The sequence below is a fragment of the Odocoileus virginianus genome, chromosome 24 (genome assembly GCF_023699985.2).
Source record: "Odocoileus virginianus isolate 20LAN1187 ecotype Illinois chromosome 24, Ovbor_1.2, whole genome shotgun sequence".
NCBI classification, from domain to species: Eukaryota; Metazoa; Chordata; class Mammalia; order Artiodactyla; family Cervidae; genus Odocoileus; species Odocoileus virginianus.
Genome location: NC_069697.1, coordinates 17,167,145 through 17,239,233, shown reverse-complemented (window position 1 = coordinate 17,239,233; position 72,089 = coordinate 17,167,145). Strand labels below are relative to the sequence as shown.

At 40.9% G+C, this 72,089-nt stretch overlaps 2 long non-coding RNA genes across 3 annotated transcripts in view; both read right to left on the bottom strand.

Moving 5' to 3' along the window:
* LOC110131595 (uncharacterized) overlaps positions 1–13,748 on the bottom strand; it is a 16,881-nt gene extending 3,133 nt beyond the window's left edge. Inside the window, exons 1-3 of one of the 2 annotated variants that reach the window (XR_002312231.2) lie at positions 13,668–13,748; positions 12,685–12,848; positions 1,388–2,075 (exon numbers count right to left, since the gene is read on the bottom strand). This is a non-coding gene — a long non-coding RNA (uncharacterized lncRNA). Of the gene's footprint in view, positions 1–1,387; positions 2,076–12,684; positions 12,849–13,667 lie in introns of those variants that run through there. The other variant, XR_002312230.2, reaches the window with a different exon arrangement.
* An 11,156-nt stretch (positions 13,749–24,904) lies between these two features.
* On the bottom strand, positions 24,905–29,703 carry LOC139030906 (uncharacterized). The gene is made up of 2 exons (XR_011483346.1): positions 29,503–29,703; positions 24,905–25,018 (listed from the first exon to the last, which is right to left on the bottom strand). It is a non-coding gene; the product is annotated as an uncharacterized lncRNA (long non-coding RNA).
* Between the last annotated feature and the right edge of the window lie 42,386 nt (positions 29,704–72,089).

Sequence of the window (72,089 nt, the reverse complement as noted above, 5' to 3'; positions counted from 1 at the left end):
CAGTTTTTAATATATGCAAGTCAGATGGTGAAATATAAAACACTTCTCTATTTGAAATATTTTTTATGGTTTATGAATGTGAATACTTAGAAATGATTATCCTTTCATTCTTTCATTGCTTTTCATTCATCAGTTGATAGTGAGTTCTCTAAATGAAGTGGTATAGTTTTTCTTTGTGCTCTCCATGGCATTTAAACATGATGCTGAGAATACATATATGCTTAATAAATTCTTGCCACCTTTGATTTCATCCCTTAAAAAAAGATATGCTTTTTGTGAAGTGTTTAAAAAATAGATTCAACGGTGGCTCAGTGGTAAAGAATCCACCTGCCAACGCAGGAGACAGGGTTTGATCTCTGATCTGGGAAGATCCCACAAGTCCTGGAGCAACTAAACTCATGCGCCACAACTACTGAGACTGGGCTCTACGGCTCAGGAGCTCCAACTACTGAGCCCACGTGCCGCAACTGCTGAAGCTCATGCACCCTAGAGCTTGTGCTCGACAACTGGAGATGCCACTGCAAATGAGAATCCCATGCACCACAGGTAGAGGTTAGCCTCCTCTCGCCATAGCTAGAGAAAAGCCCTAGAACAACCAAAACTCACTAAATAAATAGATGATTTTTAAAAAATACATACAAAACCTTGTCTTGAGATTCTTACTTAACACAGTCCAGGGCAAGTAACACATGTTGTTGGATATGCAATGTCAAAAATACACAAGGAAAGAATAATATTGTGTGTGATAAGTGGGGGAAAAAATCCACAGAGAGAAGCCAAAGACCATGAAAACATAAAGTAATTATGACTTCTGTCTACTGAGGTCTTCCTTCCATTGTCCGGTGTCATTTGCTTCCCTTTAGAAGCTGTTGTAGGTTCTAGTCAAGAAATTAAGGACCCCTGTATTTGTGATAGTTAAAGATGAACTCTTTAGAGCATCTCTAAAATTCTAGTATTTAGTTTTCAGTGTTAAATTTCACTGAAATACTCTAATAGACGGCAAGGCATGCTATACAGAGTATAGCCCAAGGATTCTTAAATGAAGTCCATAGAAGGGATTCCAAGGCCCTTGGGGACCTTGATGTTGTATATAAAATTGAGTCTGTGCACACTGACACTCTTCTGAGTTTTCTCACATTTCATCTGGGATTCTTGACCTTTACTTCCTCCAGGTTAAGAATCACTGCTTCAAAGTAACCCTGCATTTATCCTATGTCCTACAGCCAGCCATCTGAGGCTGACTGGACAAGAGGATCTGAGAAAGATCCTTCCCACAAAGGCTCAGATGGCATTTTGCAAAGATGACAGTCTTCACCATGCTTCAGTTTAGGGCTGTTCGGGGAATCCCTTTCCAGAATTCAAGTATCATGCTGAAAATACCAGAGGCTATTAATACTGCATGTATATTTATTTTCATGACTTGGCAAGGGTGTGAACTGTGACACACAATCTTTGCACAAGGATACTGTGAAAGTTGGCTAGCAACCAGACAGATGTCTGGGGTTTGGCATGATGTCCTCCTCCTCCTCCTTGTACGCTGCAGAATGGTCCACAGAGAGCATTTGTATTTCCATTCTCTGTAGCCTAGCTTCTTCTATTAAAAGAAATATTTTGGAGTGTAATAGATATACTATGAATTCAATTTTGAGTGTACAATTCAATCATTTTTTAGTCTATTCACTGAATTATGCAACCATCACCAGTATCTAATTTTAAAACTTTCTATTTTTGAGACTCTCTTCTAAGCATTTTCTTCTAATATCTCTGAAACAACATTATGTTTCATTTATTTTTTAAAAGAAGATCTGTGTTCTGAAATTGCCCCTGTAGATGATTGGCAGTCACATGGTTTAAGGGGAGAGGAGTCTTGTCTTGATAATAGGTGTTGGTGCCACCCCTTCTAGTGTCATGATTAACTCTTTGTTACTCAGTGTTTACAAAGAGAGAACTAATCAGTTTTTTAAATGTAGGTAATGTCTCCTTGAGCTTTCCTGGTGGCTCAGATGGTAAAGCATCTGCCTGCAATGTGGGAGACCTGGGTTTGACTCCCGGGTTGGGAAGATCTCCCATGTCTCCTAGACAAGAAAAAAATAAAAGGATTATTTGAATATGCCATTTTTAAAAATAATAAGCAGTGAATATTTGTAATTTCAGAAGGCCCAACACAATGAAACTTGCATGAAATTTTCATGCTCATCCCACCGACTTTGCAAAACTTTGAAAGAAAATCCTATAGTTTAGGGTTTTTAAAAGTAAAGTAACTTGCTCTTGCTTGACCCAAAAAGTTATAATAGTGTGGGTTTTTTTGGTGATTATATGCAAAGAGTTAAAATTATTCTCAATCTCAAACTTTATTCTTTCATTTAATCTCAAATTTACTAAGTACTTATTATCTGCCAAGAAAGGTAGTGGGGAGGAAGATCTAGTCTCAACTCTAAGGAATACATATTTTTGCTGAAACTTTTTCTACCCTCTTTATTAATTTACTACTTTATAGCTTTGCAAAGTGTTTGCATTTCCATCTTCAGCAAATTTATTAACTGATTAATTCCTGGTCTCTATATTTTTGGTGGTAGTTTAGTCGCTAAGTCAAGTCTGACTCTTTTGACCCTATGAACTGTAGCCCACCAGGCTCCTCTGTCCACGGGATTCTCCAGGCAAGAATACTGGAGTGGGTTGCCATTTTCTTATCCAGAGGATCTTCCCGACCCAGGGATTGAACCTGTGTCTCCTTCATTGGCAGGTGAGTTCTTTACCACTGAGCCACCGGGGAAGCCTCTATTTCTCTACATGTAGGCCAAGTCCTCCTTACAAAAAAACTTCCGTTACACAGAGGACCTTTTCCCCTCTACGGTTCCCAAGTTTACTGAGTGGATGCAACCTCCTGTCAATGTTGCAATGTTTCTACATTGCTAACAGATGTCATTTGTGGTTTTCGCAAGAGTAATTACTACCTGACTCAATCAAAATCACCAATAATGTAGAAGACACATACAAGTAATTTGTACACACTTCTAGTATATTGGTTATTTCCAGTATACTTTAAATATTGCATTGGCCTTTCAGATATCTAGTGGATTTTATCAGTCCTGAATTAAGCTGAAGTATACTCCTGGCCTATTGACTTGGGGTGGAGAACTACATGTATCTTTGTTAATCGTCCTCCCGGTACTGCTCCCAAGTACAAAAATATGAATAGAATGCTAGGAACTTTCTATCATCAGGTTTATACTGGGAAGGTCATGATGCTCAGGAAGTAATAGGAAGCTAATCAAGGATAACAGTGTTAATTTTGTTCAGAACAGAGAGATGACAGAAGTTGTGAATGTTAGAGAACATTTCATCCCATTATTTCATTTTACAAATTAGAAAATGGAATTCTAGAAAACTCAAATAAATGACTAGTTCAAAGTTACCTATTAATTAAAAATCCAAAATTCAAGCCCGTTGATTCAAATTCCCAGCACAATGTTCTTTCTAGTAGAGCTTTTTCCATTTTATATGGGAAAGGGATTAAATTTATATTCTATTTCTCACATGAACTTCCTTTTAAATCCAAGAGCTACTTATTCAATTGTCTTTTCTCTTTCCTGACCTGCCACTATTTTTCTTAAACTCAATTTAACCTCAGTTAGGGTTGGATGATCTACACTAGTGGTCCTCAGGCTTGAGCATATATTAGAATCTTCTGGTTAAAACAGATTCCTGGGTTCAACCCTGAGTTCTTTTAAAATTTTTTTTATATTTATTTACTTTCGTCTGTGCTGGGGTTTTGCTGCTGTGCATGAGCTTTCTTTAGTTGTAGAGAGTGGGGGCTTCTCTCACTGCAGAGCCCAGGCTTTTCAGTGCATCGGCTCAGTAGCTGTGGCCCACGAGCTTAGTTCCTGAGACCTCTTCCTGGAGTAGGGATTGAACCTGTGTTCCTTACCTTGGCAGGTATATTCTTAACCCCTGGGCCACTAGAGAAGTCCCAATTCTGAGCTTCTGATTAAGCAAGTCGGGTTTGTAGGTGTGAGAATTTGCATTTCTTTTTTTTTTTTTTTTTTTAATTTTTATTAGTTGGAGGCTAATTACTTTACATCATTACAGTAGTTTTTGTTATACATTGATATGAATTAGCCATGGATTTACATGTATTCCCCATCCCAGTCCCCCCTCCCACCTCCCTCTCCACCCGATCCCTCTGGGTCTTCCCAGTGCACCAGGCCCGAGCACTTGTCTCATGTACCCAACCTGAGTTGGTTATCCGTTTCACCCTAGATAATACACATGTTTCAATGCTGTTCTCCTGAAACATCCCACCCTCGCCTTCTCCCAGAGTCCACAAGTCTGTTCCATACATCTGAGTCTCTTTTTCTGTTTTGCATATAGGGTTATCGTTACCATCTTTCTAAAGTCCATATATATGTGTTAGTATACTGTAATGGTCTTTATCTTTCTGGCTTACTTCGCTCTGTATAATGGGCTCCAGTTTCATCCATCTCATTAGAAGTGATTCAAATGAATTCTTTTTAATGGCTGAGTAATATTCCATGGTGTATATGTACCACAGCTTCCTCATCCATTCGTCTGCTGATGGGCATCTGGGTTGCTTCCATGTCCTGGCTATTATAAACAGTGCTGCGATGAACATTGGGGTGCATGTGGCTCTTTCAGATCTGGTTTCCTTGGTGTGTATGCCCAGAAGTGGGATTGCTGGGTCATATGGCAGTTCTATTTCCAGCTTTTTAAGAAATCTCCACACTGTTTTCCATAGTGGCTGTACTAATTTGCATTCCCACCAACAGTGTAAGAGGGTTCCCTTTTCTCCACACCCTCTCCAGCATTTATTGCTTGTAGACTTTTGGATAGCAGCCATCCTGACTGGCGTATAATGGTACCTCATTGTGGTTTTGATTTGCATTTCTCTGATAATGCAACAGACAAAGGATTAATCTCAAAAATATACAAGCAACTCCTCCAGCTCAACTCCAGAAAAATAAATGACCCAATCAAAAAATGGGCCAAAGAACTCAACAGACATTTCTCCAAGGAAGACATACAGATGGCTAACAAACACATGAAAAGAGAATTTGCATTTCTAAGGAGTTTCCAGGTGATGCTAATGTTGCTGGTTGGGCATCACACTTCAAGAAAAACAAACCTACATGAAGCAGGCTTGACAGTTCCTCTAAGGATTGTTAGAGAGTTTTTAACTCTTGTTGATCACTCCTTTGACCTCTAAAGGTGTATTTAAATTACTAAAACACTCTATCCAGAACCTCAGTTGCTCTCTGGTCTCCCAGCATTGGCTTCCACTTCAAGATTGGTGTGAAAATGACTGTGTCTTTGAAGATGGCTAGTGAGTAAGTCTGGAATAAGAAAGTAGCTATTTAGCACTTCTGATTAGCACTCAGAGCTCCCAAGACTAGCTCCTGACTAATGCATCCTTTTCTTTCCCTCAACAAATTAATGTTAACATTGCCGATGATAAAAAAATACCTGTAAAAAATATGTCCCATGAACCTCCTTACACCTTCAATCCTTAAAGAAGGAGAGAATTAAAATAGCACTGTACTAGTCAGGGTTCTTAGTTACAGAAATAGAATTGAGGTTAGCCCGTATAAACAGAAAGAGATTTAATATGCGGTGTCAGGTAGCCTACAGCAAGTGAGTTGGCTGAGAAGAAGCGAGTCCCATACGGAATCCTTAGGGGAACGTGGGGTTCAGCTTTCCAGTCTTTCCTCCACAGGAAGACATGCTAGAAGGAGACTGGGGTGGTTTTTGAATGAACCACACTGCAGCATTTACTACAATTACCATGACTAAGCTTTATTCTCAGGTTGGATGCTGATAAAATATCAGATCTTGCTTTTACATGCTCACATAATTATTTATGATTTAGCCTAGTGTTAAAGAAGAGATTGTAGGGAACTGACAAATAAAGTGAAATTTTCGTAAATAATTCTGCTGGTACACTGGCAGAAAGGTTAGGAATTTCTGGTCCTTGGGTTCCAGGGATTTCAGGGTTCACAAAGATCTCTTATCTGAAGAAACACATTTCAAAAGAAAATCTGGTGGCTGTTACAACCCAATACTGATTACTTTGTTGGCTTATATTTTATACAATATCTATAGTTTATACTAGGTTTCTGTACTGTGAAAGTATTTATTTTTTTTTCTTTTCATTTATTTTTATTAGTTGGAGGCTAATTACTTCACAACATTTCAGTGGGTTTTGTCATACATTGACATGAATCAGCCATGGAGTTACATGTATTTCCCATCCCGATCCCCCCTCCCACCTCCCTCTCCACCCGATTCCTCTGGGTCTTCCCAGTGCACCAGGCCCAAGCACTTGTCTCATGCATCCCACCTGGGCTGGTGATCTGTTTCACTATAGATAATATACATGCTGTTCTTTCGAAACATTCCACCCTCGCCTTCCCCCACAGCGTCCAAAAGTGTTCTGTACATTTGTGTCTCTTTTTCTGTTTTGCATATAGGGTTATCATTACCATCTTTCTAAATTCCATATATATGTGTTAGTATGCTGTAATGTTCTTTATCTTTCTGGCTTACTTCACTCTGTATAATGGGCTCCAGTTTCATCCATCTCATTAGAACTGATTCAAATGAATTCTTTTTAACGGCTGAGTAATATTCCATGGTGTATATGTACCACAGCTTCCTTATCCATTCATCTGCTGATGGGCATCTAGGTTGCTTCCATGTCCTGGCTATTATAAACAGTGCTGCGATGAACATTGGGGTGCATGTGTCTCTTTCAGATCTGGTTTCCTCAGTGTGTATGCCCAGAAGTGGTATTACTGGGTCATATGGCAGTTCTATTTCCAGTTTTTTAAGAAATCTCCACACTGTTTCCCATAGTGGCTGTACTAGTTTACATTCCCACCTGCAGTGTAAGAGGGTTCCCTTTTCTCCACACCCTCTCCAGCATTGACATTTTCTGAAAGCATATTGGCTATAGTATGTTAAGGATGGGGGATAAGGATTCATTCTACCAATATTTTACAGGATATATTAGATGAAAAACATCATTGGCCTTAGTAATCAGCAGGTGTTATGAACTATGAAATTTGAGATGTCTTAGTTTATAATTAAAACAATTTCTTTGTAAATCAAACCTTAATACTGTGGGCTAGGACACTGCTAAACACAGAACAACTGACTGGTTCAAAATTGGTAAAGGAGTACAACAGGGCTGTAAATTGTCACCCTGTTTATTTAACTCATATGCAGAGTACATCATGTGAAATGCCAGGCTGGATGAATCAAAAGCTGGAATCAACCTTGCCAGAAGACATATCAACAGCCTCAGATATGCAGATGATACCACCCTAATGGCAGAAAGTGAAGAGGAACCAAAGAGCCTCTTGATGAAGATGAAAGAAGAGACTGAAAAAGCTGGCTACAGGCTCAACATTCAAAAAACTAAGATCATGGCATCCAGTCCCATCACTTAATGGTAAATAGAGGGGGAAAAAGCAGAAGCAGTGACAGATTTTGTTTTGGGGGGCTCAAAAATCATTGTGGTTAGTTATTGCAGCCATGAAATTAAAAGACTATTGCTTCTTGGAAGGAAAGTTGTGACAACATAGAAGTGTTAGTCTCTCAGTCGTGTCTGACTCTTTGTGACCCCATGGACTGTAGTCCACCAGGCTCCTCTCTCCGTGGAATTCTCCAGGCAAGGATATTAGATTGGGTTGCCATGCCCTTCTCCAGAGGATCTTCCTGACCCAGGGATCAAACCTGATTCTGTTACATTTCTGGCAGATTCTTTACCATCTAAGCCACCAGGAAGCACCAACCTGGGAAGTGTATTAAAAAGCAGAGACATCACTTTGCTGAAAAGGTCTGTATAGTCAAAGCTACGGTTTTTCCAGTAGTCATGTTCAGATGGCTGTGAGAGCTGGACTATAAAGAAGGCTGAGCTCCAAAGAATTGATACTTTAGAACTGTGGTGTTGGAGAAGACTCTTGAGAGTCCCTTGGACAGCAAGGAGATCAAACCAGTCAATCCTAAAGGAAATCAACCCTGAATATTCACTGGAAGGACTGATGTTGAAATTGAAGCTCCATTATCTTGGCCACCTGATGCAAAGAGCCAACTCATTGGAAAAAACCCTGATGCTGGGAAAGATTGGTGGCAAAAGGAGGAGAGTGTGGCAAAGGAAGAGTTGACTAGAAAGCATCACTGACTCAATGGACATGGGTTTGAGCAAACTCCAGGAGATAGAGAAGGACAGGGAAGCCTGGCATGTCACAGTCCATGGGGGTGCAAAGAGTTGGACATGTCTTAGCTACTGAAAAACAACATTGTATAACTAAAATGATTTCTTTGTAAATGGAAGCTTAATGCTGTGGGCTAGGTCAGTGCTAAATATAATTCAAGGCTGAAGCATCCTGCTTGGATTCTGCATTTTATTCAATGGCAGCATTCACTGATGGCTGTACCATTGGATGAACCATCTAAGCTGCTAAAACAAAGACTCAAAATGCAGTGAGAGTTAATTTTTTTCTTATGTCCAGAAGCAGGCGATACAGAGCTGGTATATTAACCCTGTTATGGTTAACATATAGCTTCCATTTCTGTGTCCATGTTGGTTATAACAACTCTCCTCCAGACAGGGGAAGGGAAAAAGAGGAAATGGAAGGCATTTCCTTTCTAGTTAAGAATAAAACCTACAAGTTATATATATCACTTATGGCCCACATATCAATAGTGAGAACTTAGGCACAAAGCCACACATAGTTGCAATGGAGGTTAGAAATTGTCATTTGTAGTTGGAAGGTCTTGAGCCCATTGAAAATTTGGGTTGGGGGGTTTGCTATCAGAAAAAAGAAGCAAATGGAATGGATTGATGGCTAGCTGTCTTTGCAACAATGGCTTACTTGGGGTTGTTGGTTGGTTTTCTGCATATGGGGTTGGATTCTACTGGGGCCATCTGTGCTGGAAATGAAACTCCTTGAAAGGGTCAATAAAAGAGAGTGTATTACACTGATTTCCTGGTAAACGGATCAGGAAATAATAGAACTTCAGTGTCGAAAACAATCTCAATCACCACGTAGTCCAACCGCTCACCTGAGAAGCTCAACAGAAGCACCTCTCTTTTAGACATGTCCAATATTCCATGTAAAAACTAAGGACTTTATCCAAAGCCACAGAACTGTTGGTGACAGTCAAGACTAGAATCTAGAGAAACTGGCAAGTTTAATTTTCCTTCTGCTGCCCCTGAAAGGACTTTTCTGACCTTGGTTTCTATCATGCCATGGGCAGAGAAGAGATATTTGTGTTTATTATAAGCTGTAACAATCTATGTATTTTCAGAGAACTGTGACATGCTGTCGAATAATTGAGCTAGTATATTGAATTGTAATGCCTCCTTTCAGTTATTGAAACAGTGGAGTCTTGTTAGAGCACAGTTCGTGATTACACATCTTTGGATGACCATACAAGTTAGTGAAAAGGGTATTGAAGTGGAGTTCAATGACAGGACCTAGTCTTGGCTATCTACTGTCTATATGACTCTGATGAAATCATTTAATGTCTTTGAGATCTGACTTGTTCTTAATATAGGACTACAATTGAACTAGATGGTACATTACTTGACCACTGGCATAACACAGGTTCTGACCAATCAGAACAAATACCAGTCATGAAAAACTCACTTAGGGAAACTGGTGCAATCTAGGAAAGCATCAGCCAGCTTTTAGTTCTATGAATTTTCTCTTGAAATGGAATGGTACACTGTAAAAGCTGCCACATTAACCTGCATCCTTAGTATTTATTTACACCATCCTTTGGTATTTATGTGATAGAAGAGTATATTGAAATTTCTGCCTAATGACTGGATGTTATTTTTAGGCCTCGAATTTAAAATAAAATTTTAAAAGTAACAAATTTCTGTTAAAATTGTTCTGGAAAAATGAGCAAGTATCATCTGATTAAAAGAGCTTCCCACGTCACCTGTAAAATAAAGTATAAAAGGATGTAGAGACTGGGTTCTAAAATGACAAGAAGTCCATTTGGCTATAAAAGGATAGAGTTTACTTCAGAAACCTGTTACATTTCATTATTTTTCTAAAGATTTCAGCTTCAAAGAGAGGACAATCGTGGGCCTTTAGGTAAGCCTGAAAATAATCTTTAGTAAGGTAGAGATAAACATCGCAATGAGAAGAGAATCCACTTAGGATAAATTACACAGAATAATTCTAAATTATGGCCTTGAAATTCCCACTTTACTTAAAGGAATGAGATAAGGCAAAACACTCCAGTTAATGGAACAGGAGCTACTAATTTCCTGAAAAAGACAAAAGGAGGGGAGTGTATCACCCTTACATGGAACGAACAATTTTCCCCAGTCTCCAACAGATAATAAGACACTGTGTCCAGGAAGAAAGCGATAGGAGAGGCAACCTCAGATCAAAATAAAGACAAAGCAAAGCCAGACAAAGACTCTTCTCAATTCCAAAGGTGAGTTTACCTTCCTGGCTTTCAGCTCTAAGACCCCATGACCACAAGGTTGAGCCTGTTCACGGATCCTCGGTTTGCCTGTGTATATGTATGCACACATTCTAATCATTTGTAAATAGCGTTTTCTATAGCGTATTTTCGGGGAAGGCAATGGCAACCCACTGCAGTACTCTTGCCTGGAAAATCCCATGGACGGAGGAGCCTGGTGGGCTGCAGTCCACGGGGTCGCAGAGTCGGACTCGACTGAGCGACTTCACTTTCGCTTTTCACTTTCCTGCATTGGAGAAGGAAATGGCAGCCCACTCCAGTGTTCTTGCCTGGAGAATCCCAGGGACAGGGGAGCCTGGTGGGCTGCCGTCTATGGGGTCGCACAGAGTTGGAGACGACTGAAGCGACTTAGCAGCAGCAGCAGCATAGGGTATTTTTCTCCTGACTCCTGAAAAAGCAGTGCCTCTCTTCCATGAACATGGAACTATCATCACCATCTCATCTCATCTTATTTACTCGTGGACTTTGGACAGAAGAAGAGCACTGGCTTTTCCAGAACTGAGAAGAAGCATTCTTCTATGATATGAAAGCATTAAAGATCAGATGATCTGCAGAGCTGGGGAAGGTGCTCAATTCCCAGAATCCCACTGATTAGGGTGGTTTTCCTGGGAGGTGGGGCCCTGGTCGCCCCAGCTCACCTTCTGGCCTTCCTAGCAATCCTAGCACCACCCCTACCCCTTTTCCAAGGCTCTACCTGACCTGTGCGTCTGCGGCCTGTGGAAGAAGAGGAATGTTTGTATTGGGCAAGGAAAGAGAGATGAAGCTCTACCACGACCTCTGGCAGCACTTTATAGATCTTTCTTTTAGAACATCTATGAAAGAGTCTCTCAGTTCCTCCACTAATAGGCCTGATTTCCTGAGAATTTCCCCCACTGGCCTGGATAAAGAAAACAGGAGAAAGAAGGGATTTTTGTTACTATGTTTCCAGGGTATCTGGCCTTGTGCATCTAGGCTTCCTGAACCTACCATCTCCTCTCCCCATATCGTTTGAATGCACGTGTAGATAAGTGGGGTCTTGTGTTTCCCTTGCAATGCTTTTGGGATGGAATGTACTCTCTCTCTCTGGTCCTCTTCTCTCTCTCTCCCTCCCTCCCTCTTTCTTCCTTCTTCTCCTTCTGTGTTTTCTGCAGTTTTTTTTTTTTTTTCCTTCTCACAGATTTTTCTTCGTATTTCTCTTGCAAGTGACACTGGGAAAAAGTCTTGACTGTCTTGTTGAGTTCCTTCCACATTTCGGAACAATCTTGGGAAGCTGTGTTTTAGTGGGGCAACTCGGGGACTTAAGCTGTCTGCAAGGCCCTCTCTCCTCCTGTTGTTGTTTTTGTTCAGTTGCTAAGTTGTGTCTGACTCTTTGAAACCCCATGGACTGCATCACAGCGGGCCTCCCTGTCCCTCACCATCTCCGAGTTCAACAAAGTTCATATCCGTTGAACTGGCGATGCCATCCAATCATCCCATTCTCTGTCGCCCTCTTCTCCTTTTGCCTTGAATCTTTCCCAGCATCAGGGTCTTTTCCAATGAGTCAGCTCTTTGCATCAGGTGGCCAAAGTATTGGAGCTTCAGCTTCAGCATCAGTCCTTTCCAATGAATATTCAGGGTTTATTTCCTTTAGGATTGACTGGTTTGATCTTGCTGTCCAAGGGACTCTCAAGAGTCTTCTCTAGCACCACAAATTGAAAGCATCAATTCTTCAGCATTCAACCTTCTTTATGATCCAACTCTCATAGCCATCTGTATATGACTCCTAGAAAGTCCATAGCTTTGACTATAAGGATCTCCTCCAGAATGGACCTCAAATTCCACAATCAAGATCGCTTTGGGTCTTTTCTCCAGATTACTCTAAAACTGTGTGGTTTCTTAGTAGACTCAGTCCATATTGTTAGAAATGGGTTGATATTATTAGCCTGACATTTAGGAGGTGGTAGGATAACAGCTGGGCTTCTCTGGAGGTTCAGATGATAAAGAATCTGCCTGCCATGCAGGATACCCAGGTTCCCTCTTGATTGTACCTACTACATGTTAAGGGCAGGCTTTTTGCCCACTGGTCTGAGCATTTTGTCTAATTTAACTCTCATTACAAGTCTATGGACTAGCTATACTTTCAAGTGACTGGTGAAAAACTGTGACTTTTAGGGGTTAAATAACTCACTTAAGGATACCCACCTGGTAAGTTGCCCAGCAGGGAGGTGGACTCTGCTTCCCTGTGGCAGGCTGATTCCAGAACTTTCAGGCTGAAGCATCAGGTGCCCTGCCTCCTCCAGCAGCATATACAGGGCAAGCATTCCCTTTGGTATCTCAAAGCAGAGGGTCAAATGAGACAGCCATACCTTTCACATAGACACAAGAATTAAAATAGCTGTGCTGTGATCAAAGGGAAGAAGTTAGTGCTTCTTCAAGACCAGCTACTGAGTAGATTAAGTGTTTGTGTGGTGACTTTATTTGCAGTGTGTATGTATGTCTGTGGTGTGTGTTTGCAAGTGTTGCATGTTCAGGTTTATTATGAGAACAGGTGTGTGCAAAGAATGGTGTGTGTAATTTGTATGTATATGCATTTGTCTATAGTATGTGTATACATTATGTGTTTGTGTAGTCTGCGTATGCACGTGCTGTGTATGCCTGTGAGGGGGTATGTGTATATGATGTGTGTGGTATATATGTGGGTATTTGCAGACATGGGAGTGTTTGTATACGTATGTGGTATCTCTTGGTGTGTATGTCTGTATGATATATTTGTATGTGGCATGTGTGTGTTGTGTGCATTGAGTGTGTGATGTATGTGTATGTGTGTGGTGGCATGCACACATTATAGCCGTGCATAGGTGAGAGAGGGGGGTGGTGTGTGGTACAACTACAGGTAGCCTTTTATCCTTTAGTTGTCCCAGGTTCACTGACATGCTATTCAAAACCACTGTCGCAATTAGTTCTATCTTGAAATGAGGTAAATAAGGTTGTATCCTAGAAATAACAGCTCCTTCTTTCTTGGCTCTTCCAAAGTCATGAAAGGTTTTGGGCAGAAACATCTAACCAGTTCATTCTAACAGGCCTCCTTGGCTGGGATCCTCCAGGGAGCTGGTCTATGTTGCAAAGAAGTTGAGGGAGGGAAGGCCACTTTAGAAATGTTAAAAAAAAATCATAGAGTTACTCACTGGTTTATAGATGTATTTCATTGCCAGTCAGAGACAGCATTAGATTTGTACTGGCAATAGCCCTTCTTCCAAGTGGACTAACACTGTGGGTTGATTTTGTTTGGCTCACACTGGGCCTTCAAAATTGGCCGGGGTCACATTTCTCAATCTGGAAATAAACTTGTCCACCCGCAAGAGGCATGACCAAGAATCCCTCACAGCCTCCTTAGAAGCTCCCTCATCTTAATATCTAAAAATAAAAATCAGACCTCTGGCAGTTAAAAACTCCACTTTCCATTTCTTAAGATCATTTTTTTATTAGGCTTCTGAAAAATAAACCTGTCATGGATCTGAGGTGCAGAGAGAGAGAGCGTGAACGCAAACACCATTTGCTGAACGCGCCTGCTGCTTGTCCCTACATGCACTCTAGTCAAAGAGTTGGCCTCAAACGCAATTTTGAAACTTAAACAACAAACCTTTTCTCAGAATTCTCTGGCAGAGAAGCTGAGGTAGCTCCAGTGAGCAGTGCACCAAACCCTAATTACTCCCTCAGGAGCCGGTCATCAGGCGAAAACCTGCAGAGCGTTCCATCTCCTGCACCAAGCAGATGTGAACATATTTCTTCTTTTGTTGTTTCCTGCCGTTTGGAGAGGTTGCTGTTTGTCACACGCTAAGCAGAGGAGCAGAGGACAGCAAAGTGTATTTCAGTTACTTGGACAGACTCTGTAAACAACCAAAAGATGTGGCTGTTTTGAAAGGCTTTCTTCTTCGGTGTCGCTGCATCGTGAGGTTGCCTGACCCTCTCATGACTTGGAGCCGCTCATCTGTGGTTGTTCAAAAGGGCTTCAGGGGCCATATCAGGTGTATGAGAGCTGAACGGTCAGGGCTGGACGTCTACCCCTTCAAACTTCCAGTGTTTTCAGCTTCACTGAAAATACACTTTATTATGCTAGGATTTTATATAGCATTTAATTCAAGGAAAAAGGTAGATAAACCACCTTCACTATAACCATCAACGTTTATAGTGAGCATTGCACAGTGAGTAAGACTCCGTGAATATCGCATGGTGACTTGGGGATTGCCTCAAATGTAAGAAAGATCAGTGGTCAACTCGTAAAATATTATTAACAGTCACCCAAGCCCTGACCCAGAATCATCAGCCATTGATCTACAGGAGAAATCTCTGATTCAAAATCTCTTTACTGCCTCAATTCTTCCCTATCAGAAAACATGAGTAACTCACGATGAACTGGATAGATATGCAAGAGGTAGACAATGAGAAATCTTATAAGGCAGGTTAAAAGGATGAACTTAATCTTCAAAGTTATAAAGTTCCAGAGATGCAGCTCAACCGGTTTGAGTTTTAGGAAGATCATTGTGACTGATGGGTGGGAAATTAATTGAAGAGCAGCAGGAATGGAGATGGAGAGACCAAATATAATACCAGTGCTTTTTTCTTTTCTCTGCATTTTTAATTAAAAAAAAAAAAGGTTATCACTATGATGGATGGCAAGGGTACATTAGAATAGTGCCAGGAGTGCGCTTGTGAAAGAAAGTTATTTATTCATTCAGTGATTCAATTTATTTATTCAACACATATTTGATGCCTACTATATGTCTGGCAGGGAGAAGGCAATGGCACCCCACTCCAGTACTCTTGCCTGGAAAGTCCCATGGACAGAGGAGCCTGGTAGGCTGCAGTCCATGGGGCCGCTGAGTTGGAAATGACTGAGCAACTTCACTTTCACTTTTCACTTTCATGCACTGGAGAAGGAAATGGCAACCCACTCCAGTGTTCTTGCCTGGAGAATCCCAGGGACAGGGGAGCCTAATGGGCTCCTATCTATGGGGTTGCACAGAGCCGGACACAACTGAAGTGACTCAGCAGCAGCAGCATATGTCTGGCATTTTTCTAGGCATTAGGATAAAGAGCTATTGACCTCAGGGAGTTTGTGGTCTAAATCGGAGGAGACAGAGAATATACAAATAAGTTAAATGTATATTATGTTAGATGGTAGTATTGACTAAAAAGAAAGGTGAGATGGGGCATGCAAAGAGTGGGGAAGTTGGAATTCTTTAAAAGGTTATGGTGGCCATTAAAATCTCAGGAAGGTAAAATTTCAGCAAAGATCCAGTAGAGGTGAGGTGTAAAGAGGTGATTTTTGTGATTATACACAAAAGGCCATTCCAGGCAGTGGGAACCACAGGATCATAGACCGCAAGAGAATGTCACACTGCAATGTTCAAGGAAGAACAAAGAGGCCAGTAAGGCTGTTAACTGAAGAACCAAGGGGAAAGGAGTAGGAGATGAGCTTGAGCATCCTAGGAGAGGATGGGAACGGGGTGCACAACAAAGGAAGCATTTTGGCTTTACTCCGAGTGAGCTGGATGTTTTTCTTTTTTTTGCCACACCACATGGCATGTGGAACTTCCCTGCCTTGGAATCCAACCCATTACCCCTGAATTTGGAGGGTGGAGTCTGAATCACTGGACCACCAGGGATGTCCCTGAATGAGCTTATTGGAGGGTTTTGGAAGTTGGAAGTTGTTGGAGGGTTTTAAATGGAGGGAGAGACATGATCTAACTTATGATTTCACAGGGTCTTTCTAGCTGCTGTGCTGAGTATAGATTTTGGAGGGCAAGAGTAAGTCGGGGAGATCCTTTAGGAGGCAATGATAGTTCACTTGGTAAAGAACCCACCTGCAATGCAGAAGACCCCAGTTCAATTTCTGGGTTGGGAAGATCCGCTAGAGAAGGGATAGGCTACCCACTCCAGTATTCTGGGGCTTCCCTGTGGCCCAACTGGTGAAGAATCCACCTGCAATGCAGGAGACCTGAGTTTGATCCCTGGGTTGGGAAAATCTCCTGGAGAAGGGAAAGACTACCCACTCCAGTATTCTGGCCTGGAGAATTCCATAGTCCATGGGGTTGCAGAGAGTCGGATATGACTGAGTGACTTTCATTTTCACTTTTCACTGCCATGATACAGTGAAGACATGGTGGTGTGTTGGATCAGAGAAAATGAGAAACCCAAGTAGGATTCTGGATGTATGTTAAAGGGAGAGTTGCCAGCATGCACTCCAGGATTGGATTTAGGGTATGAGAGGAAAGAGAAGTCAGAAAAGAAAGAACAGAATTGTCATTAACTGAGACAGGGTAGATGCAGGGTGGATGGGGTGATATTTCTGTATAAGAAATACAGTTGGAGACATGCTAAGTTTTAGATGCCTATCAAACAAGAAGGCATTGGGTTACCTGACGAGTATACCAAAGGGGTCTGAGCTGGACTTAGAAATTTGTGAAATCTCTGCACATAGGTGATTTTTTAAGCCACAAACTAGCAGCGGTCACTAGGGAGAGGATGCAGCTTAGAGAAGAGGTGACAGTGAACCTAAGGAATGATCTTCTGTAACTTACATCTAAATCCTTTGCTACCTCCCAGAAATCCTTTATCAGGAGTTTCATAAGATTATTTCTTCATGTTTTCATCTTCCTGTAATTAATTCTTGTTCCAACACAGCAGTTTTATTTTCTACTGATTCAAAATATAAATTAATATTATTTTCTACATATTTGGTTTAATAAAATTCACAGGTAACCTAGGAACCTAATTCATGCTTTTCAGCAATGTTTCTATGGGAACATATATTCTGAACTTCAAATAAGTGTCTTTCAAATTACCTCTGGAATTTATCCAGTTTTAATATGGAAATTGCCTGTCATTCCAATGCAGAGAAGAATATACATTTTTATCAAGTTTTATATATTTCCATCTGATCAAATATCCTTTATATTCATCAATAATATTTATAATACAAAATATTTCTTTGAATTTTAATATTATAATTGCTATTAATATTTTTGTTATCAAGTTTTTTCATTTTATTTTCCTTTTTATTACCCTTTGTCTGATGTCCATTAAGTACTTTCTACTTTTACCAATAGAATAATTTCTATTTTAAGTGATGACTACTAATTATAACATGTAATGGAAATATATCCACTTCCTTCCCTTATATGCCTCAAGTTAATGCCAGATCAGACTTGATTGGTGCAATCTCGGAGGTGATGACTGCATTTCCTCTCCTGTCATTGGTTCCGGACTGCAATGACTGTGAGGAATAGGAAAAGGATGAGCAGTCACTGAGGTGGTGGAAATTCAATGAAGCAGCAATAGAGTCTGTTTCTTATTCTCTGTTCAATCTTCTGGAACCCCTCAAAGACACCGCATCATTTCCTGTGGCTGAGCCTTTTTACACAAGGACTAGATTGAATCGTTCCCTAGTTTCTGTAGGGAAACCATTTTGTTTCTACAGCTTTTCTTCATGCTGCGTTTCAGGGACTCCTTTTCTGATTGCTCTTGTGACATTTTGCATGGAATGGCCAAACTAATCAAGAGGATCTCACAGATCAGCTTTTTCTTGTTAATCAGAAGCATATTTTACCCTTATACTATTAAAATTAATCTCTTTGAAAAACACTATGTTTCAGTATTTATGCGGCATGTCTCCAAATCACACCCTTTCAGTTACACCATTAACTGAGTTAATCTTTGGATAGGGGGAAATGTCATCAATTTCACCAGAGGATTTCACAATCTCTTTCATTTGTTTCAGTCCAACAGTTTTCCTCCTGACTGGGGTAAATGATCACTAGGTCCTGCAGTAAAATTCTTTGGCTTTATTGAACTGGAAAGCTTTGATTTCTATTTGCACTTCTAGTTCACGTTTTTGTTTTTGTTTTTTTTTTTGCCATTACTCTTTTATATCTTCTGAAGTAATTGGAAAATATTGTACGAAGGTATTATTCTTTTGTAAGAGAAAAAGAACATGACAAAGCATTTGGGAATCTGGAATGCAGCCCCATAGGTCAATGAACAAATACCCTCTTTACGTTTCAGTTTAACAGGGGTTTGCTTTGCCTTCTCTACTCCCATTGCGTTGTAGGTTATGCGAGATGATTCAGTCTCAGATTTGGAGAAGCCTTAAGGGGGACTTTATTGTAATTTCTACAGTAAGATCCCCTTTCGGATATCTTTCATTAGTGGTTGTCTGCTTTTGCTTGAACATCTTCAAATGTGAAAATTTCCATTCAGTTAATGGAAAGCAATAATTGTCATTATACATTATTTTGAGAGGTAGGGGGAATATCGACCCAAGATTGCTCCTCATAATGCACTTGAATAATTTTGAGATGCCTGCCACCAATGTAGCAAGATATTGTTGCCGATTGAAGGTCATCACAGGTGGTGACAACTTGGGCAAGATTTGAATGCCTCTTTTCCCAAGGAAAGTTTCACTCTTTACCATCTGTGGAATCAGCACTTGTCAGCTTCCCTCACCCCATAGTTTGGCACATTTATAATTTTTTGAATCTATGATATCACATGGAGATAGAAATGTCCCATCACATCTAAGGGCAGAAATTGACAGGTGAGTAAAGAAAACTGCTGGTGACATTTTAAAGAAAGAGGAAAGTGAAAGGAGGAAGAAAAGAACAACAATGGAAAAGATAAAGAGGAAAAGATAGGAAAAGATGTTCAAAGGAAAAGGAGGAAAGAAAAGTTTTAAAAAATAGAAAATTAAGAGCAATTTGCCTCTTATATGCCAAGTTGGTCCCTTCCATCGGTATTGCAATGAGAAGTACCTGGAGGTGTGGTTCTGCTTCACCCTCTAGCTTGAGTGACTGTGCCTCTCTGCTCAGATCTTCACAAAACTTCCTTCCATGTTATTAAACCTTGGTACTTATGAATGTTCATTTCTTCTCCTTTTGGATAACAGGAAGGAAGCTGAGGGACCCTATCCATATTCTTCTCAGTATACCAATTTAAAGATGTTACCTTGCATAAGCATGTAGTGTGAAAAGTAGCTACAGTAAAAACTGGTCACATTTTATGTGATAAAAATGATAAGGCATTTATTTGAAAATCTAATGCTTAAGCTCTGGGAAATTCTGTACATTTTAGTGGTTCCAGTGTTAGCCAGAATTATTCATTTCTACAGTCACTTTGTTATACGAGGAACTGGTTGTTTTTTGACAGAGTGCTGATAAGCGTGTTACTGGTCATTTCTAAATAACTGACCACTTCTCTATTCTGTGATTCTTTGCGCTTGGAAGGGCTGCTACACATTTCCCATGGTTTACCTTTCTAGGCAAGTCTCAGGTAGGGAAGTTATCTTTTCTTGAGCAGAATCATTCATTTATACCTTAAGTCATTTGGTACTATATTCATCCATTCACCCATCATCTATGTTTGTTACTCTCTCATTTCTTTTCAAAGGGACTGTTATTTTTTGATGTTCTAAGCTTCTTGGGATCTGGCCCTTATATGTTTTATCTAATGATCTAACAAGAATAGTTTGCTGCTTTATAATGTAGTATATAAAAATTTAAATTAAATTTAAAAATATGTAAAAATAATACATAAAAAATAATCCTCTATTATAAATGATCATTATGTAGATCAAACTCTTGAGCAAGTGTAAAGTTTGTGCAAGCTTAAAAATTGCTAATTCTTTAATTTACTTCAATATATATTTACTGACTGTACTTTATGTAACAGACACAGGTAAGAAGCAAAGATGCACAAGGTAATGTTTGTATGTTTAATGAATTTACAGGTTTGGTGGTGTAGTGGTGTGAAAATCATTACTTATGAAATAATATAGTAAAGACTATTTAAAAATGAGTACAAAATTAACACAGCCTTAGAGTAAACATTTTTTCAACAGAAATGACAAGGGAACTGAGATTTGAATGATGAAGGATTTCCACTGATGCCTCTGAAGGTAAAGGGCTTTTCTGGAAGAAACACCATGGCCAAAAATTACAGAGGCAAGAGAGAACAGGGTGTATTTGTAGAAAGGCAAGAAGGATGGCATAACTGAAGTGCTGGGAGCACACATAGATAAAACTTGACTTGCTGAAAACCAAAATTCTTCTCTTGTAAGTAGTGAGGAACCATTACAGTAATGAAGATACATTGTTCTACCCAAGACAAGTCATTATTAGATCTGTGTTTTAGAAAGATAATAACTGACAATTTCAAAGATGAAATGATAAGAGGAGAGGCAAAATAGCTAGTTCATTCAGTTGCTATGAATGAGTGATGTTCAATATTGAATTAAGAAACAATGGGGTTAGAAACAGACAGGTTGAAGAGATTTAGGAGACGGACTTTTACTCAAATAAATATAGGTAGCAGAAGCGGGGGGATGCCACTTGATTACCAGGAGGGATAATGGGTAGGGAAATGAAAATAGGGAATACAACTGGGCAGAGTTGAGAAAAGACAGAACTGAATTCAACCTTGATATATTGAGTTCACAGTTTCGATTGAATATCGAAATGGAGATGCCTAGGAGTCAGCAGTTTTATTATTGTTTCATTGTCAGCCCAACCTGTCTGTTCACCTTCTCCATTCAGTTCATTTCAGTTCAGTCGCTCATTCGTGTCCGACCTCTTGCGACCCCATGAATCGCAGCACATCAGGCCTCTCTATACATAACCAACTCCTGGAGTTTACTCAAACTCATGCCCATCAAGTTGGTGATGCCATCCAGCCATCTCATCCTCTGTCATCCCCTTCTCCTCCTGCCCCCACTCCCTCCCAGCATCAGGATCTTTTCCGATGAATCAACTCTTCGCATGAGGTGGCCAAAGTATTAAGATTTTCAGCTTCAGTGTCAGTCCTTCCAATGAACACCCAGGACTGATCTCCTTTAGGATGGACTGGTTGGATTCCTTTGCAGTCCAAGGGACTCTCAAGAGTCTTCTCCAACACCACAGTTCAAAAGCATCAATTTTTTGGCGCTCAGCTTTCTTCACAGTCCAACTCTCACATCCATACATGACCACTGGAAAAACCATAGCCTTGACTAGATGGACCTTTGTTGGCAAAGTAACGTCTCTGCTTTTTAATATGCTGTCTAGGTTGGTCATAACTTTCTTTCCAAGCAGTAAGCGTCTTTTAGTTTCATGGCTGCAATCACCATCTGCAGTGATTTTGGAGCTCCCCAAAAATAAAGTCTGACACTGTTTCCACTGTTTCCCCATCTAATTGCCATGAAGTGATGGGACCACATGCCATGATCTTCATTTTCTGAATGTTGAGCTTTAAGCCAACTTTTTCACTCTCTCCCCTTTCACTTTTATCAAGAGGCTTTTTAGTTCCTTTTCACTTTCTGACATAAGGGTGGTGTTATCTGCATGTCTGAGGTTATTGATATTTCTCCCGGCAATCTTGATTCCAGCTTGTGCTTCTCGCAGCCCAGCATTTCTCATGATGTACTCTGCATGTAAGTTAAATAAGCAGGGTGACAATATATAGCCTTGACATACTCCTTTTTCTATTTGGAACCAGTCTGTTGTTCCATGTCCAGTTCTAAGTATTGCTTCCTGACCTGCATATAGGTTTCTCAAGAGGCAGGTCAGGTGGTCTGATATGCCCATCTCTTTCAGAATTTTCCACAGTTTATTGTGATCCACACAATCAAAGGCTTTGGCATAGTCAATAAAGCAGAAATAAATGTTTTCCTGGAACTCTCTTGCTTTTTTGATGACCCAGCGGATGTTGGCAATTTGATTTCTGGTTCCTCTGCCTTTTCTAAAACCAGCTTGAACATCTGGAAGTCCACGGTTTACGTATTGCTGGAGCCTGGCTTGGAGAATTTTGAGCATTACTTTGCTAGTGTGTGAGATGAGTGCAGCTATGAGGTAGTTTGAGCATTCTTTGGCATTGCCTGTCTTTGGGATTGCAATGAAAACTGACCTTCTCCATTAGATCACCTCTAATCATTGCAAATTAAAGGAAATCATCTCTTGAAACTTATTTATCCCTATTTCTTGTCCTCTGTGGGCACAAATGGGAGGACCCCTTTCTCTGTTCCCATCCTGCTTTCTTGAAAGATATCAGTTAGTTTTCCATCTTGTTGGGTTTCCCCTTCATCTTCACAATCAGCTATGAGCTGATTTTGTCTCTCCAAATTTCATAGCTTGAAATCCTAACCACCCCCCCCCCCCCACCCCCAGTACCTCTGAAAGTGACTGTATTGGAGACAGGTCTTTTAAAAAGTAATTAAGGTTAAATAAGGCCATTAGGATGTGCTCTAATCCAATATGACTGGTGCCCTTTCAAGATGAGGTAATTTGGACACAGAAACACACAGAGGAAGACCATGTGAAGACAGGTAAGGATAGAGACCCTCAGAAGGACACCACCTTGATCTTGGACTTCTAGTCTCCAAAAGCGAAAAGTGTGAGGAAATAAATTACTGTTGCATGAACCACCTAGACCAAGATATGTTTTTACGGGAGCCTTAGCAAACTAACAGAGGGAGGACTAGGGAAAGGCTGAGGGTGCTTATGTGTTAAAGAACTTGATATAAGCAGAGAGAATGAAGTGGTGCTTATAAGAACTGGCAGAGAGGTGCTCTCTTGAGCCTCTCTGAAAATATCCTCTTATGCTGTGTGTGAGGCTGGCAATTCTATAGGGGTCACTATAAGGGAATGAAGAGTGAGGTAAAATAAAAGAAAGACGCTATTGAGTCCTCTCAGGAGAAATAAAGACTCTGTGTGTGGATGTAAAGCATTATGGTGACCTTATGTTACTGTATGTTAAGCACTGTATTTGACTACGTCAGAAAGGCCAGGTTGAAAGAAAAAAAATTTAGATACTTTTATGCTTTTATAATTAATGGAAAGAAGTATTTTTGTCTTATTTAGAGTAGAATATAAGATAGGCTTCACAGTTAGTTGACAGAGAAAGCTGAGCAGATGAAAGTATCTTCAATCCATAGTAAATGACACTTAGCTCTTTTTTCCCTCTTATGATCAGATACTCATGTATATTCAGAACAAAAATTACCTGTGCAATAGAATATTTCAAGAATAATTAAGAAAGAACAGAATATATAATATATTGTCTTTACTCAAATCCAACTATCTCAAGATTGTCAGGCTCTTTATAAGTTTTAGTCCTCATACCACACCCCAATTTGGTTGCAAAGTGGCCCTGCCCTCATCTATCTATCTATCCAGGTGATGGATCTGAAAGATTGAGGTCAAATGGCTTGGACTAGAGGACAAGATAGAGATTGTCGTAAGGAAGAAAATACAAAATTACAAACTCCTCAGGTGTACTGTAACCTAACATTTGAGCTGGAAGGTTATTATCTATCTGACTGTGTGCTTGGGGAATGAACTGAAAAGGACAGATTAGTTTTCTCAAGTCAGTGAGAGCCAGTAAAAAGGCAGGGTATTCACGTTTCACATAGAATGGGATTGCTTGAGCATCTAGATTATTTCCAACATAGTCAGGTGCTTTGATAATAATAAATCTATTTGAAAGAAGGAGAGGTAAAGATGGGAATTATTATTTTAAAATTTTAATGACCCAAAGTGTTAGTCTTAGTCAAAAGTCTTAGTCAACTTGGGTTGGGGGGACTCAAACAACAAATATTCAGAAACTCACAGTTTTAGAGACTGAAAGTCCAAGATTAAGGTGTCAGTGCGATCAGGTTCTGGTGAAGACTCTCTTCCTGGTTCACAGACAGCTATCTTCCCCTTGTATCCTCATATGGCAAAGAAGAGGAATGATTCTGGTCTCTTACTCTAAGGACACCAACTGCATATATAAGTTTTCCATCTTCATGACCTAGTTATTCCAAAAGGCCTCATCTGTAAATGTCATCATATAGGAGATTCAGGTTTAAGCACATGAATTTGGGGAGAACAGAAACATTCAGTCCATAGAAAGTCTTCACTAACTGGGACAACTGATAAAGTGCATATCTGGTCAACCATTTGCTAAATGAAAATCTATTGATCTATTTCTCTTCTTTGTTCTGCAGCCATTCATGTGTATTGACTATTGACTATCGATTCCTCCCCCATGGGAGGGAGCACTATTTAAATATGGATATGACAGAATTCTGATGTTTTAAGCATTTAACTTTAACTCAGAGAAAGGCATACACACTCAAGAAAAGCATTCTGTTCCCTTTCCCATTCCTCTCCTTTTTTCCTCCTCCTCCTCCAACTTCAGCTCCACCTTTTTTCCTTTGAAGCTATCAAAGATTGTAAGGTGTATTTAGCTTAATCATCTGGATTCAGTATTATTCATTTAGTTAACATAGATTGATGCTGTTGATGAGAAGGTGCTGCCTTTTTCTTTCTAGGCCATTTCCAATATCATAGCCTATTGCACCATATTTCCTGACAAACCCACAGTGACCCCCCCCCAAAAAAAAATCAGCCAAGAGTTTGAATTTTGTGTTTATGGCTTGCTTCAGAATTGGTTTTGAGCCGTGTGTTCTTTTCCATCTCTTCCTGGAAGCCAGTTATTTTACAAGAATGTAACTGCAAATAAGTATCTGCAAGGAAAGAAAGTTATGGAAGCATTAGAAATATATACATACACCTAAAAGAAGCAGGAGATGAGAGTAAATCTAGTTGCTGTGGAGACCCAGAGGTATGTGTAGGCAACATCTAGACATTGTATTACTCAGATTGTTTTAATTATTGGAGAGTGGTAACTCCCTATTTCCTTAGAAGGAATAGGAGCTGGTAGCACATTGTTCATCTAAGAATGCAATTCATTCTGGGGAGTATGGAGGTGAACTGCCTGCTATTGGTCTTCTGTGGGCACTGGAAAGTATATCTGACAATGACTTTAGAGCTTGTTTCTGAGAATATAGGCCCTGATCAGTACATTTTAGAACATTAGAAAGAAAAAAGAAACCAATAACTTGAAGCTTTCATATCCAGGCTCTGTGCAAGATTTTTCCACATTAATTATCTTATCCTCATAATAATATTTAAAAAATATACTGTTAAGATTGAATCATATTTTGCCTTTTATGTAGGTCAAAATGATCGACTACTGGCAATTTTACTTTAATATAATCGTCATTTTTAATTATAAAAACACACCAGCACACAACACACCTGTCCTGTTCCCTGTCTCACCCCCCAGGCCCCCACCCAAGTTTCCCACTCCATGTGTCTGCTGCTAAGTTGCTTCAGTCATGTCCAACTCTGTGCGACCTTGTGGAGTGTAGCCTGTCCATGAGGCTCCTCTGTCCATGAGGATTCTGCAGGCAAGAGCACTGGAGTGGGTTGCCTGTCCTCCTCCACGGGACTCTTCCCAAGCCAGGGAAGGAACTCGCATCTCTGACGTCTCTTAGCAGGCAGGTTCTTTACCATTAGTGCCACCTGGGAAGCCCTTCCACTCCAGAGCAGAAAGCAATTGTTCTCAAATGTCAAAGGGCAGTGCTTGTTAGAAAACAGATTGTTGGTCTCCAACCTCAGAGACTCTTGTTATGTCTGGGATGGGACCAGAGATGTTGAATTTCTCAAAAATAGCCAGGTGATGCTGCTGCTTTTGTCTGACGCAGGATCACACCTTGGAACTACTGGTATAGAGGAATGACCTTCTTAAAGATGCACCTTTAAGATTTACTTTTTTTTTTTTTTACCCTAGTTTGGGCTCCAAAACAATATTAGAAATCTAGATTCCTTTAACATATTTTCCAAACCTGATGCTGTCATTTTCACTTACTCTCAACTTAACATTTCCTTGTATATAATGCATAAAACAGAAACCATATCACCTCAGTTTTTAAAGACCATAAAGTTTTTCCATGTATAAGAACATAATTCCAGAAAAAAATATTTGATAGTTTAAGTGATACCAAAATTCTAAAATTCAACATACTCAAAGCTGAGGGAAGGGCAAAAGACCAAATAAAATTTGGTGAGTGAGATAATGCAGTGGAGATTCACACATCCAGTTTGAGCCTATACTAGAAGTCATCCCTTCACGTTTTTTTCTACCCCTGAGATGCCATGTGTCAAAAAACAGAAAAATCAGCCAGGGATAGATTATCTCTACATTATAGATAAGGAAACAGATTCAGAAGAGTAAAATGATTTTCCCATGGCTGGTTCATGGAAGAACCCAGTTAGGGGATGTTAAAAGATAAACTGAGGCACATTAAAAATGTTAAATTTATTTGAGCAAAAATTGATTCCAATTCAGCAGTGCCAATCTACAGGTGGTTAGGAGTGCTCTGCTTACCAGAACCAGAGGAAAGACTTTTACAGATTAAGTACAAAAGCAAGAAAGGAAATTATTTGATTGGCTGCAGCTTAAAGCCTGGTTGGCTGTTTCTGATTGGTTACCCTTAGCATTTTGATTTTATAACATTGAGGCATCCGCAGGCTTGGATTTGGTTTGCTTACATAAGCCACCATGGTATTAGAGCTACCTCAGTTTATTGACCTCCTTGTCTAATTTAACAGAAGAAAAGAAAGTGAAGTCACTCAGTCGTGTCTGACTCTTTGTGACCCCATGGATTATGGCCCGCCAGGCGCCTCCGTTCATGGGATTTTCCAGGCAAGAATACTGGAGTGGGTTGCCATTTCCTTCTCCAGGGGATCTTCCCGACCCAGGGAATCAAACCTGGGTCTCCTGCATTGCAGACAGTCTCTTTACCATCTGAGCCACCAGGGAAGCCCCTAATTTAACAGGAGTCAGGGAAAACATCAGGTTGGTGCCAGAGGGGGAATAGAGTGTAGGAAATGGGAACACAGGATGCATTTTGGGTCAGGATAGAGGAAGAAATTCTTTTCCTCTGACTTCCTCTCACTTTACCTATATTTCAACAGATATATTAGAAGGAAATATAAAATGTTATTATCATCTTGACTCACCAAAAAAAGAAAAAACCCTCTGAAGTTTGTCATGAACAACCCAGCTAGTCACCAGATGCTCTATTTACTGCTAAACACTTTGCTGTTGTTGTTCGGTCGCCCAGTCATGTCTGACTCTTTGTGACCCCATAGACGGCAGCACACCACACTTCCATGTCCTTCACCATCTCCCGGAGTTTGCTCACACACATGTGATGCCATCCAATTCAGCAACACCACTACCTTTTTTAGAAGCACCGACAGCATCTTCTGGTGGTGCTCTTCTGGACTCTCCCAAGGACTTGAGAAGTTTGTTTTTCTTTGTTTCCCTGTGTCCTTGTTCTTATCTCTCCTTCTTTCTTCCTTTATCGCATCCATTTTGTTTGCTCCTGCCTTTATCACACCAACTTGTTTTTTTCCTGCCTAATTTGCTTTAACCCACTCAGCTCCATTCCCTGTGTGTTTTCTATTTCAATGAATGTGAAATGTTTCTTCATTTATCAGACTTTTCCTATATGTTTTTGTGCTTTTTGCTCTGAATTAGAGATGGTGGTAATTGGCTTTGTTTATCTTAACTCCCTGAAAATGCCAAAGAGATATTAATAATACTTAGCATTTGCAAAGGACAAAGTGTCTGGAGAAATGTATTAGTAAACAAATACTTATTCTTTAAAATATATAATGATCCCAATATTTCCTCTTCTTGGAAGAATTGCCCTGTACAACCTGGATGAGTCACCTTCTATCTGTGAATTTTAGCTTCCTCATCCATGAAAGGGGCTTCCTGGGTGGCTCTAGAGGTAAAGAATCTGCATGCCAATGCCAATTCAAAGGGATAGGATATGTGGGTTCAGTCCCTGGGTCCAGAAGATCCTCTGGAGAAGGAAATAGCAACCCTCTCCAGTATTCTTGCCTGCAAAATCCCATGGACAGAGGAGCTTGGCAGGCTACTGTCCATGGGGTTGGAAAGAGTCAGATACAACTGAAGCAACTTAGCTTGTACCTATGAAAGGGTGATAATAATATCCTCTCACAAAGTTGTTATGAGGATAAAATAAAAAGTATGCTTCAACTGTCTATTATTATTATCCTCCAAACTACCAGAATAGCATTAGCCCAATGATTCATTCATTTGTTCAAGGATGTGTGCTAGTCACCATAAAAAGAACAGTGAACAAGACCTCATGGAATTTGCAGTCTATCAGAAAAGACAAACCAAAACAAATAATTATAAAAATAAAAAACTGTAATAAGCACAACAAAATAAAATGCACTGTGCAAAATGTACAGTGAAGGAAAAGGACATTGTGCCATGAAACTGTACAGTGGTGGACCTGAACTTGGCTGAAAGAGGGAATGGTTTATGTATGGCTTCTCCACTGAAGAGACATTTAAGCTCAGGTCCAGAACATGAATGTGGGATTAATCAGACAGTAAATGGGGAGGTTAGTCCATCCTAAAGGAGATCAATCCGGGGTGTTCATTGGAGGGACTAATGTTGAAGCTGAAACTCCAATACTTTGGCCCCCTCATGCAAAGAGTTGACTCATTGGAAAAGACCCTGATGCTGGGAAAGACTGAGGGCAGGAGAAGAAGGGGACGCCAGAGGATGAGATGGCTGGATGGCATCACCGACTCGATGGACATGGGTTTGGGTAGACTCCGGGAGTTGGTGATGGACAGGGAGGCCTGGCGTGCTGCAGTTCATGGGGTCACAAAGAGTCGGATACGACTGACCGACTGAACTGACCTGAAATGGGGAAGAGAGAGTTCCAGACAGAAAGAATAGCATGTGCTGCTGGAAAGAAGTTGGCACATTAAAGGAATTCCTGAAAAGCCCAGAAGTTAGAAAACCAAGGGGAAAAGGGTCATGAGATAAAGTTGCATAAGTGGGTGGGAACAAAGCCACCCAGAGTCTCATGGACCACAGGAAGGAATTTTTTCCTATCTCCCAAAAGCATTTGGTGGACTCTGAAAGGATTTAAGCTGGGAAATAACAGTCAGATTTTTCTCTTGAATCTGCTGGGTTAGAATAGACTGGAGAGATATAAGAATGGAAGAGGGTTATCTGTTATCTGAGGCTTCTGGAATTGTTTAAATGAGAACACAGTGGCTTGGATCACAGATTTTGGAGAGAGTGGGAATCGAGTTTTAAAATACTTACCAGACTTGTTAGTTTGGGGAAGGTTTATAAGATGTGAAGGTCAGACTGATTATTGTGGTTTCCAGTTGTCTGTTCGGAGTACTTGGCTGTGGTGGTGCCATAGACTCTAAGAAGGAGCATATTTGATGAAGTGGAAGTTCATTGGTTCTGGCTTGGATATTGACTTTGAGATGTCTGTAAACAAACACATAAAGCTGTCTGATGAACAAGGGGTTCAATACATGGATCTGAACTGGAAAAAAAGATGAGCGTTGGTGCTGTTTATAGGAGTAAACAAGATACCCAGGGGCTATCAGCAAACCAGTACACAGCAAACCAGCTAGACCAAAATGATAGCATATCCAGTGCATAGTTGCTAACTGCTAGGTCACTTCAGTCGTGTCCGACTCTGTGCGACCCCATCCCTGGGATTCTCCAGGCAAGAACACTGGAGTGGGTTGCCATTTCCTTCTCCAACGCATAAAAGTGAAAATGAAAGTGAAGTCGCTCAGTCATGTCTGACTCTTCGCGACCTCATGGACTGCAGCCTACCAGGCTCCTCCGTCCATGGGATTTTCCAGGCAAGAGTAATGGAGTGGGGTGCCATTGCCTTCTCCGATCCAGTGCATAGTTACTTGGGTATGAATACAGCAGTGAGGATGGAGGCTGTGTAAGTGGACAGGGTGGATGGGTGAATGTGTCTTTACTGACAGAAGCCATTTTCTATTTAAAGCTGTAGTTTCTAAGATCGGCAGAATCCCTCGTGTAGTTTATTTAAGGTGGAGTTAAAAAACAACCTGGAAGGACCCAGACTTTGAGCACACTTAATTCTGAGATAAGTTGGGGAGAGGAAAATACAACCCTTTCATATTCCCCTTCTCCATCACAATGTTTGTGTACCTTTAAAATACATTTCCCAGGGAATTCCCTGGCAGTCCAGTGGTTGGGACTCAGTGCTCTCCCTTCTGGGGCTCCAGGTTTGAATCCTGGCGGAGGAACTGCAAGCCATGTAGTGCAGCCAAAAAAATAAACTAAAGACATAAAATACACTTTCATATCAAATTTGCCACTCTATTTAAAAGCAGAAAAATATTCTTAAATGTAGCCAATAATTGTTTAGATATAGAAAATTATATATATTTTTTGTTGATTGCAAAGGGAAAAATTGTTGATTAGATAATCACCCAGTTTTTAATCCCACTGAAAACATTTCAATATTAAAATAGAGAAAACCTACACTGATACCTCAGGAAAATTTAATTACGACCTTCATGGTTTTTATGTTACTGTCCGTGACTCGAGACAATAAAGGACAATAACAAATGTAAAGATCCACCCATCTATCCATTCAACCAAGCAATATAATACAATTGTTAACAGCATATCTGTCTGTGGCTCAGACGATCAGTCATGTCTGATTCTGTGACCCCATGGACTATAGCCTGCCAGGCTCCTCTGTCCATGGGATTCTCCTGGCAAGAATACTGGAGTGGGTTGCCCTTTCCTTCTCCAGGGGATCTTCCCGACCCGGGGATCAAACCTATATCTCAAATGTCTTTTGCATTGACAAGCAGAATTTTTTTTACCACTAGCGCCACCTGGGAAGCCCCAGTTAACAGCATAGAGTCTCTCTGGGATCAAATCCCAGTTCCATTACTCACTGGCTGTTTGTGCTTGGGAAGGTCATTTAAGCTGTCCACATTTCCGTTTTCATATTATAAAGTAGATGCAGTAATAATTTCTACCTCACAGGATTTTGTAAGAATGAAATGAGTTAAATATATGTAAAACATTTAGGATGAACCCTGGCTTATACTAAGTGGCTTATATACTATTAGTACAGATAAAGACCCAGGTGTGAGTCACATGATTCTGCCCTTAAGGAGTTTTATAGTCTAGTGGGACATTGGGTTGGGAAGATCCCCTGAGGAGGAAATGGCAATACTCTCCAGTATTCTTGCCTGGGAAATTCCATGGACAGAAGAGTCTGGTGGGCTACAGTCCATGGGGTTGCAAAATAATTGGACACAACTGAGCAACCAAACAACAACAATATTAACAATGCATAGCTCAATTTATTTGAATCTTTTATCACCTTTCAGTTCAGTTCAGTTCAGTCGCTCAGTCGTGTCCAACTCTTTGCAACCCCGTGAACCGCAGCACGCCAGGCCTCCCTGTCCATCACATACTCCCAGAGTCCACTCAAACTCATGTTCATCGAGTCGGTGATGCCATCCAGCCATCTCATCATCTGTCGTCCCCTTCTCCTCCTGCCCCCACTCCCTCCCAGCAGCAGGGTCTTTTCCAACAAGTCAACTCTTCTCATGAGGTGGTCAAAGTATTGGAGCTTCAGCTTCAGTATCAGTCCTTCCAATGAACACCCAGGACTGATCTCCTTTAGGATGGACTGGTTGCATCTCCTTGCAGTCCAAGGGACTCTCAAGAGTCTTCTCCAACACCACAGTTCAAAAGCATCAATTCTTCTGCATTCAGCTTTCTTCACCATCCAACTCTATACATGACCACTGGAAGAACCATAGCCTTGACTAGATGGACCTTTGTTGGCAAAGTAATGTCTGCTTTTTAAAATGCTATCTAGGTTGGTCATAACTTTCCTTCCAAGGAGTAAACGTCTTTTAATTTCATGGCTGCAATCACCATCTGCAGTGATTTTGGAGCCCCCCAAAATAAAGTCTGACACTGTTTCCACTGTTTCCCCATCTAATTGCCATGAAGTGATGGGACCAGATACCATGATCTTCGTTTTCTGAATGTTGAGCTTTAAGCCAACTTTTTCACTCTCCTCTTTCACTTTCATCAAGAGGCTTTTTAGTTCCTTTTCACTTTCTGACATAAGGGTGGTGTTATCTGCATATCTGAGGTTACTGATATTTCTCCCGGCAATCTTGATTCCAGCTTGTGCTTCTTGCAGCCCAGCGTTTCTCATGATGTACTCTGCATGTAAGTTAAATAAGCAGGGTGACAATATACAGCCTTGATGTACTCCTTTTCCTATTTGGAGCCAGTCTGTTGTTCCATGTCCAGTTCTAAGTATTGCTTCCTGACCTGCATATAGGTTTCTCAAGAGGCAGGTCAGGTGGTCTGGTATGCCCATCTCTTTCAGAATTTTCCACAGTTTATTGTGACCCACACAATCAAAGGCTTTGGCATAGTCAATAAAGCAGAAATAGATGTTTCTCTGGAACTCTCTTGCTTTTTCGATGATCCAGCGGATGTTGGAAATTTGATCTCTGGTTCCTCTTCCTTTTCTGAAACCAGCTTGAACATCTGGAAGTTCACGATTCACGTATTGCTGAAGCCTGGCTTGGAGAATTTTGAACATTACTTTACTAGCATGTGAGATGAGTGTAATTGTGCAGTAGTTTTATCACCTTTACAGACTCAATATTTTGGAGCTCTTTCTCCAAGTGAGTGGTGGGAGAAGAGTCTCATAAAAATAACACATATTTTATAATCTCAAAGGATAAAATTTAGTGGATTTTTTGGTCCCAGGTTTACATAAATAGGAATTGAATTTTGGAATGAAAGGACTTGCCAATCTCACAACTGGTGCTACAAGAATGACTTGAATTGCAGCCTCTGCTTATGTATGTTTTTTAGTGCTTTCATTACATACATGGTGGGTCTGAAACAAGGTGAAATCATCTCGTTTGGGCACAGAATATCTGAGATCTTTTTCCTCAAAATAGTATTAGAAAATTGTATACTTTGGTTTTAGAAACCCCAGCATACCAAGATTATGCAGAAAAAGTATAAATAGGCTCTCTGAATTGTTTTCTCTGGCTTTGCAATGTCAAAACACATCATTCACATTCTGGTAGAGTTAAAACATCTTTCTGAGTCTCTTTATGCAGTGAGCTTCCTCAACTAGGATGCCAAGGCATTTCACAGGGACATCAAGGGAAAAGGCTGGGATATGTCAGCCCTGGAGCAGGGCGGCTGAAGTTACTACTTAGGATTTACAGCCAAGGACAATTGTCCAAATCCAAAGGCAAGCTCAAGTGGCAGGGAGTGGGGCAGGTTGGGGTTAATCACAGAATAGGCTGGGTGCTGGAAAGTCAGAAATCTACTGCAAGAGAGATCAGTTCAAGGGCGCCCAAGGTCAAAGAGTCAGAGTCTAGATAAGGCCACAGTGAGTGAGACAATAAAAGGTGGGTGAAAGATCGGCAGGGCAATCAGAAGGACAGATCTGTATCAGGGAAACTCGATCCCTGAAAGGGCTTCCTGTTCCTACTTCTGAGGCTTTCTTCAACAATGGTCTGGCGGGGCTCTGTCACAGCAGGGCTGATCTAGACTGCACAGGTGAGAAGCAGCTATGGATCACTGGCTGAACGGAGGGAGGCTAGGAGGAGGGTTAGTCCAGCTCTGGTGAGTCACATAGAGATGGTAGCAAAGCCCCTTCAGTTACATGGGAAGCCAGTCTCAGAAGCATGCACATACTGCTGAAGATTTGCTCTTGGCCAAAGTATCATCATTCTACTTAAGAGGAAATGCCTTTAAAAAGTGTTCATGGGACTTTCCTGGTGGTCAGTGGTTAAGACTCCATAGTCCCTATGCAAGAGGCATGGGTTCAATACCTGGTCAAGGAACTAAGATCCTGCACGCTGCCTGGCAAGGCCCCCCAAAAGTTTACTTTCCAAAAAATTTCATAGTAGTCAAATAGTAAGTGGCTTTCAGTGTGGGGGTTGTGTGAAGTGAAACAAATATCCTCTTCAGGGAATCAGAAATATATACATCACATTGTCCTTGAAAAGTGTATAGATCTGGGTGGGGGTGGGGGAAAGAGCTAAAACCTTCTAAAATCTTTTGAAAAGCCCAAATATTTGGATTTCTATACCACAAGCCAACTGTAAACAAATTTGAGATGTTGGGAAAAAAGTAGATTTGAGCTTATTACCCTGAATGATAAAAGAGCTAAGGATGACAAGAACCCTCAGATAGTGATAAAAATGTGCCAGCCACTCCCCTGAGCACCATATATGTGCTCATTTCATCCTTTCAGCAACACTTTTGGTCCTATTATTAGCATTATTTTACCTTAAAAATAATTAAAATATAGGAAAATTAAATGACATGCCCAAGATCACACAGTTATAGAATCCTGCAGAAGATGGATGTGGTAAAATATAATCCTATCTCTGCTCTTCTTTTTCTGTGGTCCTGCCAGGAGGCCAGGGGCGTTTTGGAAGACTGTGACTCCACATTTGTGCTTCTGTGTAGCTAGAGGCTCTATTTTCTGTCCTGCAGTTAGCTTAACATTTGGGCTTACTTCATGGCTAATATAGTGATGATTGTGCCATTGTGCTGCGAGCAGTGAAATACCGCAAACTTTTTAAGCTTTAGTGTTATAAATGCAGATAAGTATGTGTCAGATAGAATGATCACTGCTATTATTTTGCTCCAAACTTTCTTCCTACACTGCTACTGGGTTAGAGAAGGGGTTAAGAACAGGGGCTGGAGTCAGATAGCTGGGCTTAATTCCTTGCCAAACTCACTAGTGATGAAACTTGGAAAGTTATTTATCCAGAAGGAGCTAGTGTTCCTTTTCTCCAGAGTGGGGTTAATAATAGTCCTAACCTTACAGGCTTTTTGGGGGCCTTAACATGACACATGCTAAATGCTTTGCACAGTGCCAGGCACTTAGTAAGTGCCCAGTGCACACTAGTTATTGGGGTGAGTTTTTATTACTCTGAAGATGAAACCAGAGGAAATCAGGGAGGAAAGGATCTTTCAGCTTCATCATATCTCTGCCTCTCTTCCCTCTTTAAAATTCTACTCAAGATGCAGTTAGCACTTCAATGTTGTTAGGATGGGAAAGGCCACTATAACCTTTCCCTCTTGTTTTCCTGTCTGAAAAAAAAATGACAGTTTCTTACTGGATTAATGGGATCACTGATCCAGGAGAGAAGAGAGGATGAAAAGAAGATATAGACAGGAGGTGGGAACCATGATTCAAGAAAGATAAGACTTTTGGGGGGAAGGGAAGCTGATTAGGAAAGACTGGGGAAAGAGTGATGGTTAACACCTTGTTTTAGAAACTTAGAGGAGCTGGCAGTGGTATTGTGTATGGAATGTGGTGCTGGATAATTTTATAATTTTATAAAGACGAATCTACTTTATCATTTACATCAGGGAATCAAATTTCCTGAACAGGGTTTACTAGAAATTTATTTTGTACTGACTTCATTATGAAACACATACTTGAAGATGTTTCCATGAATTCTTCACAGGTAATTATTTTTGTGGAATGCTATTAATTGGCATGCTCCCTTCATCTTTCTCACCAATATTGGAAATATCAAGAAAATAGAAAAAGTATATTAAGATACCTACTAGAAAATACTGTGTCAAAAGAAGTCATCTATACACTAGTAATATCCTATTAGAAAATATAAAAGGAAAAAAATGTCTCGTTCAAGAATTAAAATGACATAAATAGTTTCCATAAGATTTTTGTGGAGAAAACACCAAACCTTTACTGCAAGATATAATAAAAGACCCAAATAAATAGACGGTTTCACCGATTTCACCGATTTCAGGGATTGAGGAATACTCAACGTTTTTAAATGCCAGTTCTCCTCCAAATAATCTACAAATTCAAAATAAGCCTAATCAAAACATAAGAATGATTTAAAAATGAAACTTAACAAGATGATCCTAATATTTTATAAGGGAAAATGTGCAAGGATGACTAAGGCAATTTTGAAAAGGAATTATAGAGCAAGGGCTCACCAAAAGCACTTGCTAGAAAATAAAGTTGTATTCATTGAAACGATATGCTGTCGGTGCAGAAATAGATAGGTAATTCAATGAAAAAGAATAGAGGTAAGAAACATATATTATCTTTTATACAAATTTGGTACATTATGGCTCTGGTATTTAGGTCAGAGTTGAAAGGATAAGTTATTCAATAAACTGGTTCTTCATTCAGAGAAAACTCAGAAATTTATCTCATAACATAAACTCAGTTAGATTAAAGACATCAGTACCAGATTGCTATATTTAAATGGATAACCAACAAGGATCTACTGCTTAGCACAGGGAACTATGCTCAATGTCATGTGCCAGCCTGGATGGGAGGGGAGTTTGGAGGAGAACGGATAATGTGTATGTATGGCTGACTCTCTTTGCTGTCCACTTGAAACTATCACAACACTGTTAATTGACTATGGTTCAGCACAAAATAATAAGTTAAAAAAAATAAGACATCAGTACTTTAACTACGTAACAAAAGAAAATTCTTAACTGTAGGGGTTTTCTCTACAGTTTTATTCATAAAAGCAAAAAACCATAAAGGAAAATACTGAAAAATTTCATTAATCATGACTTATAAAGCCTTGAACCACAAAGTTCCATGAACAGTTAAAAAATAACTAGTAAATTGGAAGAAAATATTTGTAACACATGTAACAGACTGAGGGTTCATATTAGAAATATATGTTTGTAAGAAAAATAAATGACAAAAAAAGGGGGAGGGAACTTTGAAAAGACAATTCACAGGAGTAGACATACAGATGCCAATAAAGTCATGTAAAGATGTTTGACCTCAGAGGTAATCGGGAAGTAAAAGTTAAGATAATGGGCCATTAAAAAAAAATCAACTTGGGGGCTTCCTTGGTGGCTTAGAGGTAAAGAATCCACCTGCCGATTCAGGAGACAGGGTTTGATTCCTGATCTGGGAAGATTCCACATGCAGTGGGGCAACTAAGTCCATGTGCCAAAACTACTGAGCCTACACTTTAGAGCCCGGGAGAGACAAGTACTAAAGCCCACATGCTCCAGATCCCGAGCTCCACAGCAAGAGAAGCTGCCACAGTGGGAACCTGTGCACCGCAACCAGAGAGAAGTGCCTGCTCTCTGCCTGTGCAGCGAAGTTCATGCAGCAACGAAGACCTCAGCCCAACCAAAAAATAAATAAATAAATAAATTTTAATTAAAAAAAATCAGTTAGGGAAAAAATGAAAAAATTGATGCTATCAAATACTGGTAAGGCAGTAGTTTGACTTATTCTTATACGCTATTGTTTGTAGTGATAATTATCACAGCTGACAAGAAAGATGATTTGTTGTCATCTGTCAAAGCTAAACAAGTACATTCTCAATGACACCCAACTTCACCCCTTGCTCTCTACCCTGGAGAAACATTTGCAAATGTACAGAAAGAGGAACATACAAGAATGTTCACTATTGTGTTATTTGTAATAGTGAAAAAAATCAGAAAAAAAAAATCTACATTTCTATTGGATTAGAAATATTGAGATGAACAGTAGTGTTTTCATACTATGGAATTTTAAGCAGTTAAAAGTGATGAGTTTATTGTATTTGTAGTAACATGTTTGGATCTCTAAGCCCATTTGTTAAGTGAGTGACCCAATTGGCTAAATAATGAGTAGAGTAGCATACCATTTATTACAAACAAAATACTTGGCATTGTCAGTCCTTTTGATTTCAGCATCCTTAGAGGTGATGTTGCCACGCTGTGGTTGATTTTGAATTTCTCTGATAACTACTGATGATGAACACCTGTTTATAGGCTCTTTGAATATCTTTTTTAAAGAGATGATCAAATCATCTGCTTATTTTGAACTTCTACAAAAGAAGTTCTTTTGTAGAAGTTTCTGAGAATTGATTCATGGTTCTTCCTCCTGAAAGTCTTTTGTCAATTATATGTAATTACAAAATCTTCTCCCAATCTATGACTTGACTTGTCACTCTCATAATGTTAGCAAGAGTGTAATTAACAGAAACTCTCATACATTGCTAGTGGAGTTGTAAATTGGTATGACACTTTGGAAACTGTTTTGGCAGAGTCCATAAAGCTAAACATATGTGTACTTATGATCAAGTGGTTCCACTCTTGGGTGTATGAATGGAACACAAATGACATCGAATATCCACTAAAAGACATAAAGATGTGCCAGCTGTTATACATTTATAATGCTTTAAAAGCTCTAAACTGGAATCAACTCAAGTGTCCCCCAACAGTAGTAGACTGGAGAATAAACTGTGGTATATTTGTACAACAAAATATTACATAGCAACAATAAAGAACAAATAACTACTATGAGCAAAAATATACATAGTATCATGGATCTATTAAGGGAAAAAGAGTAAGCACAGAGTGTACATATTTTTTTAATTAATTTATTTTAATTGGAGGCTAATTACTTTACATATTGTGGTGGTTTTTGCCATACATTGACACTTATCAGCCACGGGTGTACATGTGTCCCCCATCCAGAACCCCCCTCCCACCGCCCTCCCCATCCCATCCCTCAGGGTTGTCCCAGTGCCCTTGTTTTGAGTGCCCTGTTTCATGCATCAAGCTTGGACTGGCGATCTATTTCACACATGATCATATACATGTTTCAATGCTATTCTCTCAAATCATCCCACCCTCGCCTTCTCCCACAGAGTCCAAAAATCTGTTCTTTATATCTGTGTCTCTTTTGCTGTCTTGCATATAAGGTCATTGTTACCATCTTCCTAAATTCCATATACATGTGTTAATATACTGTATTGGTGTTTTTCTTTCTGACTTACTTCACTCTGTATAACAGACTCTAGCTTCATCCACCTCATTAGAACTGATTCAAATGCATTCTGATGATTCCATTTACATGAATTTCAAAACCAGGCCACACTATCTATGATGATGGAAATAAGACTAGTGGTTACTTTTGAGGAGTTATTGATCAGGAAGGGACAAGGGACATTTTTGGGATCTAGAAATATGTCTGCCAAGATGTACACTAAAGATTTGTACAATGTATTCTGTATAACTCATACTTTATTAAAAAGTTTTTAAAATTTTAGAAAACCCCCATGAGATAGACATTATTATTATCCACATCATACAGATGGTGTATCTTTTTTGATCTTTGCTGGAGTTCATGGGAAGACCTACTGTCAGGCTCTAATAATATACACCCAATAGTACAGTCCAGATAACCCAAAGAAGCTTTTTTTCCAATTCCTCAGGATACACAGTAATGGAAGGCTCCTTGGAAGTCTGCCCTAGGAGCAGGTAGGGCAGGCATACCTCTGCCCCTTCCCAGGCCTTTCTCTATGAGGCCGAGCTCTTCTAATCCTCCGGATACCCACAAAAGCTTTTTCTCTCTTTGGGTTTAGGTCAACCTGGCCTCCCATCTGTGGGTCGGGGAATGAGGGGTTAATAATACAGAAAGTCTCTGTTGTCTACACATATGTCAGGCTCCTTACCACTTTGAGGCAAAAGAAGCTACTGAAAGTTTTTCTGAACCATTTAAAACATTCTTCATCATTTTGCAGTAAGTGTGTTTTACTGTTTATATTCTAATTTTTTGAAAATCCATAATTCCAAACAGCAGTGATGAGGGGGTTCTTTAGGCCTAAGAGTTGGATCTGACCGGAAGCACAACTAACCTATGGTAATAGAAGTGAGAACTGTGGCTACATGTGGGGTCAGGGGGTGTTAACTTGGAAAGAACATGAGAGAGTCTTCTGGGCTGTGGAAAGCTTCAAGATACTCATTGGTATGGTGACTGCACAGATGTCAAAATTCACCCAGCTGAGTCCTTACAATTTTTTTTTTTATACCTTGAAAGTGAAAGTGAAGTTGCTCAGTCGTGTCTGACTCTTTGCGACCCCATGCACTGTAGCCTACCAGGCTCCTTCCTCCATGGGATTCTCCAGGCAAGAGTACTGGAGTGGGTTGCCATTTCCTATGCTTCAATTATAAAACAAAGCAAAAAAAAAACAAAACCCCCAAAAGTGGTAATAAAATAATATATACTATTGTAATAATAACAACATGTCTTGAAAATTATAGAAAGATCTGGAATGATAAGAATCAAATTCTTAACAAGTTACTTATGGAGGGATTAGGGAGAGAGAGAGGTAATGAGAGTGTGGTTAGTAGTTAAACGGATCTCACTCTCCTCCTAGTATATACTTTTTTAAGATGAAAGAGAAAATGCTATGTAAATACATCAAACATGTAGATTGTGTACTGCCGTCAGGCACTGAGGATTTCTGGATCCTTTCTGCTGTTTAATGCTCAATCACTTTAAAAGAACCACTGACGCAAAACTTATATCTGGAACAATTCTCAGAGTACAATCTAATTCTTAGGTATTTTCTCATAACTTCACCCCTTGTGCTGACCTTGTCTTTGTTTTGCTATAGATACATGTCCCAAGATACAAATTGGGAATATTTTCTTTTTTTTAAACAAACTTTTTATTTTGCATTGAGGTATAGTCGATTAAAAATGTTGTGATAGTTTCAGGTGAAGAGCGAAGGGACTCAGCCATACATACACATGTATCTGTTCTCCCCCAAACTCCCTTCCCACCCAGGCTGCCACATATCACTGAAGCTGGGCATACTCTCACTAAAACATGTGACAATCTGTCATAGGAGGTAACCCCGGTCATAGTTCTCATTCAACCTTGGGGATGGGTAGAAAAAAGAGACCCTCTCTGCTCTGGCCTTATATTTTTGTAGTTGGTAGTCTGCATTGAGCTGATTGAATGAAAATACCTGTTTCAATATTTTTAAGTTAAAATTCAGGGAAAAAATATTTTTACATTATCAAACTAAGTATTTGTAAATTTTGCAAAAGGCTGTTTTTTAATAAAAATAACTTTTAGAGTTAATAGAATGCATATTTACAGATTCTGCGTTTGTGAACGTTAATTATGGTTTATATTGGAGAGTTGGGCTGTGAGGTCTTTAAACCACCTTGAGACTGAATTGGAGAATTAGGGTGAGGGTTTAGATCAATATTAGGGTGACTTTTTTATGGTATTGTCTGCAATTTCCATAAAATAGATTTTAAACATATATTTAAAATCTGGAATAGTTCTTGTATCTGATGTCTTTCCTACATCAGGACAGTTATCAGACAATGCGCCTTGAGTTTGGAGTCAGAAAAATCTCATCATGATAGGCATGGAGGTAACTACATTAACTAGATGTTTTCCAGATTTCCTCTTCTCTGTGCATAAGAAAATGCTCATTAGTGCCCAGACTCTCACTGCTTGAGCAATAACATTATCGGAAACACAACTCAGGGCTCTTCCCCTGTGTGTGCACGTGGTATTTTCGGGTCAGGTTTTCCAGCCTGTGATCTCAGGGCCACTGAGTTGGAATGACAGGACCTGATTTGTACATCCCCTCTCACGTTCTTTCTCCTTCCTCTCTTATGTTTTGTCTCCTCTCTTTACCTTTTCCTACTTGTTTACATCCTCTCCACCTTAAATAGACTTTTAGAGCAGTTTTAGGTTCATAGAAAATTCAGCAGAGAGTACAGAGTTCCTATATGCTCCCCGCCCTGCATGTGCCTAAGCTCGCCCATTATCAACCTTCCCACCAGAGTACTCCATTTGTGACAGTCAATGAAGCCACACTGACACAGTGAATTCACTCAGAGTCCACAGTTTACACTGGGGTTCACTCTTGCTGTTGTACATTCTATGGCTTGTTTCCTTCTTAAAAATCCTTCCTGCTTTGTACCTGGTAGCTAAATAGTTGGCAGATCTTGGTCCTCATCTATGCCAGGTACACTGGAACCACAGACTTCCTTACAAGGTCATCAGGCCCAAGTGTGACCCCATTCTATCCTCTCGGAGGGTCCCCCATGGGAAATGTTTGCATTTTGCCACTTCTGTCCCCTGAGTGCAGCTTCTTATCACTTTGGATTGTGGAAACTCTAAGAAATATATTCACTCAGTCCTCAAATATCTAATGACACTTTAGGGCTGAGGATAGAAGAGAAAAACGAGTCCTTGGCCAAATAGAGATTACATTCTAGTGTTCAGGCAGCCAGGTAGTCATGCAATTATGCTGAAGAATGATCAGTCTTTAGCGGTCCCTCCTGGCTCACGGCATCTGGAACATGACTGCAGAACTGATAAAACACTAGTGCCCCATTGATGAGATGCTCACCCCCAGATTCAAATGTTGCCCACACATTTCCCATAGAATGGATATTGAAATTTTACTCTTGCTTTAGAGTGACTATAGAACTTCACAGGTAAACTGGAGGCCAGTGCGCTAGTAGTGTAAGTCTTCTGCAGACAATCAAGGGACCCTTCCTGGAATAAGAAGAATAAAATGATGCATTTTTCATTTAATGGGACTCCTTGGTGCCTGTTTCCTCTCTCTCAGGGGGAAACTAATAATCAAATACAAAAGATATGCAAACTTCTGGTCATTCTCAAAGCACTATTCAATTCAAACTTACTTTCATCAGAATTCTATTTTGGCTGCTTTCAGTGATTTCTCCTGAAGCTTTGAAGGCATGCAATAGTCCTTTCTGCTTTTTGTGTGTGTGTGCTCAGTTGCTCAGTCATGTCTGACTTTTTGTGACCCCATGGACTGCAGCCCTCCAGGTTCTTCTGTCCATGGAATTTTCTAGGCAAGAATACAGACATGGGTTGCCATTTCCTCCTCCAGGGGATCTTTCCAACCCAGGGATCAAACCCGTGTCTCCTGCATTGGCAGGTGGATTCTTCACCAGTATCACATCTTTTCTCATGGGACCAGTTGAAACTAATTCCTTTAAGCCAAACATTTTTGGGAAGGAATTCCTGACCATTCCTATATACTCTCTTTTTTAACTTGAGCACTAGTGTGGTCTCTGCTAGCCCTCTTTGTCATGGTCCACAGTAATGGGCTACAGAATATCCTTTTATAATTTATAGTGTCCAGGTGATGGATGGATCAGAGAATATGAAGGATATTGCAAGATGTGTGCCAGCAGATGAAGATGATTGGTTTTTGCCTTTCCTGGTTTTAGCTGGACAGCCAAGATCAGGATGATTGCATGTGGTTGTTGGAGGGACTTATGTATGTTGAAAGAAATATCTCTCTGTGTGTATATATGTATGTCTGTATGTGTGTCTCTGGGAGAGTATTGGAAAGAGTTTTTAAAGGAAAATATAAAAAGTCTTTTAGAATAGTGACGGTCTATTCTTAAACCACTTTCTTTCATATCAAATAAAGGGCAGATGGAAAGGTTCTTGCAGTCATTTGAGGGCCTATCCAAGGACATATGTACTGAAAGGGGGACCCAGAAAAATAGAGTGGCCAGTGTGAGGCCTATTTCACCAAAGAAGCTAATCTGATAAGTGTGTAGCCAGTTAGGACACCAGCGTAGTATAGAGGGCTTGGTCAGCAAGATTAGCAAGAGAGACCAACCGTGAGATAGCCCAGGCTGATGTCAAGGAGTTCTTGAGTGGAGAGACTCCCTCACTTGGGGTCCTTGGCCAATATGATATGGGTCAGGTAACATACTCAGGGAAAATCTAGGTTGTATATTAATTTTTTATCCAGCTTCCTACTATAAAACTTGGGCGTCCCTGGTGGCTCATGATAAAGAATCCGCCTGCCAATGCAGGAGACATGGGTTCAATCCTTGGATTGGGAGGATCCCCTGGAGAAGGAAATGGCAACCCACTCCAGTATTCTTGCCTGGAGAATTCCATGGACAGAGGAGCCTGTTGGGCTACAGTCCATGGGGTCACAAAGAGTCAGACATGACTTAGTGACTAAATAACAACAACAAAAACAATAGAACTTATTTCTTAAAAAAATCTCCCAAGTGGTGGCACCTTAAGCTTAGCCAATTCAAAGTAAACTTAGGAAATGCTACTTTTTTCCTTCTCATTTTCTTCTCGATTTTGCACTTACATTTTGGAGTCACATATGACCTCAAAGCACCAAGGAGCAGTTATCACGTGCCCTCAGTCCCCACTGAGGGGTTTCCCATAGCTCTTTGCAACTGATGCCACATTCACGTGGCTCTTGGATACTCGCCGTGTGTCTGGAGCCTCTGGGAAGCTGCTGTGGGCCCTTCTCCTTAGAGCCCCCCACAGCCCTGGATAGTCTGCTGTACTCATGTTGTTCAACAGGCTGCCCCTCACTTGGAAAACAAGGACCTAGGCTTTTTATCCTGTTCTCTCACTGCCCTGACTTAGGTGGAGAGAAGGGAAGCCTTTTCTCATACACAGCCTTTTCTCAGAACCACTAAACAGCATAAGAACATCATACTTTTTCTTTAAGTCTTCTCACACACCTTCCTCACTTTGTAGTATTTTACTTGTCAGTGAAATGAGATAGAGATTGGGACAGATGATTTCCTCTTATAACTAGAATAACTCATGCACATCTTTTCATTAAGAGCTAAAAATAATATGCCAAGTGTCCTTCAGCTACTCTGAGAAGCCTGGTGGGCTGCAGTCCATGGGGTCGCTAAGAGTCGGACATGACTGAGCAATTTCACTTTCACTTTTCACCTTCATGCATTGGAGAAGGAAATGGCAACCCACTCCAGTGTTCTTGCCTGGAGAATCCCAGGGACGGGGGAGCCTGGTGGGCTGCCGTCTATGGGGTCGCACAGAGTCAGACACGACTGAAGCGACTTAGCAGCAGCAGCAGCAGCAGCATGTCTCTGTTACGAGTGTCAAATGTTTTTGAAATCTTAAAGTCAAGGATTGACTGCTTTGAAGCAACAAAAATTTACTCTATAGCACAAGGAATTATATTCCAAATCTTGTAGTAACCTGTAATGAAGTATAATCAGAAAAAAAACACAACTAAATCACTATGCTGTACACTTGAAACTAACACAATATTGTATGTCAACTATCTTTCAACTAAAAAAAAAAGAATCGACAGCTTAGTTTTGTTGAATCATCATCCACACAAAAGCGTGAAATTCCCCAGCTGTCGCCTGGTACACAACAACAGGAACTGCTGACAATTAACAACACACCCACGAATACACCTGGGCTTCCCTGGTAGCTCAGCTGGTACAGAATCCACCCGCAGCACAGGAGACCCCAGTTCGATCTCTGGGTTGGGAAGATCCCCCACAGAAGGGAACGGCTACCCATTCCAGTATGTTATCATGCTGCTGAGGCATGCAGGTGGGTACAGGCCCACCTAACTATTAGAAAAAATGATTCCAGGTCAATTCTCAAGGGAATTACCTTTTCTGTTTCCCAAACTCTCCAGTTGAAAAACCAAGCCAACTATGCCAAACCAAACCAAATAAGTCATAGATGAATTTGTGGATTTTTTAAATTACCAGGTCGCCATCTTGGTGCTTGGTATTCAGTATTGCCCTTATGCCAAAGAGTGACAATTTAAAACAGATCTTCGAGGCCAGTGTGACTGCATCTCCAGTGTGAACCCCCTCTATATCATTAGCAGTTGGCACTGGAAGGTGGATTGGCCGTCTTTGCCAGTGTCATGTGCTAAGTGTCATGTATTGGGTTGGCCCAAAAGTTCGTTCTGGTTCTTCCGTAAGCTGTTTTTGACCAACCCAACACTTGGGAGCAGGACTGGCTAGGCACAGGGTAAGGAGTTGGTCAATCCCAGTGCAATTTTGTTAAAAGAGTTTTGTTATGTTTTCGACGTATAGAAAAATATTTTCTCATTGCAAAACATAATCAGGAAATGCAGATACATGTTTGGATAAAAAAGAGTATTCAGTGTAATAAGCCATTCAGATATAACCATTCAGATATTTTGTTGTAGATTTTTTTTCCTGAGCATACCCAAGATGTATGTATGTTCATACATATATGGAAACATAACACATATTTATAGAAAACAAATTTTGATCCTGTTGTATGAATTTTCTGCAACCCTTATTTCCCCTTAAACTATGTATTATGAACACCTTTATGTGTAAATACATGTGGATCTATAACAGATTTTTTAAAATAGGAATAACAAATTACTTAGCCAATCTCCTGTTGATGAACATTTAGGTTGTTTTTGATTTTCATGCTAGAAACAGTGCTATTGCGAAAGTCCTCAAACATTCTAAAAGTGGAACTTCTGGGTCAAAGGGATGGACAGTTAATAATTTCACCAAACTGCCTCCAAATAGTTTCTCAGTTTAGACTTGAGCCGACAATGAGTGCCAATGTCATGGTCCACACAGTGAGATTTGAAGGCCAAGTCCATCTGTCTAAATGTCAGCATGAACACAACCAAGTATAGTCACTTTCCCCATCGGCCAAGCATTACAAGTTGAATCATAAGGACATTTTTATAAATTAGAGTATTTTTTTTTTTTCCAGGAGAACATGATGGAAAAGCATCAGTGATCAGAAAAAGTGGTTTCAAATTACATAGCAAGCCTGTATGTGTCTAAGCATGCACGTGTGGGCTGGCAGGCATACGCCCAAAGGGAGCAGCAGGGGCCACAACTATGGGTACAGTATATATATGTTCAAGGTTTTTCTAGGACAGTCTTCATTTGATTATTTTCTAATGAAATCATTTAGTTCTCAAAAATATGTTTATATAAGGTGTATTATTTAATTTCTATAAACTGCACTTACCAATTTATAAAGTCTTTTTCATCAACTTATGTGCCTTTTAACGCAGGAAATACCATCACTGTGCTATGGTTACTGTGCCCAGAGAGCAGATAACGTCCAATTTCTGAAAGCCTGGGCACCCCCCACCCCCACAAAACGAAGTGTCTAGGTCTGAGCCGTCGGCAGTGTCTGGCGGAGGCAGGCTCCTGAAGCTGCGGCTTCAGCTCCCACTTCCGCCAGAGTGTGGACCACCCCGTGAGACTCAGTCAGGTCTCCCATCCTTCTCTGAGACCGCCTTCCACGCCCGCTCTCAAGTCTCTCTCCCTTTTTCCTCCCTTCTCACGGTAAAGCGTGGGAGGAAGAAGTGAGAAAATGCACCATTTTTTCCTAGAGATTGAATGGAGATTTAGGGATGTTTTTGTTTAAACCTCACTAATCCCTTCCAAACAGGTGGCCTCAGGCTTTCGCTCCCGCACCCCTATCCCACCCTGTCCTGTTTCACTTTGGGTTTATGTCACAGATTGCCTAGCTCCTTTCTCTTCTTTCCTCCACTTAAGCAGATATCCGTGTCCCCCAAAGAAAGGCGCTGACAAAGTCCTAGGGTAGGTGTGGATGCAGCGTGCCGCTGTCTTGAAGGCTTTCAATGGAGACAGACCTGAAAACAGTGTACGCATAACGTGGGGGAGATGGGCGATGGTGAGACAAATGAGACAGCCAGAGGGCAACAGTGATGGCGACCGGGGACAGATGCGTCTGAGGGCCTGCCACACGAGCGGTGCTCGCCCGTGGGACGGATGTGGACAGACGGCTGGCTCTTCAGAAGCGTTTAGGACAGTGCCAGGATTCTTCTGCAGAGAAGGAGGAGCACAGTGAAGAAGCAAAGGTTAAAGCTGTTCCCCTGAGACGAACTGAGAAGAAAACCACCCATCCTCTTCGGCTCCAATCATTTCCAGAAGGTCTGTCTGTCGTGTGTGTGCGTGCGCGTGCTTTTGTTTCTTTTTCTCAACCAACCTACAACACGAACTAACCCACGAAGGCATGATGCCATTGTGGGCCTCCATTTATAAGTGCCAAGGGAAATGGGGCACTAGGGGGAGTGGACGGGGACCCCCTGATGTGGCTTTTCTGCTCCGTCACGGAGCACCTTTCTTGTCGTCCACCAATGAACCGACAGGGGGAAATTTCTGTTGCTTGCTTGGAGGCTGCCTTTAGGGCTTCCCTGCTGGCTCAGAGGGTAAAGCGTCTGCCTGCAATGCGGGAGACCTGGGTTCAATCCCTGGGTTGGGAAGATCCCCTGGAGAAGGCAATGGCAACCCCACTCCAGTATTCTTGCCTGGAAAATCCCACAGACGGAGGAGCCTGGCGGGCTACAGTCCATGGGGTCGCAAAGAGTCAGACACGGCTAAGAGACTTCACTTTCTTTCTTTTACTTTTGTCAAGGAAAGGATGGAGGGCGGTCATGATTTAGAGTTGACGTTTGAAACTGTGGTAGCCAGGATGTGCCCCTCCCCTAAAGCTGGGACCTTCCAGCTGGTCCTGGGAAGAGAGGGTGCCTCCCAGGAGGGGCCCAGGAGGAGCGAGAAAAGCTCCTCTGCTTTCCTTCAGCAGCTTTATCTCAGTTCCCTCAGCCCTCATTCTGCCACCTCCTCTTCCTTCCCCCGGTGACACAGCATTGATAGAAGATAACAGAAGGAGGGGCTACACAGACAGCTGAGAGCACCTGCGTGTGTCTTTTGTAATCCTCGTGGGTTCTGACACCTTTCCACCATCATCCCGATAAGGAAGCTGAGCTCGGGAGAGTGAAGGGCCATACCTGGGGGTAACTCAGCTAAGCAGAGGCAGCACTAAAACCCAAGGATCTGACTTCAAGCCCAGAGTTTTCCAGTCTATCACCTGGAACCAGCTCCTGAACATGACTACCAAGTTTCTTGGCAATCTAGATCATATTGGCTTTTATGCCACTTATATTTCAAATGAGTGAGTACTAAGTCGCTTCAGTTGGGTCTGACTTTTTGCGACTCTATGGACTCTAGCCCACCAGGCTCCTCTGTCCATGGGATTTTCCAGACAAGAATACTGGAGTGGGTTGCTGTGCCCTCCTGCAGGGGATCTTCCTGACCCAGGGGTCGAACCTGTGTCTCTTACATCTCCTGCATTGGCAGGCAGGTTCTTTACCACGTCACCTGGGAAGCCCTATATTTCAAACAACTCCAAGAGAATTTAAAAAAACAAGGAAAACTTAAAAGGATAAAAGAACTAAGTTTACAGATTCCCATACATTCACTATTTTCATCACCAAACAGAGCAAATAAAGACATAGGAGTTGTCATTCATGTAGATCAAATCACAAACAGTGGTTGAAATTTAAAAGGAAAAGAAAAGAATCAAACAGAGAACATACAAGTCAAGATGGGGTGGGATGTGGTGGGGAGGATATGGAAATTGGAGAATTCTGGTTCTGAGATCAGATTACCTGAATTTCCAACCCAGTCTTACTGCTTTCTAACTATGTGGCTTTAGGCAAGTTGGCTCACTTCTGCAGGCCTCAGTGTTCTCACCTATAAAACAGTGATAATCACTGTATAGACCTCACGGGTATTGGAGGAAATAACCCTTGCAGACATAGAGCTGATGCTGTGTAAACGATAGCCATTATGATTTGTAGATGAAGGAGTTGGCCGGGTCTGGGCTGGGGTGCACTTGGGGTCGAATGGCATCCTTTCTGGGAGGAAGTCACAGAAGGAATTTCTTGGCCTTTAAGGGAAATGGTGGAAAAAAGGGGGGGGAGGGGAATTAAACACACCGAGGTCCAGTTTGCCTTGCTGCCAAACAGGTGATGCTCTGAATAGAGAAAAGATGGCAGAAAGATAAAAAGAAAGTTCACTCATCATCTCCCGCCTCTCCATCCCCAGCAGATTCACTGAGAGAAAGGAGGTTTCTGACTGCCACTGTGACCGCCAGATGCTCTGGCGCTGGGCAGTTGGAGCGAGCCTACGCATCCCAAACTCTTTGTTTCCAGTTTGGTCTGTTGAGCAAAGTCCCCGCCGCCCGCAATTCACCTACTGCAATTGCGGGATGTCTCCTTTGCCCTCTGTCCGGTGAGGGTTAAACCACAACTCCTGGGAGGCAGCTGCTGTTCCAGGGTCTGGGAAGGACAGAGGCCCCCAAAAGAGCCCTCCTGTGCCAGCACCAGGCAGGTTTGGGAGGTGGGTCCTAGCCTTCCACTGCTGGCTCGCCTATGACATTTTTTGCCTTGCTAGGCAGCGGTGTACCTGCATTTGAGAAAAGGAAAAATTGAGAGCGGAGGAGAAAGCAAACACTGAAGAATGATTTCTCCTTGTTCTTAAGATCAGAGGAACTCACCCCAGGAAGCTAATAAATTATTCATTAAGCCTAATGGGGTGGTCACAAGGGAGCATTGCTGAGATGCAATTAAGTGGTGCTTTAATTTGAGAAATATTTATCGAGGTGTAGCGTTCATTCATATCTTTGTGAAAAACAATTTGATGGTAACTAAGGAGAAGAAAAACCAGAGGAGTTTGTAGAAAAGAAGCCTGTTCTGTGAGCAGCTTTCCTGGGGGGCTGCCATTGGCACCTGACTAGCATTCTGACATATAGGATTGATTCTGAGCAGAGTAATAATAGCTATCTTTTATCAAGGGTTTTCCCTGGCCTAGACCTGTATTAAGGAGCTTTTGCACATGTATAATTCAATATTCACCCCATCATCCCAGTGCAGTCTGAATCTCTTCTATAAGACCTCACCCGGGTTCATTATATGGATGGTATTAAAGCTGACAGGACTTGGAAAGGAGGAAGTAGAAACTATTCTAGAAACTTGGTAATACACTTGTCTGCTAGGAGGTGGGAAATGAATCCCACAAAAATTCAGGGCCTTCCACTTCACTGAAATTTCTAGGCATGCAGTGGTGTGGGCCATGTCAAGTTTATCCCTTCTAAGCTTAAAGTTTCCATTCCTGCAATTTAAAAAGTGACTTATCATGGATCTCTTTGGATTAATGGAGGTAATACATACATCATTTGAGTGTGCTGTGACATCCAAGAAAATTGCTGGCTTTGAGTGGGGCAGAAGAAAAAGAAGGGGTTCTCCAACAAGTCCAGACTTCCATGTAAGCTGCTCTGTATTGTCCCCCCAGCTAGGGCATAAATTCCATCTTGGGCTCCACTCCACTCCACGCCACTCTCCTCTCCATGGGGAGAGATTTTGTCTATTTTACCACTATTGTATATCTAAGATCTCAAACATCACCCCACACAAAGTAAGCACTCAAAAATATGTGTTGAGTGAATGAACATCCATTGAGGTAGCTGCTATGATTCTCCTCATTTTAGTGATAGGGAGATGGAGATTTCTAGAGGTCAAGTTGCTCAAGTTTGCATAGAGCGAATGACAGAACCAGAAAACAAGTGGGTTCAGTAGGACTCCTCTTTTCAGCTGGGGAGCAAAAAGAAGCCCACAGGTCATTGAATCCCCTAAAACCATTCATTTGCTCAGCTCAGATTCTGAGTTCATGTTCCCTGGCTCTTGTGTAGCTCCTGAATAAAAGGCATGTGTGTGTGCTCAGTCATGTCCAATTCTTTGTGACCCCACACACTGTAGCCCACCAGGCTCCTCTGTCCATGGGATTTCCCAGGCAAGAATACTGGAGTGGGTTGCCGTTTTTTTCTCTAGGGGATGTTCCCGATTCAGTGATCAAATCTGGGTCTCCTGCTTGGTAGGTGTGATTCTTTACCACTGAGCCACCTGGGGACCCCGAGATAAAAGGCATTAATAGAGCAAAATCTGAGATCCCGCCGCAGCCCATCTTCCCTGCAGAAGGCGCTCTAGTCAAATCTGGAAAAATCAGGGACCACTCAAGAAGCCCCTTTGCATACCCTTCTCATTCATTTTTTGAACGCTGGGCTCCATTTATTTACCTGTTGCCTGGTTCTTAATACAGGTAAGACTGTTCTCCATTGTATGGTTTTCTTCATAATCCGTTAACTTTGACTGAATATTCTTTCATGTGCTGGGTACAGTTCAGTTCAGTCGCTCAGTTGTATCCGACTGTTTGCAACCCCATAGACTGCAGCACGCCAGGCTTTTCTGTCCATCACCAACTCCCGGAGCTTACTCAAACACATGTCCATCATGTCGGTGATGCCATCCAACCATCTCATCCTCTGTCGTCCCCTTCTCTCACCTTCAATCTTTTCCAGCATCAGGGTGTTTTCCAATGAGTCGGTTCTTTGCATCAGGTGGCCAAAGTACTGGAGTTTCAGCTTCAGCATCATTCCTTCCTATTAATTTTCAGGGCTGATTGCCTTTAGGATTGACTGGTTGGATCTCCTTGTAGTCCAAGGGACTCTCAAGTGTCTTCCCCAACACCACAGTTCAAAAGCATCAATTCTTTGGCATTCAGCCCTCTTTATAGTCCAACTCTCATATCCATACATGGAATGATACTGGAAAAACCATAGCTTTGACTAGGCAGACCTTTGTTGGACATTTCCTGTATGTTTTCTTATGTAACCAAGGAGAGCTCAAGTAGACCCCAACATTTGGGGGACCTTGTAGTATTTCCCAAATCATGCTGTAATGAGTAATATTAAACCAGGACTCTGCTGTGCTTGGAGAAATCTGGATATCAAGGTAACTTGTGAATATTCATCCATATGTCACATGGACTCAACTCATAGCCAGATGGATAGTAAAAAATATTGTGGTTAGTTGTCTAAGAGAGAGTTGTCTCTCTTGATTGATCCCCATTATTTTATTTTAAAATGCAGACTTGAGGTACAAATTACCAGTGGTGATCATCTATATAAAGTAGAATTCTGAGAGGGTTTCATTTCCTAATCACTTTCCCCACAAGTCATTGTAATGATTTGGAAACATTTCTAGTATATGATAATACATAGTTGATTTATATTTCTCAAAATTTACTTTTCCCCCAAAAGTTTTCTGTTTCTCAACACTAAGCTCTTATTAATATCCCTTCAATAATTTGTTGTTGTTTAGTTGCTAAGTCATGTCTGACTCTTTTGTAATCCCACAGACTGCAGCCCACCAGGTTCCTCTGTCCATGGGATTTTCCCAGGCAAGAATACTGGAGTGGGTTGCCATTTCCTTCTCCAGGGGATCTTCCCAATCCAGGGATTGAATCCGTGTCACCTGCATTGCATTTGAATCCTTTACCACTGAGGCACCTGGGAAGCCCCTTTCAATAATTATATACTTAATATTAATATTAGTAAGAATAAGAAAAATAAAGCAAGCTTTAGTAGTGCCAGGTACCATTTTATTATTATATTACATAAAGTAACTCATTCAATACATCTGACTTCTCTGTGGTTGTAGTTTGTATTATTACCATGCTATAAATGAGGAAACTGAGTCACAGAGCGACTAAGTAGCAAAACCAAGATTTGAACTCAGACAATATGGCTCCAAATGTTGTGTTCTTACCACTTATGCTAATCAGGGGTGATTCCATCATGATATAGAAATTTATAGCAGTGCCTCCAATATGCTAGGCATTGCTAGATAGCTGGGATATTTAATGTCTCTAAAACTTTGTAAATATAGTCAGGAATTTATTGATTTCTTTGGCTGCACTATGCAGCTTGCAGGATCTTGGTTCCCCAAGCTGGGGTTAAACCTATGCTCCCTTCAGTGGAAGATTGGAGTTCTAAACACTGGATCACCAGGGAATTCCCAGTAAAGTCAGGAATTTAATTGTTATTTATTGAGACTGTCTTAAGAGTTATGATTATAGATGCAGTTTCCAGAAGTATTGCAGATAATGTCTTTGTCTTTTATTTCTAATAAATATCAATTATTTTGTAAAACACATGTCTGTATGTTAGTGCTAATTCTCAAATAGTTCAAGAACAAGGATAGGGCTTACACTGTTTGATAGATGGATAAGCTGTGACCCAGGAGTCTACAGAAAGCATCCAAAATCATTCAGCTATTTATGGGCAGAGGTAGAACTTGAACTCAAATTAGACTGAATCCAAAGTTTATATCTATTTCACTCTGTCTTACTGTCTCAGAGCTTCCCCTTGGTACAAAGACAAGTTCCTGTGCATATGAGAAAAAAGTTGAGTGGGTAATGGGATGGTCTAAGACTAACAATATTTTTCAGACTTTGGGGTGTCCATCACCAGAAGAACCAGTTAAAAATTCAGTTGCTTTGCCCTCATCCCTAGAAATTCTGTTTCAGTATGTCTAGAGTGGGTCCTAGATCTCCTAGGTAATTCTGATGCACCCTGAAGTCTTCAACTTTAGCTCCTAAGAGTTTATTGGCAAATTATTTTTCAAGGACCTGGAATAGCAATTCCCAATCCTGATTGATTTGATGCAGCCGGAACCATTAGTATGCAAACAATACTTTTTGTTAATTAAAAATAAACTAGTTTTCCCAATTTGCTACAGGAATGCAGTATGGGGGGCATGGTGGGGAGATTTGGAGGTTTTCTGAGGAGGTAAGACTAAATCTTGTGCTCTCCTGCACTAATGGGTTCTTGGTCCCCACCTCCCACCACCTCCAAACCTCAGGGTCTTTCTCTGAATATCTACATCAGTGGTTCTCAAAATGTGGTTGCTGGAAGAGAAGAGCAGCCAAAGATTGTCAGTTTTTAGTCTAAAAACATTTCATCTTTTTAAACTAAATTGCAGTCAGATTATAAAATGGTTTAAAAGCATATATGCTGTCAAACATTGCTGACATCCCTGTTTTAGAATCTGATGTCGATGATAATAATAATAGCTAACATTATTGAGAGCTTACTATGTTCTCAGAAGTATATTAAGTACTTTATGTGCATTATGCCATCTTTTCCCTACAACAACTTTATGACCCTATTATATCAATTTAGGTTTAAAATGCTTAAATATCTTGCACAAAATCCTATAGCTATTAAAGAGTATTCTTGAGATTCCAACTAAGTTGGTTTGTCAACTATTCATCTAGTAACTGTGTAATAAAACCACTCTGAGTAAGAACATAAAAATGGCCCCTTATTGTGATGTTTTATAGCTTTTACAATTTCGTGTAGGTGCGTGATAGCCTGCATTTGAGGTAGGCTGACCCTGCAGTGTTAATTGGAATGTCAAGTGAACATGCTGTGCCTGTCTACTTGAACACATTGCCCCTGGGGTTCACCATAACGCCTCAGTGATGCAGAATTAAATTGTTAAAAAAGGCATCCTATTCTCTAGTACTATGAGTTTGACTTTTTTAGATTCCATATATAAGTGAGATCATACAGTATTTGTCTTTCTATGTCTGGCTTATTTCACTTCACGTGATGTCCTCAATAAAGCTGGAAAAATATTAAATAAAAAATAAAAAGGCACCCTAACTGTTGGAGATATGATAAACCATGTGAAATGACCTACATAGACCAGGGAAGAGAAGTCAGAGTTCTTTTGTGTCACGGTAAAAAGGTCACAAAATTTTCAAGATAACTAAAGGCAAATAAAAAATAATGAGAGGGACTTAGGTTCCATTACAGATGATGTAAGCATCTACCTTTCTCCCAGCCCTAACTAATCTAAACCTCTCTACCTCATCTCCAGTTGACTATCAGGTAAATATAATTTTCTTTTCCCCTTCACTAAAATCAGAAACACTTTTATGTTCCCCAGTGAGATTCCAGTAACACTATTAATACTTAAGACTCCTGTGACATATTGAGGAGACTTATTTGTAAAGTTTTTCTCTTTGGGGCTTTCCCTACATATCATTTTGGTGAATTTCCCCTACAACTGAATAAACAGTTGATGTTAGCATGTTCCTCCAGTTTAGACATTAAGAAAGACAAAACCTTTGGTTTGACTATTTGAAATTGAGTAGACAGGATCTGAGAAGGTTCTAGATAGTCCCTGAGAGTAGTACTTCTCAAACTCTCCTTTGCACTTCAGTCACCCAGGGTTCTTGTTAAAATGCAGAATCCCAAGTTTTACCTCAATGCTGAGATGCCGCATTTCTAACAAGCTGTCACGTGATGCTTGTAGTGCTGGTCCGTGGACCACACTCTGAGTAGCCAGGACTCAGGATGGTGGTTCTTAAACCTACCCACCCATCAGAATCACTAGAACAACTTTTCCTTTCTCTATTTTTTAATATAAGAATTCTATTGAGATTTAACTCATATACCATAAATCCACTCATTTAAATTGCACAATTCAATAGCTTTAGTACATTCACAGAGTTTTGCAATCATTACCACAAGCAATTTTAGAATATTATAATCACCGTCCCCCCAGACTCTGCACCTATTAGAAGTGCATTCCTTTATTCCCTCCACCAGCTTCCCTTCCCTCATATTTTAGGCAGCCCTTAACCTACTTTCTCTCTATACCTATTTACCTATTCTGGCCATTTTGTATAAATAGAATCATATAATACATGGTCTTGTGACTGGCTCCTTTCACTTCGCACAATGTTTTCAAGCCTCATCCCTGTGGCAGTGTGCATCAGTAGTTCTTTATATTATCTGAGCAAATGATATTCCACTGTATGGACTGACCACATTTTATTAATCAATCTGTTGTTGGATGGACATTTGGGTTGTTTCCACTTTGGGGCTATTATGAATAATACTGCTATGAATATTCATATACTGGTTGTTGTCTGGGCATATTTTTTCACTTTTCTTGTGTATGTACCCAGGAGTAGAATTACCGGGTCATGTAACTCTCTGTTTAAACTTTTGAGGAACTGTAAGCTTGTTTTCCCAAGCTCCTGTACAATTGGACCTTCCCATAAGCAGTGCATGAGGTTTCCGGTTTCTCCATGTCCTCACTAACACCTGCCTTTTTGATTTTAGTAATCCTGACAGTTATGATGTGGTATTTCTTTGTGACTTTGATTTGCATTTCCCTGATTGCTAACAGTCAGCTTTAAAAAATGTTTATTCCTAGACTTTGCTCCAGATCTACTGAATCAGAATCTCTGAGAGACATCTATAATTTTTACTAAACTCTTCAGGTGATTTTGATAATCAACCAGCTATCTGAACTGCTTCCCAGCCTAGCAGTTTTCTCAAGGAAATTCTTTTAGCCTTAAGGTGAAGTGATCTCTGTGTTGCAGACTTTAGAATTCTTTATATCTCGTGACTTGATAAAGTAGACTAGAAAATATATTTCCTTTAAAACACACAGATTAACTAATTGTAGGTCTTCCAAATGAAATGTCTCTTAAGGCCACATTGACACTTTTCCTGCAAGCAATAGATTTTTTTCATCAATGTGTATTCTAGGTAGAAACTTGATGGAGGAATGTTTCTGAGAATGATTACATGACTTAGTGCTTTATTTATTTGAATGGCTAGTCTGTAGCAGCTATGGTTTGAATGCCTACAGAATCCAAGAGCAATTAATTGGATGGCAGTTTTAAAAATACATGATATCCAAGACGCTGGGTGATTTATTGGATATGTTCAGGGAATTTTTGAAAAAGAGAATTCTTGTCCTGGCTTTAATTTACCTTAGCATTAAGCAAGTCACTTTCTCTTTTGTCAGAGTTGCCTCATCTAGTGAGGTAAAAATAAATTACAGATAATAAAGTACTGACTTGGATAATTGTTTGTGTCCTGGTACCCACTTTTGAAAGCTACCACTAATATATATATATCATTTATTTATTGAGGGTTTACTATCTGTCATTTGACCGAGCGACTTCACTTTCACTATTTGTCAGATACTGTGTTATATGCTTCCAACATTCCCATTTAATCCTTATACCACTTCAAGATAAATATTATTACACCCACTTTATAGATAAGGAAATTAACATTCTTATCAACCTTTAGAAACTGGTTGAAGGATATACAACTGTTAAGGGGTAGAGCTGACATTTAAATCTGGCTGTCTTCAGACATGGCTCTATAGTTTTCAACTCGCCTTATAGAAAATATAATTTAAAAAATCAATAATCAATCAAGCAAAAAAAAAAAAAAACACTTCCCGAAAGCATGTTTAAAAAATCTTAAGTAATCATCCTCTCCAGGAAGTAGTGAAGTTCACTTTCGCCATCAGCTTAGTCTCTTTTCTATGCCTACACATTGGAAGGAGGGACTGCAGTGCTAATGCAGGTCTAACGCACAATAGACAAGTGACTGAATGGAGACAGTATAGATTTTAGAGCTATATTGGGCATTGTTTGAAACCTGTTCAAACAAACTGTTTGAAACAGTTCAGTTCAGTCGCTCAATTAGTTCATTTCAAATGTACTTTCAATGTTTTCCTTGATCACCCATCAAAAATGTCACTTCCATCTGTCTTCCTCTATCCATTAAAATGTTTTTTTAATACAACATACAATATTTTTTTATTGTTGATATATTTGTTTACATATAGTTGAGGAAATAATTGCTTGTTTTAATACAGTACACTCTATTTAAAGGAAACAATTGCTGGTATAGTGCTGATAACTAGGGAGCAGGATAGTTTGAAAGGTCAATTAATTACATGCAAGAAAGATTACAACAGAAGTCAGGGAAGGGAAAAATCAAGTGGTCTAAAGTCTCAAATTCACAAGGAGCCAGGAGCCGATTCTTGATTGATGCCGGTTAGAATCACAATGATAAAGGCTGGGAGACAAAGCAAGAAGAGCCAGGAAGGCAATAAATTCATGGTGAATAGGAGGCCAGAAGAAGCTTGATATGACTGGAGAAGAGTGCCTGATTTGAAGAAATGAAAGTAATGTCTAGAAAAGGTGATGGAGGTAGGCTGCTGAGAGTCTTAAATCTCAACTACTACACAGAGATTGATGAGCATTCCAGGAGCAAAGGGTCTTTATGGTCTCCATTTTTAGTTAGTTTCACTTAAGTCATATTAAGCGTCTAACATACAATCCCATGGGAGAAGTCTTTCATTTAGAACTACTTAAATACCAGCAATTTGCACTGGTGATTTTCGCCTTTAGTTAAATGTGTGTTCTGACAGTACTACCATAGTCCAGCCAGTAAAGACACAGAAGCCAAGTTGGGTTCCTCTGAGATAGAAGATAACAAAAATAGAAGAAAAACCATGCTTGCTTTGAACAGGCACTGTCATTCTGCATTTTAAAACAGGACCTTTTCATTCATCTAGGAAGACGTAACACAATGCAAGCACACTTCCACTAGTCATGTTATTATTCTAAAGAAAGCAAAGAGTTTCCTGTTTTCAGCTGTAGGCACACAGGACTTTGCTGCAGGCTGCACTGATCATGAGAGGATTATTTGTGGTGACAGGAAGATGTGTACGTCTCTAACTCCTTCCCTCTCCTCTTACTTTGGGGAGGGAAATTTATCCTTTCTGTATCTTTTGAAGGATCAAAGTATATGAACATCAATGTGCCATGGATGAAGTTTTCCAAACTTCAAAAGCCAGGTGCCTTTGGGCACAGAGTGGTCCCAAGCATGCTCCCCCCTACTCTGACCTCCTCCCAGCAGGCAGGTCCTAGGCTGTTCAATGGGTTTTGAGGGCATTTGGGAGTTAAAACAGGTGTCTTACCAGAAGTGTTTCTTCCTATTTGGAGGAAGAATCAGGGAACAGTGTGGGTTGTTGAACTTGTGTGTTTGGAGAGGGAAGGATGTTGGAAGCTATTGCCAAATCATTTTTTTCCTGAGGCATCTGTCTACCATGGGCTGGATCAGCTTTTAAACTTGGACTTGAAAATCAAGTTTTGACAACATCCACCCATTCTGCTAGAGACCTGTTTTGTGGTTTTAATTTGAATTCTCTTGAGTATTTTGGTTATACACTAAAAAGTTAGAGCCCATATATATTGGGTGGAAGGAAGGGCAATATTTTATATGCATATGTAATACATACGTATGTTGCTATTTAGTTGCTAAGACGTGTCAGACTCTGCGACCCCTGAACCATAGCCCACAAGGCTCCTCTGTCCATGGAGTTCTCCAGGCAAGACTACTGGAGTGGGTTGCTATTTCCTTCTCCTATAAAATGTATGTATATGTTTGTCTCTCTCTATAAAATATATATATGTAAAATATACACATCCACATATATACACAGATGTGCATATCCATATACATTTATGATATGTCATATACAATATGTATTAGGTATATATATATTTGTATAAATAAATTATGTAATGTTTATTTAAATTATTTCCTACAATCCTTGGGACTGTTCTGCAGTTTTCTTCTTTCTTCTCCTGTTTTCCATCAGCTCTGCTGAGGTTTTTTTAAATGAGAATTCTCTGAGTCTTCCCCTTGACAGGATGAGGGGCACAGATGACTGAGCTCTGGTCGTTCTCACGGTGGCAGGGCAGGAGACAGTGGGACCTCCAGGAAGCTTCCTTGCTGGAGAAACACAACAGAGTCCTGTCTGAGGCACTTCCGAAAGGGTGGGCAGGCTGCCCACGAAGCCAGGGATGGCAGCTTCAGCTTGGCCTCAGTTCCTGGATATTCTCCCCGGGTTACCCAGGGAGGTTCTGTCTCTGGTTCAACTTAGTGAGTGAAGTTTGTCCTCTTCCCCTCAGCTCAGGAGGAGTGGAGAGATGGAGACATTACCCGCGGTGGCCAGGCCACTCTCATGGGCTGAGAGGTGTCCCTTTTACTTCTCGCGATATTGTGGGCTCCTCCTGTGACTGGGTCCCCCTCGAGTTTTTAACTCTCAGAGTTGCCCACGCGGAGCCTCCAGGCGTTCGTTACGTACAGCTCGGGTTTTCCTGCCCCAGCACTGGCTGGGGACCCCCCCACCTTGGCGGCGTTTGCTCCAGAGTCTCTGCTCCTGTGAGCCAAGACTCCATGTTCACCCGCCTCTTCAGGCCTGGGCGTGGGTGCTGAGGTGCTCAGTCATGGCTGACTCTTTGTGACCCCACGGACTGAAGCCTGCCAGGTTCCTCTGGCCATGGGATTATTCAGGCAAGAACACCAGAATGAGTTACCATTTCCACTTCTAGGGGATCTTCCTGCCCCAAGGATTGAACTTGAGTCTCTTCTGTCTCCTGTTGGCAGGCAGATTCTTTACCGCTGAACCAGCGGGGAAGCCCATCTCTCCAATCCTAACAGCAGCCTTTTGCTCTCTGTCTTCCACTCTCTTCTGGATACAAGAAGAGCCGCTACTTCTTCAGTCTGTTTAGCTTTTTACTTGTTGTTAGGACAGAACGGGGACTTCCAAACTCCTTACATTTGGAACCAGAAAGCGGAAGGCTTGTATGTGCCTGAATGTTGACTATTTAAGTTCATGGTAGCAGGCTGAAGGGTTACAAGGTTAAATTCAAGAAAAGCATTTTCTTCCAGTTAAAGGTGCCAGGGAAGTTATTTCTGGGTAAAGAGGAGGAGGCAGTGGGAGTGGTTAGCTAAGTGACACTTTTGGGTTCATGTGGATTATAAATTGTGAAATATACGGATAGTTGAGAGTTGCTTGAACTTGAAATCTGACTCCAGTTTTGATTTGCTTCTTGGGGATGATTGGAATAAGCAATGAGAACAATCCATTGAAAGAACTAAGAAAAGTCATTAAACAGAATGTTTTCTCTTCTCTAGCTGAATCCTTAGGAGTTGGGCAATTCTTCCTGACAATGAATGTTTTCCCTACTGCTGGTTACATCCTTTCAGCACGTGTTGGTTTGTGTTTTTTGGTGATATAATAGTCAGAGACCCTGGAGAAGGGAAAGGCTACCCACCCCAGTATTCTGGCCTGGAGAATTCCCTGGACTGTGTAGGCCATGGGGTTGCAAAGAATCAGACATGACTGAGCAACTTTCACTTCACTTCACAAGAGTCAGGGAAAGGCCATTAGCTGTGTAAGTTACAGACCACAGATGTTCCCCCTTGTCCCTGTCAGTTTTTCAGATGTTCATATCAGTGTTCTGAGAGGCCCAGTAGGAAGTTCTGGGAAGTAATTCTGGGATAAAAGAAGTTTTAAACAACGCCCATTGCAACCCAGGACACAGTACATAAACCAAGTCTCCCATTTACTTCCCTTTCAGCCATAAGTACATCTTTTCCTCTTCTGGATCTTATTGATTCCCTCTTGCCTCAAGCCTGCAGCTATCCTTGGCTGATTAGTTTATCTCCATTCTGCATCTAGTCTTTCCTCAATCATCTGGCCTTCCGACTGCTCTCTTGATGCTGAAAACTCAGCCTCTTTGCACCAGTGCTGACTCAAATCTCAGAGATGGAGCTTTAGATGAAGTAGAAAAGAATATCTTTATTTCTTTGCCAGACAAATGGGTACACAGCAGGCTCGTGCCTCTCAAAACTGTGTGCCCTAACCTGGGATGATTTCATGAGGAGTTTTATAGCAGTGGTTCATGGGCAGGTTGCTGATAAGGATTAGGGTGTGTGAAGAGCCTGTATGCATTTAATTTGGCCTTAGATGGTCTCATGAATTTCTGTGAGTCCTTTAATCTGGCCTCAGGTGGTCTCTTGAAAAGCTTCTTTGGTTCCTTTAATTTAAAATGAAGAACACTAATATCTTTCATTTGTTGAGGGTTTGCTTCCCTGTGGCTCAGATGGTAAAAAATTGGGCTGCAATGCAGGAGACCTAGGTTCTGCAGGAGACCCAGGTTCGATCCCTGGGTCAGGAAGATCCCCTGGAGAAGGGAATGGCAACACACTCCAGTATTCTTGCCTGGAGAATCCCATGGATAGAGGAGCCTGGTGGGGTACAGTCCATGGGGTTGCAAAGAGCTGGACACAACTGAGCAACTGACACTTTCACTTCTTTCTTAGTTCTACAGAAGTGTCCAAAGATACTGCTATGTGTATTCCTGAGGCGGAGCCAGGACTCTGCCCCAAGACTGTGCTATCGTTTCTTGGCTGCTCCTTTCTTGTCTCTCCACCCCTGCCTCCTCTGATTAGCAACTGTTTCAGCCTGCTCTTTGGAACTCAGGGAAGGCCATGAAGGCTGAAGGCTACTCCCTACAAACAAGAAACAGGGGGCATGGATTGACCCAAGTCCCACAAGGTCCTACTTTGTTTCACCCTTAGAATGAACATCATTCAGAAAACTAAGATCATGGCATCTGGTCCCATCACATCATGGGAAACAGATGGGGAAACAGTGGAAACAGTGTCAGACCTTATTTTTTTGGGCTCCAAAATCACTGCAGATGGTGATTGCAGCCATGAAATTAAAAGACACTTACTCCTTGGAAGGAAAGTTATGACCAACCTAGATAGCATATTAAAAAGCAGAGACATTACTTTGCCAACAAAGGTCCATCTAGTCAAGGCTATGGTTCTTCCAGTGGCCATGTATGGATGTGAGAGTTGGACTGTGAAGAAAGCTGAGGGCCGAAAAATTGATGCTTTTGAACTGTGGTGTTGGAGAAGACTCTTGAGAATCCTTTGGACTGCAAGGAGATCCAACCAGTCCATCCTAAAGGAGATCAGTCCTGGGTGTTCATTGGAAGGACTGACGCTGAAGCTGAAACTCTAATACTTTGGCCACCTCGTGGGAAGCATTGACTCATTGGAAAAGACCCTGATGCTGGGAGGGATTGGGGGCAGGAGGAGAAGGGGACGACAGAGGATGAGATGGCTGGATAGCATCACCGACTTGATGGACATGATTTTGAGTAAACTCCAGGAGTTGGTGATGGACAGGGAGGCCTGGCATGCTGTGATTCATGGGGTCACAGAGTCGGACATGACTGAGTGAATGAACTGAGCTGAACTGAACTAGAATATACATTCCTTCCTGTGATTGCTTGAGCTGCAGACATAGAGCCTTCTTTAGCCACTCTTGGGACCAGAATGGACCAGAAATGGAGCTATTCACTGGGGCAGTGGTTCTCAAAGCCAAGGATGGGTTGTTCTCAATTGTTTCATGGTTAAGCAGGGTCTTTCAGATGACACCTGTGCTCTATAATACGTCACAGAATACACTGAGGCCAATGGAGAGAAATGTTCCCAAGCTCCTCTACCAAACATACCAAACTTCCTATATCTGCAGCTACCCTTCCTAGTTGTTAAAGCAAAGTAGTATTTCTTTAGGTTTTGTCCCTGAGCACTCGCATTGGAATTATCTGGATTGAATATTGGAAAAAGACCAGACCTATTGATTCAGAAACTTAGGAGTGGAGAGAGCATGGATATCTAAATTTAAGTGGGCACACCTGTTGATTTTCATGTACACTGGTATTTAAGAACCACTATCTTAACCTATTGACCATACTTTCTCTAATACATTCATCCCCTTTTCTATAAGAGAAGTAGGCGCCTATACTGGTTAAGAACAAGAACCCTGTAGCTCCGACATGTACTATCTGGTCCAGTTCCTTAAACTCTTTGCTTCTATTTTTTATTTCTGTAAAATGAGAATAATAAATACCTCATCTGCAGAGGCTAATAAGAAAAATATAATGAGTAAATATATGTAAAGAACATTGTCTTGCATACAACCAGCAAGATAAATGTTGACTATTTATCATTACTCAATCCTTCCTGGGTTTCCCTTGTGGCTCAGACAGTAAAGAATCTGCCTGCAATGCAGGAGACCCAGGTTCAATCCCTGGGTGGGGAATATTTCCTGGAAAAAGGAAATGGCAACCCACTCCAGTATTCTTGCCTGGAGAATCCCATGGACAGAGGAGCCTGGTGGGCTACAGTCCATACGAACGCAAAGAGTAGGATATGACTGAGCGACTAACACACAACACAATCCTTCCTATCAACACTGAAACCTGTGCAAGACTCTCCTGTTATCCTCTGTAGATACTTTATCTCTCTTTCTGTAGTCACAATACTATCACCATCCTTTTTAAAAATTATTTCCTCCACTAGGTCCAGTTCCCTTCCCCCCACAGGTCTTTAGTACCAGATAAGATGCTTTTCTCAGCTCCACCCTTTAACCTAGTTATTTTCTACTCATTCTTCCATTGTCAACTCACTGGTGCCTTTTGTAGGGAACCTTCAGATTATGCAAAGACCAATGTTATGTACTTCAAAATCCTGTATAACATTTATCACAGGTGTAATTTTATATTTATGCATACAACTATTTGACTAATATCTGTCTCCACGAAACTGAAAGCTCCAAAAGATGTGGGACTCTGCTGACATTTCCATAAATGTTTCACCAGTGCTGAGCACAGCATTGAGGCTGGCACATGGTAGGTTCTCATAAGTCTTTGTTGTAGGAATGATGGACAAATATGAATGTACATAAAAACCCTAAGGAGAGCGCCAGAGCAGGGCTGCTGTTAGTACTTCACCATTACTTAAAGAGTCTACTTTAGAAATAAGACAGACCTGAGACCCAGTCTTCACTCTCCCATGTGCCAGCTATGTAATCTTGGGCAATATTCTTAACTTTCCAAGTGGTTCCCTTTCTTTTTTTTTTGTAAAATGGCCGCAGCACTCTAGGGAAGCACAGCGTGTACCATACGGAGCTGTTATGGGGACTAAGGAGAAAAAGCATGCATAGGCTTTACCACAATGCTTGGGCCAAAGCAACTGTCCAATAAATGCTCATTAAGATGTGACGCAAATGATCTTCCTGCTGTTACAAAACTCTCAAGAGATCCCCAGTCTTCTCAGTGGCTAATTTCAATCATGAAATCCCTAGGTGATCCTTGAGGCATTTCCCACTTCATCTTTACTCACGGCAAAGAGAGTGCAATTCCTTGGGTATATTCTGCACACACTGCTCAGAGTCTGCTCCACTCCCTTGCATACCCTTGCTGTCTGCCGCTGCTCCAAGCAGCTCAGCTTGCCTGTTTTTTTTTTTTTTTTCCTGCTGCTTGCACCAAGGTAGGCACCTCTATGCACATTCAGCAATTGCCAGGGCCTTTGCCAGACCTACTCTGTCATCTTCAGTGGTGCCCCTGCCACTCCCTTCCCTCAGCAGCCTTGGGCTCCCTCTGTCTTGTCTTTATTGCTTTTGGCAGAATAGGAAAAATAAAGAAGCCTGACCCTCTCAGAGCAAGATGAGTGACTTGGGCGGCACAGCTTTTCAAACGTGTTCTTTGTCCTCTGAGGTTTCCGCCCTCAGGGGCATGCATGGGAGAGTCGAGGCAAGCAATGTCACGATCTTCCTGAAGATTCTAGATGATGGCCTTCTCCGCCTACATCAGTGATGTTGGGGGCAGTGAGAATGACAGGAAGGAGTGTCAACCACAGGGAACTTGGTGCAACTATTGTGCAAGCTCCCTTTCAGCTATAGAGTATGTGGGCTTAAAAAAATATCCACAGTCTGAAAGTTGAGAGTTATGTTTTATGTGGGGAGAAATTTTTATAACTTGATCTCTGAGTTGGGAAGATCCCCTAGAGAAGGCAAAGGCTACCCACTCCAGTATTCTGGCCTGGAGAATTCCATGGACTGTATAGTCCATGGGGTCACAAAGAGTTAGAATGATTGACTTTCATTTCACTCTATGACTTCAGGCCCCGGAGACAGCATCTTAAGTAACCCTGAGAGAACTGCTCCAAGGAGGTGGTGGAGGGCAGGGGTGGGGTGGTGGTGAGGGTCAGGGGAGCTAGGTTATATAGAAGTTTTACAACAAAGGGCAGGTAGTCAAATATCAAAAGATGATGTTAATTAAAGAAAATTAGGTATCTCAAGTTAAGGAGTTTAGTGCTTTTCTATGTATGCGAAAATGCAAGAGTCTGGGGCTCAGTCAAGTCATTCTTGTGATATGTACCTCAGCTATCTGGGGCCAGTTTCCTGAGTTTTCACAACTCAGGGTTCACCATGGGGAGTGACTGTAGCCTGGTGGCTGCCAGATGGCAGATAGTCTTTCCATCTTGACTTCCCTCAGGGCTCACCAGCTCACCATCCGGTGGCTGCGACTGCTGTTGATTGTGACATCCTTGTTCACTAGAGTCGGGCATGACTCAAGTGATTGAGCACAGCATAGGGCCATTCAGAGCAGCCCTGAGCTGTTTTAAAGAGCTGAGATGGCCCTACTTTATGCAATGATTTTTTTTTCCTCTTTTTTTTTTTTTTTAATTTATTTTTAGTAGTTGGAGGCTAATTACTTCACAACATTTCAGTGGGTTTTGTCATACATTGACATGAATCAGGCATGGAGTTACATGTGTTCCCCATCCCGATCCCCCCTCCCACCTCCCTCTCCACCCGATTCCTCTGGGTCTTCCCAGTGCACCAGGCCCGAGCACTTGTCTCATGCATCCCACCTGGTATGCAGTGATTTTTATGCTGTGTTTTTTTTTCACACTAAGGAACATTTGCTTCATCTCTTCCCTTGGTACCTTATCTACTATACTCTTCTTTCCATTCATTGGGTGAGAATTTTTTTTTTTAATGTGGTGGTGGTGGTGGTGGTGGTGGTGGTGGTGGTGGTGTGTGTGTGTGTGTGTGTGTGTGTATGTGTGTGCACGCGCGTTTGTGTCTGCTTTGCAGAAGCAATGGGAGTGGAGTAGGGCCTCTCTTTTGGCCTCCTGAAGTATCCCTGAAGAAATCTGAAAATCACAATTTGAGAAACACATCAGGGAGGAAAATTCACTCTTGCCATACCTCTTGTGAGGAATAATAGAAATAGAAATAGTCAAATGACCAGTGCTCTCACTAAGCTTTGTTAATCTTTTCCCAAGGTAAAGTACATACAATTATTTTTTTTTCTACAGGATGCTTTCCTGATTTTTCTTTCAAGGACAAAAGATTTGTAGTCTGAGCAGCTGGATCACTTCCTCCCACTATTCTGTCCTTGGAGACATTTGGCCCATTAAAGGGAGCCCACGGATTCCATTTCAACAGATGCATCTCACATTTATTCAGGATATAAGCGATAGGGTGACTCATTGTGCTGCTAATACAATTACAGTCTTTGTTGTTTAAGAATAATATCTTGATTCCATATAGGCAAAGAGATTTATCACCATACTCTGTTGTAAGGAAAGACTCAAAGGACAATATATGTGTAACAATTCAGAGAAAACTGGAATGTTCCTACTTGGGAGTAAAATGGACAGTTTGTCATTTGACTCATAACCTTAGGTGAATGCATATAGAATGTGGGCTTTCTGAACTTTACTATAAAGTCATGGATTCCTGTGTTCATGACATTGAAAAACCTATTATGAGTTGCTCTAGGAAGCTGATTGTTGAGAAATGAGAGAAAAAACTCTTATTCACTTTCTTTCATATTTTGTACAAATTCTATCTCTATGTGAGTAAAATACAAGTCCTGGCAATTACAGTATTTGAATTTTACTTTTGATCACTTTTGGAGCAACATGTACATACGTTTAAATTCTTCAAAGCACATTTCTGAAAAGACTTTATTACTAAGTCGATTCTATTTCTCCTTCAACAATGTCTGTCCCTTCTCTTTCTTTCTTTCTTTTTTTTTTTTTTACTACTTTTGGCTCCTAATTTCTGTAGGGGCTCTTGAGATAGCAGGAAGAGTGAACAATACTGCTTACTCTTCCTCAAACTCGTATCCTGAGGGTCAAAAGTACATTCAGGTACTGAAAAAAGAAAGGACCTTCCTAACTGGAAGTCTCATCAGGAAAACTGCTTTCATGCTTATCAGGAAAAGCATCCATGTGGTTTTTCTCTTCTCTAAGGTCTGTATTTAGAAGTAACTTAATAAGATGTGGGTTTGAATCTCAGCTCTGTTGTTTACCAGTTGGGTGACCCAGAGCAGATTATCCTGACTCTTAGTGAGAGTTTACATAAAATGGAGATACAGATACAGTCTTACTCTCCTAATAGGATCATCAAAGAATTCTGAATGATGTCACACTGACTGGTACATACTTAAGACACAGTAAATGTTATCTGTTCTTTTTCTTTATTATACTCTCAGGACTAATTGGTAGCTAAATGCATGAGAGTTATGGATTATTTGAAAGCCAGCCTCAGTTAACAGTGGGAAAGGAGAGGGAATATAGTTTTTGACACATGACCTATTCTTTGATCTCTAGTGGGCTAGTTAACTTCAAACCCAAGGAACTACATCCCAATCATAGGATTGGGTTTTGATTAAGGTTATATTGACCATGATTTGATTTGACAATGAACAAACAAGAGGAGCATATTATAGGTTAAAAGAATTAGGAAGATGCAAGAGGATTCTTGACTTAAGATAACAGAAAGCCATATTCTTTGGAACTAGAGAGAACTGGGTTCAGATTCCAATTCTAAGGGGTACTAGTATGTACATTTAAGGAAAATCTTTTCTTTTTCTCCCTTGTAATATGTAGATAAGCATACTTACTTTGGAGTATTAAAAAACTTGAATGGATTTTTAAAGTACTTATTAGTACCATGTTAGGCATATAGTAATTTCTCTAAAAATGTTAGGGTTTTTAAATTTTTTTCCCTGTTTTCTCCTCTTTAATGATGCATAATACTATGATTTAACACTAATTCTAAGTTTAGCTCATGCTCTGTCTTAAAGAGTATTTTTCTCTGTTGGCTCATGATTTGATTTGCTCATTTCCTAAGAAGCCCTCTTCCCTCACAATCTTTGTCTGCTCAAGCCTGACACAGTCCATCTTAACTAAGTGTTAAAGGAAGGCAAATTTTTGTCTCAGCTGAATTTCCAACTAATAACATATAATTCTACCTAGAATTGCATTAGTTGGAGAAGTCTCTTTGCCTACACCATGCAAATGAATCTTTATGTATGTATTCCCAGTGACAGCCACTTGGGACTTTTTTTTTGAAAGTAGGTAAAGCATAAATCATGAATTAATGAAACACTCTGACTGTGAAGCTGCTTCTGCATCTGACTAAGGGGATTGATTCTTCATAGCTATGACTCTTGAGAGAAGACTCTTGAGAGTCCCTTAGACTGCAAAGAAAAGAAACCAGTCAATCCTCAAGGAAATCAGTCCTGAATATTCATTGGAAGAACTGATGCTGAAGCTGGAGCTCCAATACTTTGGCCACCTGATGCGAAGAGCCAACTTCCTGGAACTGATGCTGGGAGAGATTGAAGGCGAAGGAGAAGGGGGTAGCAGAGGATGAGATGGTTAGATAGCATCACTGACTCAATGAACATGAATTTGAGCTAACTCCAGGAGACAGTGGAGGAGACAGGAGCCTGGTATGCTGCAGTCTGTGGGGTCACAAAGAGTCAGACATGACTGAGTGACTGAACAACAATGACTGAAAAAAGTCAGATTATGGTTTCAGCAAAATAGTAAACTTTGGTTGTTTTTCTTTCCCTCTCAGTTTGACATTCGGGTAACTTTGTATTACAATCCACTGTCCTGGTGCTTGGGTTTAAAATAAAGTTTTATTGGTACACAGCTGAACCCACTCATCAGTGTATTGTACATAACTGCCTTCAGGCTACAAAGCAGAGGTGGGTAGTTTGTGCAGAGAATAAACCGTGTTTGACCCCTGAAGCTGAAAGTATTTACTATCTGGACTTTTACAAGAAAATTTTGCTGACATCTGTTGTAAAGAATCTGAAAGCTATCTATGTGTTGACCTATGCTTAGGCTTTCTTTAGATCGAACCCAGAGCAGGGTAGATGGTTTCTATAATAGGACACAGTAAGTAAGTAAGTAAGTAAGTAAGTAAGTAAAGTCGCTCAGTCGTGTCCGACTCTTTGTGACCCCCTGGATTGCAGCCTACCAGGCTCCTCCTTCCATGGGATTTTCCAGGCAAGAGTACTGGAGTGGGCTGCCATTTCCTTCTCCAGAGGATCTTCCCCACCCAGGGATTGAACCCAGGTCTCCTGCATTGTAGGCAGATGCTTTATCCTCTGAGCCACCAGGGGAGTCTATAAGAGGACACAGTAGGTCTGTGACAAATGTCAGTTGAATTCAATATCTTAAAAAAAAATTCTAGAAAAAAATGTTAATAGAAATTCTTAGCATGATGACATAAGTTTTCACTCTTCCTGCTTGTTTAACTGGTTTGCACTGAATACAAGAATGATCTCTACTGTTAAAGAAAGGCTTGGCATCATTGGAAATGGACACTCTCAAGAATCATTTGAGGTAAAGGAGGAGTGAAAACTTCCTAATTAGTGTTGGCTGAGCTCCACCCAATTCTCTGGCGAGTTCTCATGGTGTCAGGGTACTGTGAAGCCTTGCTTATGAATGGAAGGACATTTTAAATTTTTTGCAGCTAGTAAACCTTCAACAGGAAGCCTTCCTGCCTTTTCTCTATCCAAACATCTCATTTTCCACAGGATTAGCATGACGCTGCCCAGTTCCTTTCGCAATGTTATGGCAAAGAAATGGAAAAACTATTAAGCCGAAAAATTATACCAACTGGTATAATTTAGTTAGGTCAGTACCCTTAAAATGTCATGCATTTGTAGCTTCACTGAATGACTGTTTTTAACCAGACAGAGCTCCAACCTCTGGTCTAGTGGGGCTTTGGTGGCTAACTCGATCCAGCCAGAGCTTATGTGTGACTCTTTGTGAGCAGTTGACCCTTTCCAGAGCCTAGGAGTGTGGGAACCAGTACCTGGGCAGAGCTGAGCCTAGACCACCCACTCATTTCACACAGCCCATTAAATGGTTGTCATATGATGCTATGTTACTCCTCCCGTTGACCTTGCCCTGAACGGCTGTGTGTCGAATTACTAATTATCCCTACAGCTTTGCTACGTAAATGCCATTTAATTTCCACCTCCACTTTTGGAAGCCACACTGCCCAGAGAGAACCATTGCAATAACCTCAGAAGCTAGCTGTTTCTTGTAAGGCAACGGGATGCCGTCTACCACCACTGCAACCATTGCCACGAGAAATATTCTCTGAGTACAAACGATAGCTAAAAACAGAAAACAGACAAGGAGGGAAAAACAAAAGGCAGAAGAGAAAAGAAAAGGAAAAGAAAAACCCTGCACTTACTATTCAGCTCTGGACCATTCTCATGCTTCAGGTTCATGCCTAGTTGACCCTGGACACCTGCCGGTGCTGTATGAAAATAACAAGCCACCATCTGGGGGTTTCATCATCTCACTCAGAGGCAGAAGTGTCTCTAAGGATTATGCTTTGCCTACTTGGCACGGAAATCCTGCTTTAGCTTCAGTGATTAGCAAATGTAGGGAGTGATTTCCCTCAGTCTAGACCCCAAAGACTAGCCCAGACAGACACAGGAATTCCCATGAAAACCCTCTAGGCTGCAGGCCATAATTTACCTTCTGCTGTTGCAATATTCTTGCTAGGAGATTGCTAGTAAAATTTTGCAAATGTTTCCATTTAAAATGACCCATTCATTTGGGATTACAAAATGCTAAAATCAAGACCATACTTGAAGAAGATAACTTGGGAGCAGAGTAGGTCAGACAGGAGTGGGCAATGGGCGTTGGGTTGGAAGAACAGTCAGGAGGCTGATGATCATGTTTTTAATTT